The sequence below is a fragment of the Xenopus laevis genome, chromosome 4L, assembly GCF_017654675.1.
Source record: "Xenopus laevis strain J_2021 chromosome 4L, Xenopus_laevis_v10.1, whole genome shotgun sequence".
Lineage (NCBI taxonomy): Eukaryota > Metazoa > Chordata > Amphibia > Anura > Pipidae > Xenopus > Xenopus laevis.
The window spans coordinates 87,560,851-87,632,939 of NC_054377.1; positions in this window are offsets into that span (position 1 = coordinate 87,560,851).

Sequence of the window (72,089 nt, forward strand, 5' to 3'; positions counted from 1 at the left end):
ATTGTTCATTTGGAATGGAATTTAGTGACAGATCTTTTCACAATAACCATATTAAGGGTTAATGTTTTTAAAGGGTGGGGTCTCAGGGGACTAATGTATTAGTCTGCACAACTGATTCAGGGAGAGAATTCCACATCTTCACAGCTCTCACTGTAAAAAATCCCTTCGGAATATTTAGCAGAACCTCTTTTCTTCTAATTGGAATGGGTGACCTTGGGGAAAATTTACTAAAGGGCCAAGTGACTAACGCGAGTGAAAATACGCTAGCGTGACATCATTTCATTACTTCACCGATTTACTAACGGGCGGAGGCGTTACTTCAATAGCGAAGGAGATAGACTCTATCGGTACTTCGCTCCCTAACGCCTGCCGAATTTGCGTTCTGGCGAATGGACGTAACTACACAAATTCACTAACATGCGGATTGCATCACAAACCAGACGAAGTGCAATAGATTAGATAGGAGTTCCTAAAAAAATAGTTGAACATTTTTCTAAACCCCAAAAAACGCTAGTGTCTTTTCCTTTTTTAGGGTGATAGGCTGAAAAAGAGCATACATTTTTTTTGGGGTAACCGGCTTTCTCCCTACATTTACTAACATATGGCACATAAACTATACACTGGGCTCATGTGTAGGGCAATATAAGAACTTTATTTTATTTTATTAAGGTTTCCCGGGCTTGTGTAGTGTAATGTATTTGCTGCAACATATATGTCCACTGAACTTTAACTTCCTGCCTTATGCAAATTATGCAACACTATCGCAACTTCGCTTCACGCAGTAATGCTAGCGCAACTTCGCCAGCATTCGGCGCCCTGGACGCAACTTCAGATTGTAGTGAGTTAGCGTTGTCCTGGCGAAAGTAAATTTGCCCCATTGTGTCGGCTGGAAAGACCTACTGGTAAATAAAGCATTAGAGAGATTATTATATGCAGTGCCGGGCCATGCTGGGCAGACGCCCTAGGCAGGCCCGGCAGTCGCAGCGCCTATTTAGTGAGCGTGTGCACATGCGCGATTTTGCGGTATTGCGAATTTGCGCATGCGCAGAAGCGCACAGAGCATGAAAACTACATCGAGACGGCCAGAGAAGGGAATCGGACTTGGGGTAGGCAACAGAGGAGGAACGTGCCTGGCGCCCTCCCAGCTTTGCGCCCTAGGCACGTGCCTACTCTGCCTACCCCTAGTTCCGGCCCTGATTATATGATCCCCTTATATATTTATACAAAGTTATCATGTCACCCCTTAAGCACCTCTTCTCCAGCATGAACATATCCAATTTGGCCAGTCTTTCCTCATAGATTTTCCATAACTTTTACCAGCTTAGTTGCCCTTATCTGTACCTGAGTACGATTTATCCTGCTATTTTTAATCTTTTCAGATTTTTCTGACAGTAGGGAGTATAAATTGTCTTTTAGCATATATGTCATCCCATACTTGGAAACATACATATTTATCAGTATTTAGCTATCCTATCAAGTTTAGTCAATAATAGGCCACCTGGACTGTGCCATATCCATGGTTTCCATAATACATTTAAATGAGCAGTGTATTTTATGTATTTCTGTATGTATCATTAACACTGTCGGACTGGCCCCAGTGGGCCCGACCCTCGTGGGCCCCCGCCGGGCCAGAACCCTTCTCCAGATATTTAGAATTGCAAAAAAAAATATTTTTTCCGGCGCTGCTCAGTCCAGCGGCGCTGTTGCGCATGCGCGACGAACGGCTCACTCACTGAGCCGACGCGTCTTAGTAGGGGGGCCGGAGGGGGGGCTCTGGACAGCAGTCCTGGCGGGCCCCGGGCCCCCCAGTCCAACCCTGGTCATTAATGAATAAGTTAAATAAAAGTGGACCCAATACAGAGCCCTGAGGGACCCCACTAAGAACCTTACTCCAAGCAGAGAATATACCATTAACAACCACCCTCTGTACCCGATCCTGTAGCCATTTTCGTATCCATGTGCAAATGACTTCATTAAGCCCAACAGACTTTAGTTTAGAAAGCAGTCGTTTGTGGGGCACGTTATCAAATGCTTTGGCAAAATCCAAATAGTTCACATCTACTGCCCCCCACTATCCAGCATCTTACTTAGCTCATCATAAAAAGTAATCAAATTTGTCTGACATGACCTATCCTTCATAAAGCCACGCTGATTGCTGCTCATAATGCCATTCACTAGGACCACAATTTAAATGTGATCCCTTAACAAGCCTTCAAACAACTTGCCCACCACAGGCTGGCATATAATTGCCAGTCTGAGATCGTAATCCCTTTTTAAATATTGGAATGACATCAACTTTTCTCCAATCCATAGACACCATACCAGATGAAAGCGAATCGGATAAAATCAGAAATAGGGGCTGGTCTAAAACTGAACTAAGTTCTCTTAGAACCCGGGGGTGTATGCCATCAGGCCCTGGAGCTTTGTTTACATTCATTTTTATTAAAGCTTTATGAATCATATCTGGAGTCAGCCACTGACTAGATTGAGCTGAGCCATTAGTGCAGCTATGAAGTGAGCCTGGGAACTCAACCTCTTCTATTGTATACACTGAAGAAAAAAACGTATTTAGCACATTTGCCTTTTCTGTAACTGTTACAACTATATTGGTACCATTATTTAAAAGAGCAACACTCTCAACCCACATCTTTCTACTATTAATATACTTAACAAACGTTTTGGGGTAAGTCTTAGCCTCCTCTGCTATGCATTCTTCATTTCCTTTCTTTGCTTCCAGATTGCTGTTTTACAATATTTATTATAGTGTTTATATTCATTAAATGCAGCTTTGTTCCCACAGACTTGTAGTTTATGAATGCCTTTCTCTTCTTTCCTATTAACTTCTTTACTTCTATATTAAGCCACATATGGTGATTCTTAGTGCTTCTACATTTACTTCTTATGGGAATAAATTGAGAACAGTAATGATTTAATATCATTTTAAAGGACAGCCATTTCTGATCTGTGTTTTTAGCTGAAACCATAATGCCCTCTGTAGGGCAGCCCTCAAGGCACTAAAATTATCTTTTCTGAAATTCATGGTTTTTGTTGCCGCAGTATTTATTTGTTTTTTTGCACCAAACATTAAATGATATAAAATGATGGTCACTATTACCCAGGGGTTCAATGACTTCTGTGTGTAGGTAGTGATTATTATCATAAAGTCAACATGCCTCATGTGCCATCAGTAAAAATAGTTTTGCACAAATTGCTGCAAACACTTAATAATGCCCCTTTCTTCTGGCAAAAATCCACCTATGTGCTGCAAGAGGTTACATATGTTGCTGATGCTCTGCATTTAGTCTGGGCCTATAAGGGATGCTGGGGATAAAGACCCCATATCAGCCATTACGGAAGGTGCTAAAATCGTAAAGTGACCTTCTTAATTGGATTACTGCTTGGACTAATTATGTCTCTCATAAAGTCTAAGCTCACACAGAGCAAATCAGCTTACTTACATACCACTGATACCTGGATCAGCAATAAATGCGGCCGGCTCTTACAAAACAACCTCCTGGAATAGTGTCAGATCAAGCAAGTGGTGATTTCTGAATGAAAGAAAAACTGTGGTACTGTATTATCCAGTAGCAAAAATAACAAATAAAAAAACAAACAAATGCAAAATGTATTGTAGAAGTGATACCTATATTGGCTAACAATAAAAATACATTGCAAGCTTTCTGAGCACCAAGGCTTCTTCGTCAGGCAAAATACAAATGAAAGTTGGAAAGGCACAGCATATAGTATATACTGTTATATCACTGAAACAGTATTCATGGGCAATAATTTAGTGTCAGGTTTCATATCACACTATGTGACCTGACTGAATCCCCACCCGCCCCCAACCCACCCTAATTCATTTTACTATCTGTACAATTGCCCATAAATACCTTTCACTGATCTAACAGTATATACTATATCCTGTGCCTTTCCAGCTTTCATTTGTATTTTGCCTGACGAAGGGGCCTTGGTGCTCCAAAAGCTTGCAATGTATTTTTATTGTTAGCCAATATAGGCATCACTTCTACAATACTTTTTGTATTTGTTTGTTTTTACAGTTCCAAGCTGTTGCACAGCAGTGTATAGAAGTTTTGAAGATAAAATTACACCTGTCAATGTATGGTTATACAAAAGGTGAGCGTTCCCATCCCCACTCATTTCATCTTACAGTCTAATAACTTAGAACTAATAACAAATTTCCATTTCAAAATGAGGAAAACTTTGATTGCTGATTCTTTCAGATCATATCTGTTTATTTGACAATTCTTTATATGTAACTTTCTGAATATGTAGGGCAATATGTAATGTAGTGAATTTAATTCACTAATTGCTAACCCTTAGTTGAACCAAAAACCTGCTGTTGGCAAACTAAATCAGGTAGAGGAAAACTATAAACCCCAAACCGTGTAGATCTCTATAAACATATATTGAATAAAACAACTAATATGTAAAACCCTGCTTCATATAAATGAATCATTTCATAAAAATATACTTTTTTAGTTTTATGTGCCGTTGGGTAATCCTAAAAAGAAAATTGCAATTTTAAGAACTAAGGACCACCCCCTGGAATCCTAAACGGTGCGCGCACACACAAATCGATCAAACCATACACGTTAGGTCACTTGAGCCAAATAGAATACAAAGTTTTGTATTCCACACTTCTTCCTGTTACAGTTAGAGCTGCACTATTTCTGGTGAGGTTATTTCTTAGGCAGCGCACAGATCATAATGAAATGTTAGTTTAAGGTAACTGATGTAAAAGGGAAATATTTACTTAAATATATATTGCAGTTTGGTAAAATATTTTAATATGCCACTTAATATGATATAAACTATCTGTTGCTTAAAGGAATCGTTCAGTATAAAAATAAAGAATAGGTAAATAGATAGGCTGTGCAAAATAAAAAATGTTTCCAAAATAGTTACTTAGCCAAAAATGTAATCTACCGGTATAAAGGCTGAAGTGACTGGATGTGTAACATCACAGAACAGAACTGTAACACTAATCTGGGCTATCCACACAACAGATAGTTAATGTCCTGCTAAGGTAGGAGCATGGGTTACATTTGGACACTTCACTAAGTGGAAGCATTCCCTTTAAGGTGTAGTGCAACTACAACACCCAGACTACTGTGCATACAAAAATGATTGGGTGCCGGGAGGTTCTTATGATGCAAATAAAGAACTGTTTATTAGTCATAGACAATGTCCCCAGGTTTCTCACATCCAGTGGATCAAATGAAAAAGGCACAGGCACATCACATGCAGCTTTACCCATGCTGACACTCCCTTAGGACAGACTTGGCAGGCATCCCACTTCACCTCTGCAATATATTCCAGTAGTGGTCTCTGGATCAACCTCAGGGCAATCATCACTCCTGATTCCCTCTCCGCTGGGATCATTATACAGGCAAAATGCCCTGGGAGATACCTCCAAACTGACACTCCTGCGTTGGAGCTAAGAACTGCTCTTTTTAGCTCAACCCTGACTATCTTACACTCCTAGAGTGTACTAGTATTGGGAGCTCATCTGCCACTTTCTATTCCTCATTCACAGGGTTGCCTGGTCCCCGACTTGGACACATGACTTTCTGGGCCTTGCTGCACCCAGGCTCCCCTGGGCACACCCAGCTGCATCAGCATCCAGCAGCCAAAGAGGAAGAGGCCACTCCTTACACACACTATAGTGCAGTGTGGCAGGAAGTTGTCATATCACCTCTTGGCCAATAACACTGAGCAGAGGGTGGGGCCTTAAAGCCATAGGGGCAGATTAACCCCCTATGGGCCCCTACAGAACACTACTTCCTGTTTTACAGCTCTCTTGGTTTCCACTGATTGGTTACCAGTCTGTTACCAAGCAGTGACTTGAGGAGGGGCACATGGGCCATAACTGTTTGCTTTTAAATCTGAGCTGAATGCTAAGGATCAATTGCAAACTCACTGAACAGTTGTGTCCCATGTGGCCCCCTTTCAATTTGCTGACTAACTCAGAGTTAGAGAGCTGAAAAGCAGGAAGTTGTGTTCTGTTCAGTTATGTTAGACATCCAGTCACTCCAGCCTTTATACATTACATTTTTGGCTAACTAACTAACTATATTAGAAACATTGTTTTTTGTACAGCCTATCTATTTATCAAGTTTCTATTTTTACACTGAACTGTTCCTTTAAGTATTAATTTTTTGGGGGTAAAGTTTTCCTTTATTATCTCAGAAATCACTAAAAATAGAACATTTATGTAAATTGGGAAATGGTTTAAAGAAGCACTTTGAGTTTATATCAGTTCATGTTAATTCTTTAAAAATGTTAGAATCTTTTTACGTTTTGCATATTTACAGAACTATAGTAGGTTTTTAACTATAACAGTGGTAATTGAGCAAGGCAGGGAAAAGCACACGAGTAGAAATTCTACTCCATATGTTACTTTAGTTTACTGGCCTTGCTTTTACCCCCTCCTGTTTGTCATTACATTTAGAATTTATTTTCAGCAATTCCCATTTTTATTTGCTGATTTATGACTGTTTAAACTAATAATTAAGAATATATTAAAACAAAAATGCAGAATAATCATTTTGTAGCCATGGAACAAATGCTTAAAGATGCTATAGGAAGCATTTTTGTGGTGTTCATGTACTCACTATTTTTGCCTGACAGGTCCTTTAGCAGATTAACAGTGAAGGCCCATGCGGGAAGGGTACATGTATGAGTTGTGTGAAGTCTTTCAAACTTAATTGGCCCCTGCAAGAACAGTATAAAAGAAACCATTCACATTCATTGTTGATATCTGTAGGAAAGCCAGGAGCAATGGGGAATTCATCCTTTTGTCTCTTTACATAAAATGGATGTAAAGTTGTTGCACCACATTAGCCAGTTAAAATGTTACAGAGCACCCTTTTGAAATAAAAAATAACGCAAGTGGTATAAATGTGATACCTTTATTGGCTAACTAAGATAATCATAGCAATCTTTTAGAATATTTCAGTTCCGTTTTCAGTCTGATTATAATCGAGCTGTGGTGTTCTCTGGTTTATATACAAGTCATATATGAGGGGACAGGCCCTGACTGGCAATCTCTAGTTTCTGGCAAATGCTAGAGGGGCTGCTGTAAGATGCCTTAGAAAGTGACTATTAAGTGGGCTGGTGGGGGACTCTTTGAGCCTCTTTGAACTTGGAATGCCAGGGCCTATTTTGACTCCCAGTCCAGACCTGTGAGGGGATCTGCAAGGCACAAACAGATAAAGTACAAGATAATGTGGATCAAGGTGGCTGAATATCAATTAACTAGAGTGTGCCAAGCCCCCCTGCAAAAAAATCTTCAGAGGGGCCCGGCGCACTCCAATCCCCATCCTCCCGACCACTTCCTGTCCCACCTCCACCTCCGTAAACGTCCCACCTCCACCCACATCCTGCCCCAACTCAGCCCACAACCCCCCTGTGACTGCGTGGTCTGCTTCCTCTATAGTTATGCCACTATTCTGGACACATTAGTGGAGTACAGCATCCATGGCCATTACAACTGTTCTTCTTCCAATGTGGTGTATTTAATACAAGATGCACAACAGGAGGACTGTATAGAGGAGAGACTGGTCAAAGTCTGAGAGAAGACAAATACCCACCACTGCTTCACTGTAACAAATAAAAAACTGGACACACCAGTAGGAAACCATTTCAATAGTCCTAACCACTCCAGTAATGATTTCAGAATGTTGGGCATACGGTCAACGATTTTAATTATTGGCAATGGAGATGCATTTTTGTGAAATTTGTCACTTGCAGCCATGCATAAAAAATCGAGGGCAACAAATCTTCCTGTGTGCCATAGCCCTTAATTTAGCCCTAATTTATACTCAGCCACTTTGATCCACATTATCTTGTACCTTATCTGTTTGTCCCTTGCAGATCCCCTCATTTATGACTTTGTTAACGCCTCACACACAGATGGATATTGCTTTTTTGTTGGTCATTTGATCTATGAGCTAAATGTTGTACATATACCACAACATCTTCATTGTGATTAGCTTGACAAAGGAACTAAAATGTTCTGAAAGCTTGCCATGATTATACAGTATTAGTTAACAAAAAAGGTATAAAGATGATACCTTTATTAGCTATTTTTTATTTCAAAAGGGTTGCCCTGTAACATAAAATGGACAAAATGTGCCAGTCTTCGTATAGGGTTGTATGCCTGTGAGCCAGTATGAATTAATTTATGTGGTCAGTGAAATAAATTATTGACAAATCAGTTTCTTGAAATTTTCAAGTTTCTCCGATATCCTATAAAAAATATATTTCTAAAATATGTATTTAAGGATCGAGGACCATAGAGAATGAGAGATACTAGTGACAAGAAAAGAGGATTATCATCTGCTCTTTGAGCTTGAGATATAAATAGTGACTGGAGCAAGCCTCTTTGCTTCAACACGGAGACTAGTGGAGCTTGTGAATCCTGGGGATATGAGTATAGAAACCTTGGTGACTACAGAAAGATCTAGAACTTTTTAAGAATATCTTGGAAGTCCAATGTGGTTTGCCTACCACTGGTAGATCATAGTGGACTGAATGTAGCTATGAACTCTGCCCTTTATTCCCTTACATTTAGCAAATTATCATAATGTACTAAATAAAATCATATAGTGTATGTATTAAAAATAATGTAGCTGCAAATATTTCTCACCTGTGGAAATGTCATGCACAATGATTTCCAGCATCCATACACACTGACCCCTCCATACTTTCACATAAATTATATATACCCATATCTATACTAATTATAGAGTTTAGTATCACAATAGCCTTTGATATTATGTCCGTCCAAGAAATCATCCAAGTCACTCTTAAAGGCATTAACTGAATCAGCCATCACATCACCCGGCAGTGCATTCCACAACTTCACTGTCCTGGCCTCTGGTACGGTGATCCACTTTATGGGTAAAAGGGTCCCCTGCTATTTGTCTATAATGTCCTCTAATGTACTTGTAAAGTGTAATCATGTCCCCTCGCAAGCGCCTTTTTTCCAGAGAAAAAAACCCCAACCTTGACAGTCTACCCTTATAATTTAAGTCTTCCATCCCTCTAACCAGTTTAGTTGCACGTCTCTGCACTCTCTCCAGCTCATTTATATCCCTCTTAAGGACTGGTGTCCAAAACTGCACTGCATACTCCAGATGAGGCCTCACCAGGGACCTATAAAGAGGCATAATTATGTTTTCATCCCTTGAGTTAATGCCCTTTTTTATACAAGACAGAACTATATTTGCTTTAGTAGCCACAGAATGACACTGCCCAGAATTAAACAACTTGTTATCTATAAAAACCCCAAGATCCTTCTCATTTAAGGAAATGCACTGCCATTAAGTGTATAACTTGCATTTATATTAACTTACTCTTAGTTTAATCTTCTAGCACATGCAGTTTTATGCAACAGAATAATAAGCATTGGCCATCCTATATACAGCTACTGATATAAGGCAAGGAGTTATGCTTTTAAATTAAAAAACAAATATTGGCAAATGAGAACTGCTGAGAAATCAGCTGAATGCACTGATAATTAAATGGGACCCACCATTATATATTACATGTACAGGAAAGGGTAAAGATTAAGGGGCAGATTTATCAAAATGTGAGTTTAGAGCTTTATAAATAAAAACTCACATTCAATTCATTCCTATGGGATTTTTAGAACTGTATTTATCAAATGGTAAGCTTTAACTTTCACCCATTGATAAATACAATTCTAAATTCTGCACTAGGATCTAATCTCTTTATTGTTAATGCACCCCTTGTGGTAAGGCCTGGTTCTCTTTAAATCTATTTGCTCTCCTGTTTCTTTTTTATACAATTTTCTACTGTTTAACTGTATTTAACCTATATGTTAATGATGAGTGTATATTTAAAAAAAATGTTTTTCATTGCTGGACCCTATTTTAATTCTCCACTATGTTCAGCTCACATTTTTCAATTTGAAGTTAATTTCCTTCATACAGAGCAAAATCTTGCACCATCTGGAACTGTTCTACTAACATCCTATGTCCCTGGGTCACTACAGACATATTTCTGCCATAGTCACAGACACTGGATTATTTATAGCAATTATGTGAGATTAAGACCAGAAATGTTGATTTAATGGGATAAATAGATAAGTAAGAAGTGAATCACAACAAGCAGGAAATTAGATTAGCCAAAAACTATCATTGTAAAGCAAAAGGTCACATTTTACACCATTAAACTAGATTTAAATAAGAGCCAGCTAAAATGACTTAATACTGTATGCAATGTACTGTATATATCTGTTATTGTAAAATCCATAAAAAGTCACTTCTGTTTAACACTTATATCTAAACATTTCCATGTTAATCACAATATGTTTTTGATTCATTTTTACTTAAATCCCTCATAGCTTGGGTTATTTTTTTCCTTTATGCCCTGTTAGCAGGGGCGCGCCGCCAATGAGGTGAGCTGAGATGCTCACCTCAGACGGCAATTCCGGAGAGGTTAACAGGGGCGGCAAAAAGACGCTCCTGCACCTTTAAGACCCAATCTATGGATCTAGAGACCTTATTATATTTGGGTAATGTGTAATACACAGTTGTTATCTATTGACAGACCTTTATTCTTTTATACCATATTTGCGTATCCATCTTGTACAAAGTAACCTGGTGACTCCAGTTTGTAGCCTGTTTCTCGATCCTTCTGATGTTAAGGGCAATAATACAAGTAGCAGTTTTGGGTAGTTTACCTCCAACATAGTTAGCAATGCCTGAAAGTGACCCAACATTTACTTCAGTCACCCCCTATTGGTTCCAGTGTGAATCCCTGCAAAATCACGCTACCTCTATTTTCACCTGATTTACATTGTCTGTGGTGAGGTGATATTTGGCTACTTTTTGTGAAGAAAATTTGACATTATGCTTAAAAATGTAAAAGAAAAATGGAAGATTTATGTAAAAATGCAAGCTTTTAAAGGAGAAATAAACCCTTAATAAAAAAAAACTCTACCCCGCTACCCTACATAGACCCCCCCTTCCTTCCTCCCCCCAGCCTAGCTGCTAACCCAGGCAAATGCCCCTAACCCTTTACTTACCCCTCTGTGCAGATTCCGTCCCGCGGAGTTCACAGGCAGCATCTTCAGTGGTTTCGATAATCTTCTGAATGAGACTGGCGCTTCGGCAATTATTGTAAGTTTTCGCAGTTGTCGCGCTACAGAAAATTGCTCCAACTGCACATGCGCCGATACGGCACTTACTTCCCGAAGAGTACAGAAGAGCCGGAAGATGGTTGCTGTTAACTCCATTGGACAGAATCTGCACCAAGGAGTAAGTAAAGAGTTAGGGGCATTTGCCTGGGGTAGCAGCTAGGCTGGGGGGGGGGAGGAGTGAGAGGGATCTATGTAGGGTAGTGGGGTAGGGTGCATCTGGCATAACATATTATGGTTGTTAGTTTTAAGAAACTGAAATGGAGATTTGGTGGGATAGTATTAAGTATTTGTGTTGGCAAAAATGAAAATTACCAAAGGTAAGGAAAAACAAGGTACAGGTATGGGACCTGTTATCCAGAATGCTTGGGCCCTTGGGTTTGATGGATAAGGGGTTTTTCTGTAATTTGGATCTCCATGCTGAGCTTTCTGGATAACTTTCTGGATAACTAAACTTTCCAGATAATGGATCCCTTACCTGTACCTGTACTAGGAAGGAATCAGAGAACTTACTTGTGTATAAATAAAATCAGTGAGCAAGCAGATGATTGATAGAGAAGAGTATATCTTGATTTAGTTGAAAATATTTGTTTTAATGTTCAACTGCTTCCTGAAATGGTTTGGGTTGGGCCTTGTATATTCTCTGCCTCTGAAACAACTATAAAGAGGGTCTGTCATGTCATATTCATCACTTGCCATTATGCCACCTCTTCCAGATGTGGAGCTGAAACACTTTTTGGCTTATGTTCTGTTGAACAATTTGGAAACTCTGAAATCCGTCCCTATATAGATGAAGGTTCTGTAGGTCTACAGCACAAATAGATCAAAGAGCAGCAACGGCTCCAATATAAAGTAATTGTATTGATGCATTTTAAGAGCTAATAATAGAGAGTGATATATAGTGAATAAAGTACCCCCTCTTGTAAAATATAAGGATATTATAAGTTACCGAGGAGTTTCATGGCCGAAGGCCGAGTGTTTTTATACAGGTCATGGAACTCCGAGGTAACTTCTAATATCCTCATATTTAACAACTGGGGGTACTTTATTTATTATAATACACAAATTTTAGTGAGTCATGTGACAGAAATGACATCACTACTCACCGTTTATAACTGATGACATCACTACTCACCGTTTATAAGGATATAATTTACAGGATATTCATGTCTTTTGTGTATTATATAATAATAATCCCAGATTTGTGGTGATTTCCAACTCATTTGGCAACCTACATTTGAAAATTGCTGTCAGTAACTTGGATTAGGGTTTAGGTTTTGGAATTCCTGTGGGAATTTTATCAGCTGCAGCAGTGAAGGACTGTTCCCAGATGTCTCATGACGTTTGAGACAGGCCTGCCATGTGATAGAAATAGAAACTGTGTCATGTCTGTCCTTAGAAACACTCAGGATGACTCAGTGATGTCTGTATACTGGGGAGAATATGTGCATGCAGAGCAGGATCATTGCCAAAAATTCTGTGTCACCCCTGCTGCAAACCAAATGTCATCAGTTGCATTTAAGGGGACTAACCTTTCTAATAGCATTGGGATACAAAAATTCACTAAATCCTTGATAACCCAAAGCTTCCCCTAAATAATTCATGTAAATTATTATATCACTTATGCGCTAATGGGGAAAATGTAAAATCATATTGTGACTCTACATTATTTTATAAAACAAAGTCATATTATGGGGGGTATTTACTAAAACTCAAATTTATCTAATCTTTTATTATTAAACTAAACTCGACCAAACTCTCATACGTGGTTTTACCTTATTTATCAAGAAAATAAGTCGGGTCGGGAAAAGACTTGATAAAATCGAGCGAAAACGCGAATCATACAAATCTGCCATTGACTCTACATGACCTCGGCAGGTTTGAGATGGTGGATTCAGACATTTAGCAGCTTTGGGATATAATAAATTTTGAAAAATGTGAGTTTTTTTTCCCTCTAAAAATACTAGTTTCTGCCTAAAAAACCTCAACTAGAAAAAAAAAACAAGGTTTATAAAATAACTCCCGGAGAGGCCCATTTACTTAGTTCGAGTGAAGGTTTTTTTTGACTACTTCGACCATCGAATGGGCTACTTCGACCATCGAATGGGCTACTTCGACCATCGAATGGGCTACTTCGACCATCGAATGGGCTACTTCGACCTTTGACTACAACTTCGACTTCGAATCGAACGATTCGAACTAAAAATTGCTCAACTATTCGACCATTCGATAGTTGAAGTACTGTCTCTTTAAAAAAAACTTCGACCCCCTAGTTCCCACCTAAAAGCTACCGATGTCAATGTTAGCCTATGGGGAAGGTCCCCATATTCGAACGTTTTTTCCTTCGATTGTATGATCGTAGGAAATGCGCTAAATCCTTCGACTTCGATTAATTAAAATTAGCAACTGCCTGTAATTGTTAGATCAAAGGCCACCTGAACAATAATACATAATACAACGTTATATCAGTGACCAGAGAATTAATGCCAATAAGGGCTATAAAAATATTTTTTTGCTCTCTAGCCACAAGAACACATTCTTTTAGCTTCAATTTGTATCATCAGCCATGAAGTCCGTGCTTAGGAAACAGGGTTTCTGTTCTCCTTTAGACAAGAGATTTTTTAGTGCTTCATTTGCAGAACAGCCCTCTTAACAAAATACAAATGAAAATATGATTGTAGAAGTTAGCATCCTACAGTTATATTAATACAGTATATGTAACACTAAATATTCACTTCCACATTTCAACCTCAATGTCACCCCCCCCCCCCCCATGCCCAACTTCTAATTCTCTGTGCCCCTTGGGGGAACTGCCACATGCAGTGAACCTCTGCTAACTATTCAAGGCAGAATTTTTGCAGAATGAGACTAATATGTCTGTTGTTGCTCATTGCATATGTACAATGTAAGAGAGTGTTAGGAAAAAGTAATTAACTTTGAAAAAGTATTCTTTGATGGTCTGTACAGCACAGTGAATTTCTTATTACTCTTGTGGCTGTCTCTCCTTGCTTTCTTTCAAAGCAGAAGGCCTGGTATGCAATAGGGCTGAGATTCTAGCTTCTTTATAATAAAGCTTTCTGTCCCAGCTGTGACAGATCCAATCTGAACGTATTGTTTACAACACTGAAGCACATAGAGCCCTTAATTATGGAATTATTGAGATACATAGAGCAAAAAAAAATATATAAAAATATAAAATATAAAAATGGGATAGAATACCGCAAAGAACCTGACCTTCACGCCAAAAAAAAAACAACAAAAACCAGATGTAATAAAAGTTCAACTACTTAGCAAAATAAACAAATAAAGATACCACTCAAGTACAAGGTACTGTTTTATTATTACAGAGAAAGAGGAAATAGTTTACAAAAATGTGGAGTCTAGGGGAGATAGCATTCCCGTAATTGAGAGCATTCTGTATGATGGGTTTCCAGGTAAAAAATCCCCTACCTGTAATTTTTATTGTATGTTATTATCTGTTATCTTTTTAACACTGTTACACATTTACAGAGATTTTTCATCATTCAAAAATTGGACATCAGTCCAATTTAAGGTTCCTATCATATTTACACACAATAGGGTCAATTTAATCAGAAGCCGATTGACCTGCCTGTATGTTTTTGGAGTGTGGAAGGAAATTGGAGTACCCAGAGGTACCGATACAGGCACAGGGAGAACTTATATAAAATGTGCTAAGATCAAACTGCTGGTAATACTTTACAGTTCTCTAGTTTGAATTTTAGTGAATCAGTCCCAAAATGGTATTAAAGTATATGAAATTAATACATGCTGGTTAATGTATATAATAGTTATTTCATACGTAGTTAAACAATAATGACACTTTACTGTATGACATGCTGTAAATCCTCTTTGCCTAATGACAGTTTTCAAATGTTTTTCTAAATACATTAAAAGCCAGGTTGGTGTTTAAGAGCTTTAGTTCTTATGCTAAAACATGTACTTGGCAGGTGAATGAAATGATCCACTGAAAATGAGGGTCATTTTGTCATAGCAAGAGAATCCATTCCTGTAAAAAGTCGATGGTGAGGCGAACTGGCTGTCTGCCCCAAGGACACCCATATCAAGTGCAATAAAATATCTCACATTGACCTTTCTCGGTGAAACCATTTTAATTAAAATACACTACATAGAGCTAAACTTCCTCAGTTTTGTGGGGGGTGGGAGGCAGACAGATGAAAGGTTCAGCTATGTGCCCTCTAGGCAACTAGAACTTAATAAGTCCAGGTGGGCTCCGGAGTGTCTGACAGCCAAACCTCACTGAGACTGAAGAGATTTATAGTCTCCACAATTCACTTAATATCTGCATGGTGCTGTATAGATTGCAAAGCTTCCAGCAGAGAGAAGATAACTATGTAGGCAAGGCATTATCCAGCTGCACTCATAGTAATACAAAGGGTGAAAGACCACTCTGGATCTGCTAACTTTTTAATCTGAGGTTTATGATTAATAGTGATCTACAAATAAGGGCATCAGCAGTCCAAACTCAGGGCAAGTAGATAATGCAAGTTTACTTCTGGAATAAAATAAAATTGCAGCAGAAGTTTTATAACAGAGCTTTTTTTATTAAAGAAGAGTTTTGTTTGCAGAATGCACTTATGTTTGGATAGGGAAATTTTAGGCCAAACAGGCCTATGCAAATCAACATTTGCTTGTACACATCTAGTGCCTCAGTTTTTTTTATTCACACCCCAGGTTATTCTGCAAACATTAGCCAAAATTGCATTTTCTTCTTCTTTAGATAACCTTATTATTTCTAATTTACATGAGAGCAGCTTGCAACTTACAGGCATTCTGCTCTTATGATCTTTCACTACTTTAGTCTGTACTCCCCCTCAAACTCCTTATGTTCTACATCCGATGTTTATCTTTTGTATTGGTTATTGTATGTAGTTTTGTATGTTCGGTTTATAAACATTTTTATCAGTGGCATAACTAGCTATACAGCAGACCCTGTGTTTGCAGGGGGGAGGGCACCATGGTCCTGGACCACATGCTCACTGTATCATAGCCCCTCTCCCTAGCCGTTATCTTACCTTTATAATGGCAGTGCACAGAGATCTGACAAGAGGGGCCCACTCAGATTAATTTTTTGCAGGGGGTTGGGGCGCAACCACCTTACACCACTGCTTTTTATTGTACAGTAATGTAAAATATTTTGCTTTATAAATTCATATTAAGTTATGCTAGGTTTAAGGCAAAGTAAATTAATCAATTCAACAGAACTGACTAATCAAATGGATTGGACTCAATAGTCCAGTTGGAATGAATTGTTAGATATTCCTAAAAATATTATTTGCATGGGAAACTCGCAGACAACCTGCAGAATTTCCAGGTTATTCTGAGAAAAAAATTCCACCCAGTCAATTTCATGATATAAATTCTTTAGCATGCATTCAACATTTTTTTTATAAACAAATAAACATTAAAAATTGTCTGCATCTGCTTTATAATGTAAGAGATTATTTACCTCCTTATATGTAAAGATATTAAGTCATCTTAGAGTTCTGTGACCTGTATGAGAGTTTACAGTACAAACTGTTCCATAGTAGTGTGACTCAACATTACACAATTATAAGGCAGGCAGGATTTTTTTTCCTGTAAAACTGTTGGGAAGTATGAATTGGTTCTAGTTCATGATATCTTTATTAACACCCTAATATCCTAAATGTTCCCAAATTGGACACCTGGTAATCAGCTTCATTAACTGGAACAATCACAAGTGCTTTAAAGTTTCAATGAGTAACTGCGCAAATATAATTTTAAAAAATCCTTTAGCTGAGGTTATTTGGTTACCTGTGTCTGGTGCAATGTTGTCATGCAAGCACAAAGTCAAATAATGGCAATATTTCCCCCTTGAGCACCAAAAAATTGGTTAATTAACAATTTAATCGACATCTATACTAGAGGTGAGTAGTCTTATTTCAGTACGACATCACTGTCCTGCAACCTGCTCCATAAATCATCCCCAGAGTGTTACAGTGCTGATATACCTCTTCTCTGTGTCCTCTGGTTTTTTTAGTGCAATGCGCTATGTTTGGATTTGATGACATTGTAAAACAGAAGCATAAGGAAACTAATGGCGTGTGGAGTTTGAAGCAGGATCACACTTTCCTTGTGTCAGCCCTGGGTGCTGAGCTGTGTCTTTTTTTACAGTGAGGAAGCAAGCAGCACGTTAGTGTTTTGTAAAAGTAATGACCATATCTATCCCTCCTCTATCCCTCCTCCCTGCCTGTGTGTAAAGTCAAATGACTCAAGGCGGCAAATTTACTAAAGGGAGAAGTGACCGTTGGGAGCAAAAATTGTAAATTGTAAAAAATGCTGGTGTTTTTTCATTTTTGCCTTCAAAAATTGTAAATATTAAAGATTTGCGAGTTTTTCCAACTATTTAAGGGGCATGCCACGTTTGTTTTATGGGCTCATGTCTAGGGCATTGGAGGATCTCTTTTGTCTTTATTTTGCTTCCTTGGACATGTGTAATAATAAGTGGCCACTTCAAGCATTTGCAGGGGGTAGGCAGAGTAGGCACGTGCCTAGGGCGAAAAGCTGGGGGGGGCACCAGGCACGTACCTGCTCCGTCAACTACTCCATGTCCGGTCCCCTCTCTGCCCGACTGTGTGTGCTATAGCCATGTCTTTTTGTGTCCTGCGCATGTACGCCCGCCAGCGCCAACTCATGCAGGCACTCTACGCATGTGTGCCAGCATCAACTCGCACATGCGTGCCGGCATTAGCTCACACATGCACACCAGTGTCAGCTCGTGCATGCACACCAGCATTAATTCGCGTATGCGTTCAGCCGGTGCTGCGACCAGCCAGGTTGCCTAGGGCGCCTGGCCGACCTTGCCTGGCTCTGCAACAGCTGAAATAAATCCGTCTATTCAAATTGACCTAAGTGTAAGTACTAACGAAGTTTCGCTAGGCAGAATTGAACGCTAGCGCTGACGAATTAATGCTAGCAAAACTTCGCTAGCGCTTGGCTCATGAGTGAACTTTGCATTTAAGTGAATTGGCGTACTGGTAATGAATTTACGCCTGGTAAAGTGGCGCAGTGTGGAGGAGCCTTCGATGCTGTTAATTCGCCCTTTAGTGAATTCCCCACAAGGATAAAGAGCTAGTCCTGAAACATGGGGGGGCAGATTTACATATGGTCGAATATCGAGGGTTAATTAACCCTCGATATTCGACTGCCGAATGTAAATCCTTTGACTATCGAAGTCGAATATCGAAGTCGAAGGATTTAGCGCAAATAGTTCGATCAAACCATTAAATCCTCGAATCGTTCAATTTGAATGATTTTAATCCATTGATCGAACGATTTTTCTTCGACCAAAAAATTGCTAGGAAGCCTATGGGGACCTTCCCCATAGGCTAACATTGCACCTCGGTAGGTTTTAGGTGGCGAAGTAGGGGGTCGAAGTTTTTTTTAAAGAGACAGTACTTCGACTATCGAATGGTCGAATAGTCGAACGATTTTTAGTTTGAAACATTTGATTCAAAGTCGTAGTCGAAGGTCGATGTAGGCAATTCGATGGTCCAAGTAGCCAAAAAAACATTCGAAATTCAAAGTTTTTTTTATTCTACTCCTTCACTCGAGCAAAGTAAATGGGCCTCGTAGTGTTAAATTCGCCCTTTATTGAATACCCCACAATGATAAAGAGCTAGTCTCGAAACATCTAGTGTTAAATAAAACACAACCAATTTTGCAGCAATCCACTGCGTTTGACTGAAGTTCATCACACCTCTCGTTTTTGCATTATCGGCTTCATTGGACAGAAGCATCGTGATTGAACTTATTGAATCCATTCACCTTTATCCCCACAAGGAGTAATGCTGGAGGGAGAAGGGGGTCATTTAAATGATATGACCCAGCAACCCTCAATCTACTTGAAAGCCTTATGTGTAATAAGGAATGCACCAAATCCAGAAATCAAGATACGTCTTTTTTTGCATGGCCAGACTGAATCCGGATTCTTAAAATCATGTGTTTCATCACACAAAGAAGGAAATTTGTGTAGGGATTAGGGACTTGGCTAAATCCAAACATAGTGAATTCAGTGCATCCTTATTAATAATGATAATAAAAATAATAGATTACTTCACCCCGCTCCAAAATGGTAGGATAATTGACATCAACTCAGTGTTCTATCACCAGAATGAACTCTTCAGCAATCTTGAAGGATTTGGCCAATTCCCAAAATAGTGGATTTGGTGCATCTTTAATAATAGTAATAGTAATAATAATAATAATAATAATAGATTACTTCACCCCACTCCATAACAGAAGGATATTAGACATCAACTCAAAGTTCTGTGACCTGTATGAACTCCTCAGTAACTTCCAATAACCTTTTATTTTACAGGGGGCATATTATTCATTATACTTCTATACTAGACCTTGTGATTCTATATGGAGTCAGTCATTTCTCATCTTTATGTATCAGTGCCTCGATGCTTGGCATTTTAACATTGTAACCCCCCCTTTAACTTTGAGTAACTGGCCAATGATACAGAAAAACTTCAAAGGGGTGATTAACCATGAAAGAGATAGACCATCAGAGCAATAAATAATCCATTCCATGGTTCAGAGCACAGCAGACTTGAAACTGACCCTATTCAATCATATACATAACTGATTGACTTTTCATTACTATACTGTAAGTAATAGATAAAATACTATATTTGATAATTAACAAAAAAAGCTAATTTTATGATAGAAATCACAATTATTTTTTTTAAAAAAATGTAGCCTTACAGAGCACATAAAATCAAATATCTTTTTCTATATAATCATTTGGGCTAACAATCCACTGTTGAAGTGGTGTACTCTATTTTTGAAATCCATGCACAATAACACAACTAGATTAATACAGCTATTAAGTCTGCAGTACACATACTGTATAACATTTATTAAACCTTCCATATGGTCAGATTGGTGGCAAGCTGTTACCATCAAGAGTCTGGAGCCACAGTGATGGAGATTATGAATGAAGGAGGGGGGATTTTCTACTGCAAAGGAGCTCAGTCTATTGTCAGGGGCTCCAGCTTCTCTCACAAAAGGACACCACATGCTTGTAAATCATTGACATTAAATTGTTTGTCAGTTCTGCCTGTTAAGGGATAGGGTGCAAGTTTGTGTGCAGGGTTATAGAGGATTTTAAGAATCTGTATTTAATTTGTCCAAAACAGAAATTTGAAAATTGCAACACATTTAAAGGAAAACTATACCCCCAAAATGAATACTTAAGCAACAGATAGTTTATATCAAATTGAATGACATATTAAAGAATCTTACCAAACTGGAATATATATTTACATAAATATTGCCCTTTTACATCTCTTGCCTTGAACCACCATTTCGTGACTCTATCTGTGCTGCCTCAGAGATCACCTGACCAGAAATACTACAACTCTAACTGTAACAGGAAGAAGTGTGGAAGCAAAAGGCAGAACTCTGTCTGTTAATTGGCTCATGTGACCTTACATGTGGTTTGTATGTGTACACAGTGAATCTTACGATCTCAGGGGGCGGCCCTTATTTTTTAAAATGGAAATTTTCTATTTATGATTACCCAATGGCACATACTACTAAAAAAGTATATTATTATGATGATGGTTCATTTACATGAAGCAGGGTTTTACACATGAGCTGTTTTACACAGTATATTTTAAGAGACCTACATTGTTTGGGGGGGTATAGTTTTCCTTTAATGCAATTGATATCACTTGTATTTGGATTTTTTTTTGCCAGCCCACAGTGGAAATGTAGGTCCTCCCAGGAAGATGATAAATCAGTACATGGATACTTAGCACTGTCCATGCTTCAGAGTAAAACACAAGTAATGTGTATAACTATGGTTTATTTTACATTGATTTATAAAGCACCAACATGTTCTGCAACACTGTACTGTGCATTCGAGTTAGCATGATGAGATCTTAGAAGTCTGATGTGTTGTTGCAAGGCTTTTTGAGGCAACATTTGTGATTCTGCAGTGTAGGGGAATGTCTGATGTTATGAGATACAAATTACACATGTGGGGAGCTGCTCAGCTTTATACTATGTTTTATAAAGGTATCAAAGACTCTCCTGCCAGGCTGTACTAAATCTTTGTGTACCACAATAATGGTGGACCAGGGGTGGTATGTAGTGAGTATATGTCATTCACGCAAAAAATAAACAGTTTAAGAATGATTAACTGGCACTTTTTAACACTATTGAAGACTGTGCACCATCGTTAATCCCTCCCTTTAATCACATTTCTGGGGAGGTGCAAAACCCGGTGTAGAACAATCATTTGGTAAGACGGTTATAGTATATAAATAAAACGCAAAAAGAGCCCTGAAGAGACTTCTGTCACACTAGCTGTATCTCCGGATGTATGTACAACAGCTGGTAGAAATATTAGTGCATGTTCCCAGTAGTGCATGTAGTGGGGGTGAGAAGTTTGGAGCTTTGATCGAATGCACTTCTGAGTTGGTTCCCCTTACTGTGATCCACTTAAAATGATTTGAAAGTGGGTAGTTACAGAGGCAAGCTGCTGCAAAAGACATATTGGGCTCATTTATCAACACTGGGCAAATTTGCCCATGGGCAGTTATCTATAGCAACCAATCAGTGATTAGCTTTTTGAAGCCAGCAGCAAGTAGAACAATGAATGCAGCAATTTGATTGGTTGCCACGGGTTACTGCCCATGGGCAAATTTGCCCAGCGTTGATAAATGACCCCCAATAGGTGCAAGAGAGTGAATCAAATAAATATGCACAGAAGGGGTGCATAAGAGGATGCACATTTATTCTTTCAGAAGCATTTTATAAAGATTGCAGATTAAGTATCTGAGTTATAAAGGAGAGGTTAATGTCTACCTTTTAAATAGTAGCATTAAGACAATGGTAATGTAATACTGCAGCTTTCTATGCTTCTTGGGAAGCCAAACCAATTAAATAATGGTACATGTACAGACCTATTATTCAGAATCTAGGGACCTGGGAGTTTCTTCAGGACCGGATTTCATCTTTTCGCTCCCCTGGGCCGACTATGTCTATCGCCGCCCACAAACGTGAAATCCCTGTGCGAGCGAATGCACTGGTCCCTAGTCCGCCAGGTCCTATCGCCCGCAAGCGTGCACATTCACGGTGAGCGAACATTCCCAAGTGCTTTTGTAGATGCGGCTGGGTGGCATGCTTCGCCACAAATCTGGGCCTGGGTTTCTAGATAAAGGATCTTTCTGTAATTTCTCCATACATTAGTCTACTTACAACATTGCATTGTTGGATTAATTTAACTTAGTTTGGATTAAGTACAAGGTACCGTTTTATTATTACAGAGAAAAAGAAAATCAATTTTAATGAATTATTTGATTAAAATTAAGTCAATAGGAGACTGCCTTCCCAAAATTTGGAGCTTTCTGAATAACATGTTTTCGGATAACGGATCACATACCTGAACCAGTATGTGGCAATTTACATTCAAGATGCAAGCTGATTGGCCAGATATACAGTACTTAAGAACAACTAGAATATGGACAACCTTCATGTTACCTTTTAAATGTTCTTTAATGTTTATTTGTAATTATACAAACTCAAGGTACTGCATTTAGTCAAAGCTTTCGAAAATGTGCTAAAGGGATTTTTATTACAAAGAGTATTTGGAATATATGCCATTTACTGGTAATACTAGTAGTAATTGAATCTATTTATTCTGTTCACAGTTAATAGAGTGAGCTGCCACATTGCTTGCTTTTGATGATACTGTATGTGTGTATTGTAACAGAATAAAAAAGCACATTGTAGTTATCACTGCTTAAACACCCCCGAATATAAGCAAAATCACAGTCCACACTAGTATCACGTTATATATTATTTTGTGAGAACATAAAGAATAACATAGCTGACTACAATATACATTTGCTTCTGAATTGGTTAAAAAGAATGTATATGGAAGGAATAAGGAAATAGCAGTGGTTAAGAACATTGTGATCCATCTGGTCTGCCTTTTCCCTAAACTGTCTGAAATTGCTCAGATTCATTAACGCTTGACCTTATTTCATGCTCAGGATAGCCTTGAGAGAAACATGGAATCTGACAGCAGATAAGAACCCAATAACTAAAGCTTAATAAACCTAAGATAATAAGACATTCCTTCTCCTTTGACTGGGCTGTGTTTTTGCAATGTTCAGCTATATCTGGAGCAAGCCAGAACAGATTGTAAGCACTTCCATACTGGAGTTAGGCCTTGCTATTGTCGTCATTCATTTTGTATCTTGATTGCAAGCCTCTTGCCCAATTCTGTGGATCTTAAAATTTCCTTAATGTAATGGGGCTTACTCATCTAAACGATCTTCTCTCTTAAGAAATTCATGATTTAGTCTCTTCTGTGATTTGACAGCATGTAACTATAGGATAAAAGGAGGGCAATTTTGCCTCTTTTCTCTATGAAATTGACTTTCACTAATCATTTCTGTACATTTTAATAGCAGCAGCAGACTCAGCAACTGTAGTTAGCCATGTTAAACAGATTTAACTCAAAACACAAGGGCTTTTGAAAGGCTCTGTGGTTTTAAAATATTTTGTCAAATGAAGTCTTTAAATGTTAAAGTGCTCTTCAGAGCCAGAGTTAGAGAAGAAAGAGGTACTTGGCCTTCTCTTAAAAGGAAAACTAAAGCTTAACTAAAGATGTAGGCTTGAAATGTTGTACATTATGTTTTGGGCTTTTGTACCAGCCCGAGGCAACCACAGCCCTTTAGAAGGGAAGACCTGTGTCTCTGAAGATGCCCATAGTAGCCCCCAATCTTCTGACAAAATATTCTGTGCTGCTCTCAGTTACCAGAGCTTAGGGACCAACTCAAAATATGCAGTACCCATAGAATATAAATGCCACAATATAAGGCTGATTAGTAATTAATACAGATAATTACTACATGACAGCATAGAAACCAGTGCAACTAGCATCAGAATTTTATAATCAGCCCTGTAGCATCATTTTATATTACAGCCAAACCTCATTTTCTGCTTGATAATTTGTGACAACCCCTAAGCTTATCTTCTCAACAGCTGCTCAGAGCCCACTGAGCATGTGAGTGTCGCAGACACTTTCCAAGATGGTGACCCCCTGTGACAAGTTTGAAGTCCTGGATCATTGCTGCTACTGAGAAGCTAAAACTTTAGGCTGGTGCAATAAGTTCATTATATAAAATATGGCATTTTTATCCATATTAATTTTAGGCTTTAGTTCTCCTTTAAAGCAAACTAGGGATGGACCGAATCCATGATTCGGGTTTTGGCCAAGATTCGGATTTAGCCAAATCCAAGCGCCTGGCCAAACCAAATCCAAAAAGTTACGTTGACTTTTGGTCACACAAACGAGGAATTAAAAAATGTTTTAACCACATGCAGTGTGCGTTGTTTTCATCTTTTTAACCTCTAATTTACATATGCAAATTAGGGTTCAGTTTGATATTCGAATGAATCCTAAAATACACAGTGCCGTTCTCCTATACTCTCCCACAAAATGAATATGACATTGCGGTGCTGCATTAAAAGAATGGTCACCTTAATAAAAAATCATCACAATTGCATCTGTATTGCAAATTGGAAACATTTGTGTACCCTGTTAGCATTTAATCAGATGAATATTTTACAGTGCAATTATTATAAGTTTTAGCAATAGACGAAAAACCAACAATGCTCTAAATATCTTGTTAATGGGCTAGATTTCAGAAACTTGTCTTCCAGTCATTCTTTATGAGCTATTGAGTATTTGCTGTACCACAATGCCGGATGATTAAGTTAAAGAGAGACAGAGGACACTCACAGAACCAGATTACATAACAGTGCAGAGACAGAAGGCTTTTCATAAAATATTTCTCCAAGGACACGCTGAACTGCAAAATTGCCCCCAGCATGGAGTAATTTAGGTCACTTGCTCACCGCAGATATTAGTGCAGCAAACCCTAAAGACACACAACAGAACATTTTGGGAGCACAAATGACAGCTCTAAATTGCAAGATGTCTTGAGATAGACCCTGGCTCCCATTTGTGCTGGGTTGTATTGTCAGTATGCGTGATTTCCACCAATGGAACAGTTTGTTTGGCACAATATGTATAAATAATCATGAACAGAATAACTACAGCAAAGAATCCAAATGATTATTTGCTATTCCCAAGGTCTCGCTGCAGCTTTGAATGCCATGGAAAGTAAAGCTTTCTATTAAATATGCAGTGTTGGACAGTACAATGTAAGATTGAAGCTGGAATGTAATAACATGATTTGTTCCAGGTGTAGTCCCTAGCAAAGCACAGAAGATTTGGTTGAATACTAGCATTTTTCTTTTTTTTTTTGCAAGATTTGGATTTAGCCAAATCTTTAGTAGGTAGACAAAACCAACTTCATATCATTAGACCTATGGCACATGGCAAACTCCACTTGAGTTTTTTATTTGGTGGAAAATCACTCATTCAGCCTGTCATGTAGTTAAATGGACTCTGACTGTCACTTGTGGTGCCAGGTGGATTTGAGCAGAAAGCACTTTTATGCCCATTTTTTTTGCTGCATAGACTTTGTTGAAAGTTTACATTTGAAGGGTTTTGTTTCAATCATTTCTGTTTTGTAGTGTATATTGGCTGCATAAGCTATATACAAACGAATGAAGCACATACCTACAGACTCCAGAACACTCTGGCTGATATGATTGTTTAAATAAACCAGGCCTTCCTGAAAGACCTTTAGAATCACTTAAATTCAGCTGCATTAATATGTTTTGATCCAAAGGAATTTTTTTTTTTTTTTTAAGAAACAATGCCTTTAAGGAACATGCCTTTAACAAAAATGGCTTTTCGTGGTTTACTGAAGCGCATGGCTTAGTGCTTGTTTTTTGTTTGTTAATAAGGTCAGAGTATTTAAATAGTTCTTGGTGTTCATAAAATTAAGTAGTAATATAAGAATCTGCATAACCACAGAGCTTGCTTGCTTTTTGGCTCCAGGGTCACATCTGCCTTTCTCTCACTTACTTTGCATATATCATCTTATGTGATTTCTGTTACTTGTCTTTAAAGGCAGCCAAACTTTTGCTCCATTCTTTCCCATTTTTTAGGAGAGCATTTATTATTTAGCAGATGAGTTATAATTACAATTTGTTTTTAGAATGCAGTATATTGTACTCATCTATATTTAAAATTCAGTCATTAAAAATTCACATTTTGCCTATATTAAACTTAATCAAGGAATAACTTTGTTTGTTAACCATAAATAATGCAGCATTTCCCAAACTTAGTGTGTGTAGACCCCACCTTGATTTGACGGGCCCACAAATCAACTTGTTTAGGGCCTTCGTGAGATTTGAATGTGACAAACCAACTCTAAGGGTTCTACATCCATCCCTGACACCCTGAGCCAGTGCTCCTATCAGCAGAAACTGCACCGGCCCGGGGTTATTCCAGCGAGCACATGGAGCGATCCTCTTCCTGCTTCTTCTTTCTTCAAATTTCCTGGGGCAGACGGATGCGCAGTAGAACCAAATAATCTGCTTTTAATTAAAGTTCAGCTTTTCGATGTACTGCGCATGCACAGCCACAAGAAGAAAGAAGAAGCAGGAAGAGGATCACTCTGTGGGCTCGTTGAAAGAACCCCGGGCTGGTGCCGTTTTCTGCTGATAGGAGCACCAGTTAGTTTTCATTACAAACAATTAGAGCTGAATCGTCAGATATACAGGTAGAAACAATAGAATTCTACTTGTATCTGATGATTCAGCAGTAAACATTGGTCGATTGGTTCGTCTTACGACATACACGCACCAAATATCGATAAAATCTGTGCATGTATGGCCACCTTAAGCCACACTACTGTACACAATGTATCACAATCTATACATTCAATCTATACATTTTAAAGGGGTTGTTTACCTTTCAGTTAACTTTTAATATTCTGAGACAATTTGCAATTGGACTTCATTTTTTTATTGTTTTTTGGTTAATTAGCTTTTAGTTCAGCAGCTCCCCATTTTGCAATTTCAGCAATTTGTTTGCTAGTGTTCAAATTACCATAGTTACTGTGCACTGATTGGAATAAAAGACTGGAATATGAATAGGAGAGGGCCTGAATAGAAAGATAAGTAATAAGCATTTGTCTTTTAGATGGGGTCAGTGACCCCCATTTGAAAGTTGGAAAGAGTCAGAAGAAGGCAAATAAAAAAGAAAAAATGAAGACCAATCAAAAAGTTGCTTTGAATTAGCCATTCTATAACATACTATAGCATTAAAACAGTATAATATACAGAAGATATCAGAAGGTAGAGTTGCTATATCATTGTGCAAACCTTAAGATGCTGCTGAAGACATTAGGTGGTGGTTGAAAAATAGGCTATGCCTATATCATGGGATCATGTCCCCAAGTGGAGGGCCAAATAAGGCAGGTTCGGTTATTTGTCTCTCAGGAAACATAAGGGACCCATGCAGATCCACTGGACAAAGACCACATGCATGCCGTGATGTGACGGACAGGGTTTTCTGCCTACCATCTTTATTTAACTTACCATATTTAAGTCAAACAGATACATAAGCTGTTTTACCCTCTTTCTGACTTTGCCCAGACCAAATATCTGGTCATGAACAGGCAATTATAAATGTAGATCATTCCTTACAAGTGCCTGGTTTTATTGCCTACAGCCTGGTCCTAGAATAACAATGTTGTTATGTTGCTTTGTTTCACTAAGCTTCTCTGTGTGCTACAGAATATTTTACCAAATATATTACCCACTGCTGATGGTTACATCAGATACCAGAATAAAAGCCATTTTGTTTTTATCCTCCCTCCCAGCTCTTTTCAAAGTGCACATGATAAACGCCTCACAGTCTCCATTATACAGTATGTGGTTCTGCTTTGCACTGATATGTGATCAATTGCAGACAAACCACCTACATTGAATGTATCTATTCTGTACATCTTAACAATTAGGGCATTTAGTCTTTCAGTCCTCAGGGATTAGATGCTATTCTCTATATAGCGATCAATTACTTTTGTTACCACACTTTATTAACCCATTCAATGCTGGTCTGCTGTGCTCCGATCCAACGTGCAATTCTAATTATATAACCTAGGGTTGTGCAGTGAATAGGTACCATGCAAAAAGCAATCGGGCAAAAGCAATAATTCCTTAAGCTGTATGGGCTGCTGTAATAAAAGGTGGAAAATTTGCTGCAGTTCCATTCATTTATAGCAACAAATGAGCAGAACTTATTTATTGTTTCCTGTTTACAAGTAAACATCTTATTGGTTGCTACCAGTTACTGCACCTGGGCAAAAATAAAAGTTCCTTTACATATGCGGGGATATTTGTTTTAGTGTTTTATGCAAGGTTGATAGATATGAGATAGAGGAATTGGTTGGATTGACTAGGTATTCAGAATTTTTGGGTTCATTTTCGGTTTTGAGCCCTCCAGCAATCAGGTTAACCATAGTTATTGTTTGTTTAAATATTGTTGCACAGGAATATAATTGACTAATGTGAAATTGGTCATAAGCACATTATACCGGGGTTGGTGGCCAGTTTTTGTCATGAGTAGAATTACTATAACTAACGCTGATGAAAGGAATTAAAAATGTTCTAAAGAAAACAGTAATATAGGGAAAAGCTTTTTCCCAGATCTCCTGACAAGTAACAAGCTTTGTAGGCTACTGCATTCTGCTGCACAGTTAAAGTGAATGAACAACATATATAATGTATAGTCTCTGCTTTGACCATTTGTGTTCTGTGCATTTGCAATATTCTGCGTTTTCTATAGGAAGTTAAAGACAATGGTCTTATATGGGCATCCATCTGTTTTACAATGCATCACATGGCTTAACATTCAGGGATGTTTTCCCAAGACAGTAATAAATTACGTTGTTTTTTTGTGATGCAAATCTTTGAATAGCGTTTGGGAAGATAATGCTCTTTGGGCTTGTGTTTGTCTAACACTGTCTACACAGACTAATGGTAAACAACTTCCAATCAATTTTACCAGGAAATAGTTCTTTTGTTTTGCCCATATTAGTGCCCAAGTTAGAAAAATGTGGAGGACACCATAAATAAAAGTCAGTTTTAGTGGGGACTTTACTGTCCGTGGGCCCCTTTTCAAATGTGCTGTTTTGATCAGTATTGTATTATGCAGCAATTAGTTACAAAGTAGGGAATTTTCTTGAAAGAAATCAAATAAATGACGATAATAGTAAAATTTTAGGAGCTCTCTGGGGTGATTGGAGCTAATTTGAGACCCGTTATGCTTATCTGCTCTGCCAAGTAAACCAGCATCTAGTTGTGACTTTCTTCCTGCCAGTGGGAGTAACTTTATATTTTTAAATATCTTTTTATTGGACTTAGGAAACCCGACTTTAGCTATGATAAACAGAGGATGAAGTACAGGGGCTGAGGCATTATTCTAAAAGAGATTACTATATTTTCCAGACTTTTTCTCCTTCAAGTCAAAAAATGAAGGCTTCTTATAAGCTTTAAGGGGTTGTTCACCTTCCAACACTTTTTTTCAGATAGTTTGCCAGAAATAATTTTTCTCCTGTTACTTTTTCTGTATGATATTTAATATCTAATATTTAAGTTACAGATAAAAAAAGAAGATAGTTAGACTTTACCACTACACATGGGATGTTCTTAAAGTTCTATGAAATACAAAAAAAAATTCTGTTACGTTTGTACTTTAAAACATATGCTCAGCTGATTGGCTAAGGGCAATGTATATCTGTATAGGGTATGAAACAGAAATGCCAGACCTTGCAGATCTATATTAAATATCTAAGATGCTCGGAGCTGCTGTTAAATAGCACATGATTATTAGCGGTTTGTCTATCTTTGTGAAAACAGGCAAGCATAAATAAAACAATAGTATCCAAGCGTTTAAACTTTATTGGCTCATTCCTGCATACAAAAAAGTCTGTAAAGGCAGCACGTAACCATTCAGTACAAGCTACAGAGGCACATATGTCGGTACCAAGCTGTGCAAATATCATCAGGCAATGTCCCAGCAACATGGTGCAGGGTGGAAGTGACAGCTGCATACACCTAGCTCTGCATACCTGTGGGATCTATGTGGACAGGCATTTCTTTGTGCTACTTCCAATTTACGGTGTGTTCTTGCTTGAAAATTAAGCTGCCCAGTCATGCAAAGGAGCAGTATATATGTCCTACAAAAGAAAATTCAGAGGAAGTAATCTGATATCTCCTAGTATTTTTATTGCTGACCTAGACTTCTCTTTGTTGCTGTGATCAGGCCACCTTTTGTCACAATGCTGAAATGATGAGCACCTTCAGCAGCAGCCAGAGGGTTTGTAGTGCTATACCTGCCTTTATTTCCTAAGACTGTTTCTAAATGAAGCCTTGAAACGGTTCCCTGCAGCAGCACAAAGACTCACTGTAGCAAGTCACCATGTCTTACAAACACCACAGCAGGTATATGAATTGGCTCTCAAGGAATCCCCCCCTTACTGTATTTTTGTTAATCATTTTAACTTATTTAACAGCTCCTAATGTGCAGCAAGCAACTGAATAGAGAAGTTAAACCATTCAAAAAGTTTAAAACGTAAAATGTGTGAGTTGCATTCTTTGTTTTACATCCTTTGTGAAAACACTTCCTTAATAATAACTTGTTTCTTTGCATCTTTGATGCAGCAGCAAGGGATTGGTGGTCTCAGGCATGCATGGGACCCATTCTATGCTGCCGATTCCCCTGTATCCACACAAAATGTAGCAGACGTTCACATGTGGTTTTAAAAGGGACCGTGGCTCTGAACGTGGCTTATGGTGTGGTACACCAGTAGGAGACATGGTTCAGAGTTTGGAAAGTTTGGGGTACATTTAGGCTACAGTAAAGGTGAAAGAGGAAGGTAAATTACTTTTCACATTTCTCATGATTTGTGTGTTAACAGGTACTGTGTATATATCCTGATAATATTATGCAGCAATAGCATATATAAATAAAGCATAATAACAAGATAATGTCTTGCTAATGTCTATGAACCATGCAGCTGGTGAATCAGCGCCACCCAGGAGTATCAACAAGCAAAAAGTGTCTTTGCAGCTTGCAGAATGTCTAAGGCATGTAAATTTGGGAAAATCCAGTATACTTTAGTAAACCACCTTCAGGTGTCCTAAAACACCAAATATACAGTATTGTAATTTATGTTTCCTTCAAGTTAAGCAAAACCAGGTTGGAAACATTTAGAACCTTAAAGAACCAGTAAACACACACACACATAGAAATTAGTGAGTTTGAATCACCATATAAATAATCCTACTCTAGTACATGTTAAGAGAGTGTGTCTTGCTTTATTGCATTGGATTTGCTTATTATGATGTCTGCAGGTCAGGCCTGTTGTTTCAAAAGGCTGCCAACTTGGCCAGTCACATTTACTGCCCCCTGAATACAGGCCCAGATTTGTGAAGAGGCCATTAAAGCCCAGGCCTAGGGCGGCAGGATTTTAGGGGGCAGCATGCTGGCAAACCACACCCACATTGGTTCAGAAACACTGGGGAGGTGCAGGAGATACAATATTTTTTAAAAATTCCTGTTTGTTAATCCCCATTGCTCTGGTCCAGATGAAAATTTGAGTGAATAAAAAGGAGGGGAAGGGGTGATGAACGACAGCAGGCCTAGGGGCCCCTGCTATGTAAATCCAGCCCTGGCCGAATAGGTCCACACAATATATCAGCCAATCAGCCAGACATATCTGGCTGATTGGCATATCTGGGCTTAACTGGTTGTAGTTAAGGCAAATTGAAGGGTGGTCTGAATTGCCCAGTTTTAAAAAACAAAAAAAAAATTATATGAAAACTGCAAGGGAGATTTTACTAAACAGGGAATGGTTTCTCTGTTTAAAGGATTTTGCTGTCTGGCCCTGGAAGCTATAGGGGTAGATTTATCAAAGAGTGAAATTAGAGATCTCACAGTCCACAGAGTGAAATACCGCCTCTCTCCATTCATTTCTATGGGATTTTTTTTGGAAGAGTTTTCCTGAATAAACCTGTGTTTTTGCCTGAAGACGCTGTGTCCCTGTCTTTATGTGATCCTCTGCTTACCTGCCTAACATAGCTAATGTCCTCCGCCTGTACACATCTGTATCTGAAGTACTGCGCCCACCTGGGTGCAGTCCACATAACAACAGATGTCCATGCATTGAAGAAAATCCACCCTCTTTAGTTTTATCTTGGTCAAAAGGAGAATTTAATGCAAATCCAATGTTTCAGCTGTTATACCCATCTTTCCCAAGATGAAACATTGGCTTTGTATTAAAATCTTTTTGATCAAGATTAGACCTGTGAGTGTGGATTCCCTTAGAAACATAAAATGCTGGCGTCTTTTCCCTATTTCAGGGTGATAGGCTGCAAAAGTCCGTAAAATGTTTTTTGGGTATAGGGGCTCCCCCATACATTTCCTACCATATGGCACATAAATTATACACTGGGCACATGTGTAGGGCAATATAACAAATCTATTTTCTTTTTTAAGGTTCCCTGTGCTTGTGTAATGTAATGTATTTGATACGTCCATTAAACTTTAACTTACCGTCGTATGCAAATTAGCCAATGCTGGCGCAACTTCGCTCTGCTTGCCGAATTAACGATAGCGCAACTTCACCAGCGTTTGCTGCCCTGGACACAACTTTGCATGTTAGTGAATTAGCGTTGTCTGAGCGAATTTTCGTCTGGCGAAGTGTTGCGCTGCCTGCGAAGCCGTCACTGGCGAATATTCAATGCTTAATAAATTTCCCCCCCATGTATTCCCCATAAACAATAAAGATTCAGAAATATAAAAGAAATAAAATACCCCTACTGTAAAATGCAAGCGTTTTCTAAGAACTCATCAATTGTACAGTATAACCATATAGACAGGAAACCCACAAAGCTTCAGGCCAAACCGCCCAGTATTTGAGTATGTGAGAACTATGAAAAAGCAAATGTCAGCCACTGATGCAACAGGAGGCAGTTGCAGCCCCATATCATTTTTCACCATTAGCAAAGAATAAAGACATCTCAGATGCACCAGTCGATGCAAAAGCTGAAGAATTAGTGTCAAGTTGTATTAGAGGAAAATATCAAGTCAAAAGGTCAGGAGTTCAGGACCCAACACTCTGCTTGACCTGTCCTAATCCCTTTATAGTAAGAGCTTTAAGTCTGAGGTTTAATATGATTTCTTGCGACAGGTTGCATAACCTAGTATTACTAAACAAAAGTATGAAAAGTTGAAATTTCTGCTGCCAACGCATACACGCCAATGCTGAGGAAAGGGATATGTCCCCACAGCTCCAAAGTATTATTTTCACTGCATGATTTAAACTTTAATTCTCTTTAACACTACTGGAGCCGGCAGCATACAAGCTTCTTTATTGATCCCAAGATCAACTGGTAGAGACAAGAAGGGATCAGTTTGCATTTACAGTATGAGGTCATCATGGCTTAGTTAACTAATAAGTGACAACAGCAGAGAAGTCACCCTTAAAGTACAGATGATCAGATTGATCCCATTCCCAAGTGTGATTAATGTACATTTATCAACCTCTTTGCAACATAGGGATTATGATAAGGAATGCTGCAGAAAAGATTTGGGAAAAGACAAAAACGTATTTTGTATGAGATCTTGAATGCAATGCACACTTATGTTTATATTGCCCTTGGACATTGCTGCACAGAGGTTACAGCCTGGGTTTTGGTATGCTAAGAATTGATTCATCAGTTGTAAGTGATCTGAGCCACCAACCCCAAGAAATACAAGTAACTGTCATTTTCACAAAAGGGGTTGTGGAGCCACTCCAAGACTAAACAAAATATAAGTAAGGTATGATAGCAGTTTTACTAGAAACTTCTAAAAGGGATTGACAGGGACATAACAAGAGCGACTATGCGCGCCCTCCAGTGGCGTAACTATAGTCAACAATTACCCCTACTCTTTCCCAGCTACTCTCTTACCTGCGACGGGGAAGCAGAGAGCGTTGGCACAGGGCGCATAGTGGGCAGAGTCTGGGGGAGTGGGCGGAGTCCAGGCAGGGAGTGGGCAGAGTTCAGGCAAGGAGTAGGCAGAGACAGGATGTGGGCGGTTGGATGGGGATCGGAGTGCGCTGGGCCCCTCTGAAGATTTTTTTGCAGGAGGGGCCGAATGCCCACTGGCGCCCTCCAAACATTTTCAGGCGGGGGGGGTCTGGAGTGCATTGTCTCCGATACCTGTCCACACAGGTGTAAGTACGTCAATTAAAACAAGAAGAAGAACATCGGTGGGCAGGGGGATGTGAACTTTATAGAGGAAGCTGACCACTCAGCACAGATCTTTGGATCTGCTTTGCTTTGGATATAGTCCAAAAAGTGCACCCACAAATGTAATTATAACCTATAATAAAGGTCTTCTTCAAATGTTGAATTTTTTTTACATAGGACGGCCATATGCAGACTTGCTAGAGCAAGAAATGATTATCTGTGTTATCCCTGGTACCATGGGATCCACAAGATCCTAGTTCTACCAAGACCTTCACTTATATAGGGGCAGACCAATTAGATCCTGGTCTTAGACAACAGTATGTGTGCTATATCTACCTTATCTATTTTAAAATACAATACTCCTTTATTTCTTTCTGGTGTAATTCTCCCATTTCTCCCCAAAAAATAAATCTCTCAAAACGTAACTGTGATTTTAAAGGGGAGACAGTGGCCATTATTTGATACCAGTAGTCTTTAACTGTGGATAATCTTACATTCAAGGAGAACACATAAGCATAATTTTCATAACATGACAACCGTAGAGTCTATAACATTTCCTGTATTATTCAAGAGGATGAAGGAACAATTTCTTCCGGCCTGTGTTCCTTCCTGGTTTGTGACACAATAAAAAACAATTACAATATAGGAACAAGGCTAAAGGTGCAATGGTTACCATAAAAAAACAAGGTTTGGGTTGAATATGAAATAGCACATTTATAAAAAAAAACCAGTATATGTATATTATGAGCTGCTAACTGGGATTTGTTTAAAAGGAGATGTGTTTCACTGTGTTTTTCTATAATGTACAGATTTGAGGAGGCTTAATCCAGAAAGATTCTGACTTGGGGTAAATGTGACTAGTTGTATCCTGCTTACTTGTGATCAAACATAAAAAATGGTGCCCAATGTATGCAGCTCATGTTGTAAAGTGAAATGTTGTTCCAGTCGGTCAGTAGTGCAACAGGCTCTTTTAAGTGGGTATAACACGTTAACCATCACTGTCCATTAACATGCACCACTGTAAGTGCTAAAGCATAAATTTGCAGGATAGAAGGCAATTTTGATCTGTACAGCAAAGCTGTCATGATATCACTGTGCAGAATGGCGATTATGTAACCTGGAAACTCTGCCAACCTCCTTTGCAACAGAGATGTAATGATATTACACAACGAGTTTGTAATTACTTGGATCCAGTATAATTGTTCCTGAGGGATACACTCAGCTTCTATTCTCTTCAAGGTCCCAATAAAAACTGCCCTGGGGACTGTGAAAAGTACAGCTGAGATGCCACTGCTGAGTCACATGATCAGCTACTAAAGCTTCGTCAGCAATGTTCACCACAACAGCAGTAGGGCAAAATTTACATATATATACTGTATATTATATATATATATATATATATATATATATATATATATATATATATATATATATATATTATATATATATATACACACACACAGTCCAGCTCCATTAATGCACTCTCATATGTATCAGAAATATTATAGATCACATGCGTATCTCTTTAGTGGTGAGTCATTCCACAACATAATATATAGTCCAGCGGAGTCGCCTTATAAAGTGTAAATTAAAACATAGCTTTTATTGTCTCATCATAAAACATATCAGTAGAAACTGCACCCTTTCTCAAGTGTGTCTCCATCAAATTTTGCAGACAAACAGTCAAACAGTATCACGATATTTCTCGCTTCCACAAATAGCGGAGCCGACATCCTCCGTCACTCTGACTCAGCAACGCTAACCGCATCATTCCGTCACAGAAGCGAGTGACTCTGAAACATCCGCAAATTGAAATGACCGACACCATATTGTATGTTGGCAAAGTCCAACACCGGTATCAGTTAGTTCAAAATCTAAATGGACATCCATGAACGTCATATAAATACAGCATATAACCTTAAGTATATAAATGTGCATATAGCAGATATTCTGAACGATTGTAACATCATTATATCATAACTTATGAGTTCCAGTTTCATTGACTATCAAATAAATAAATGCAGGTCAAAATCCTTATTTAGACCATTGGGGCTCAATGATCTCAAACGGTGTATCCATTGTACCTCCGCTTTTTTTAAAATCAGAACCCTATATCCTGCTCTCTGAGGCTGTGGGATATATTGTATAACCTTGAATCTTAAATCGTCCGCACTATGACTCTTTTCCAGGCAATGTTTAGAAACCAACAGTACAAAGTTGCCAGTATTGACTGTGGATCTATGTTAGGAAAACCTATCTCTGACCTTTTGCACATTCACCTCTATATATAAGGTTAAACGGACACACCAACATATAAACAACGAAGTGCATTTTTTTATTTGTTAGTCAATGAAACTGGAACTCATAAGTTACAATATAATGATGTTACAATCGTTCAGAATATCTGCTATATGCACATTTATATACTTAAGGTTATAGAGATAAGTCCCCCTCTATTTTTTCTAAACATAGCTCAGAGATTGATACTACATTAATATGGCAACATTGTTAAATTACCATTATAGATAACATGAGAAGTGGTAATGTTCAGTTTTACATTGTATCTTGTTTTTAACTTTGGTTCAGATGCAGTATCTGCACTAGGATTTTATCTATATTTGTGGTGTGTAGAGATAATATGTTATGTATGTATTTTATATTCAGTAGTTTTTGCCTTAGGGGGAGTCATTTAGTGGTGACGAGGCAGACATGTTTGTGTTACGTTAGCTGCCTACCCGCCAGTCTGTGTATTTAAGGCAAATTTAATGATAATTAGTCACTTTGAGATAGGCCTTGGAGTGGGCCGAAACGTTAGTCCGTGTTTTAACAATAAATTTTTCAGTATTCATAATATAAGAGTGCAGATCTTATTTGATGGATATATATATATATATATTATATATATATATATATATATATATATATATATATTATATATATATATATATATATATATATAAAGTTTGGGTTTCAGGCTGTTTTACCTTCCTCCCGTTAACTGTAAGCTGGCAACAGTTGCTTAAGGATAATGGGTTCTGTATTCTGTATATCAAAATAATAGGATGGCCCTTAACTGAAACAGGCATGTTTGCTGTTTATGTAGCGGTATATACAGTATCTGTAATAAGATCACCGTTTTGCTTGCCAAACATTCCAGTGGGGGTAAATGAAAGCACAGCAGACAGGTTCAGAAATGCACATAACAATCAGGTTTACACTTCTTGCTGTCACATCTGATGGATATCAATACCAACAGGAAGAGCAGGTGACAATTCACCTGCATTTATTACCCTCCCTGCTGGGTTCCTCATTCAAATCCATTCTCCTGTTATTTCAGCTGCTTGGTTAATGTTTACTTGTGCAATGTGTGTATATTTACTTGCTGAGTTCGTCATTGTCCTGTGAGTTTTATCTACTGTGTGAGGTGTGTCTATTCTGATCATTTTAACAAAATGAAGATAAGGTACTGTAAACAAGCAGTATTTGAGTGGACTGTGTTTGTAATGTATAATAATTTTTTGGGGGACACTGAGATGTAGACTTATATGGACAACAGAATAACTGTGCTATTGTTGTAGTCCTTTGTTGGCTCTTTCAAGGTAAGGCTCCCTGCCCTACAGTAAGTCTTCAAAGGAGCATATCTTTGTGCCCCATAATGGAGAGCAAGGCCCTGCACTTTCAAGAAGACATCATTTTTCAGGCTTGGGGAGACATGCAGGCATCTCCTATCACATCACCTTTCCACTGGATGACATGCAAGTTAGGGAGGAATAGAGCCCTGTCATTACAAAATGCTGCATTTCACCCACAGTGATGTATTTTGCGCTGATTAGGATAGGAGGGGGAAATGTAATAAAAGTTGCGAAGAGAAAAAACATTTGCAAAAATAAGAACAAAAATTTGCATTTCACAATGTAATATTCTTCGTTAGACTGTTATTGCATTGGAAATTTTAATTGTGTATTGTGCAATTTTAAAAGGTACTTGAAAGTGGCTTAGTCTTTTGGAGCAAACATAAAAACTTTTTCAGTCACTTTAAAATTCAATTTGCAATCTTTCTTCCACTGTTGAAAGTGGTGATTAAACGGGGGTTCGCAAAAGTTATATTATATTCGCACAGTTCGCAAGTCATAAACTTCGGACTTAATATTTTATTTTCAGCACACAAGGATTATAAATGAGTGCTTATTGAACTTTCACAAAGTCCACCAACTTTGTGGAAGTTCAATGAATAGTAATGGATGACATGTTCAGGAGAGTTTCTTCACTTCACACGTGCAGCAGCCTAACTGAGACAGAGAGTGCCAGGCAGAGAGAATATATAGCTCTGCTATATTCTTCTGCTTATATAAACTAAGGATTATAAATTACAAATGTGGAACAACAGGTTTCCAGAGATCTGCTAAAGAGAATAGTTTGTGCCAAACCACAAAGTCTTCCATTGTTTCTGTTAAATTAATCATTCTAAGAAACTCACTAATCGCTAGTTATACATTTTATGGGCGAGTTATGTGTCATACATGAGACTATGTATTATAAAATGATTTTGTGCCCATTTGGAGCTTGCATTTTGACTACTGTTCTTGCCCCAGTTAAGTAGAAGTAGCTAAGCAAGTAGTAACCACTTAAAATACATTTACAAAAACCCACTTATCGATAAATACATTTATATATCAATATTGATTTTTTCTGAATGGCTTTAAAAGAATAGAAAACACGTACAAACAAAAAAAAATAATAAAGGATGATTAATTAATAGATTAATTACTTAATGAATTAATGCGCATATAGCTTATACATTTTAAGGCTTTTGATCAGATGCAAAATTTATACCAAGTGGCTAACGTTAGCGACTTTTCGCCAGCGTTGCCACACGCAGGGACATTGCCAATTCACTAACAGGTGCCAATTCGCTAGCAAACGGGACTGTTGCTAGTGGTCATTCACACTCTATTGCCAGGTGACTTTTCGCTGTGGCGAATGGACGATACTCCGCAAATTCCCTAAAATGCGGATTTTACTGAACGTTAGCTCTTTTGCCAGAGTTGCCTTCGCCACCTCAGACCATGAGAAGTGCTATAAAGCAGCTAGATCTTCCTCAATCTTCTGTCACATAAATAATATCCAGTGTGCTGAAAATGCATTAAAGTTCAAAAAAACGCTGGCGGCTTTTCCTTTGGCTGCAAAAGTCCTAACTTACTTTTTTGGGTAAGCGGTTTTCTCCACACATTTTATTACATATGGAACATTAATTTTACAGTGGGCTCATGTGTAGGGCATTATATTAACTCTCTTGTCTTTATTAAGGTTCCCTGGACATAGCGTATTTGTGCCTGGCAAAGTTGTGTGATGGGTGCGAAGCTGATTCTGGTGAAAATTCGGCCGTTAGTGAATCTGTCCCCAAGTGGGGTGAATGCAGGCGGACACTGTTCAAGTGTTTATAAGTCTATTCATCTAGTGGGTATGGAGAGGTTCATGTTTGTATTTTTAAATTCCACAGCCTAACTTTTGGCTGCCGCCAACATGCTGGGATGCCACCAACCACCTCCTGCTGGGATTCGCTGACATATTTCACCTACTGTAACTGGATTATTTCAGCACGAGTCAGTAATTTGCAAAAAACTACAGATGCACAGCATGGTTGAGTTGACTGCAGTAGGAAAACATGTTAGGTTGAGGAAGTACAGTAATAAAACATTTATTTCCCCAAACTATATGAAACTAGTACCACCTGCGAAAAAGGCTTATTAATGATGCGTTCGATTTTGGGTGCATTTAAGTGAGTAACCAGGTCAGAACTCTTTAGCTTTTTCCATGCATATTATTAAGACTACACCTCCTTTTGTTAGATTCCATTAGAATGATATAGAAAAAAGACCTCCTCAGACCTATAGATGAACTCCCCCCCCCTTCTTTGCTAAATTGGTGGCTGTCACGGTGAACTATTTTGAAATAATCTATTACATTTTTGTGTTCATGGGTTTTCTGCAGCCACAGTGCTTATCTTTACAATCATTAAAAAAAAGCAATCCCTGTTTGCAAAATTTCAGTGTTGAAAATGAAGTCCCTGAAGAAAAAGGATAATATGCATAAAACCTTAAACTAGAACTGGTTGCATACATACCTTACAGCACTTGGAAGTTATTAACTGCAGCAAGTGGGTTACATTTTTATTTCAAAGTCTGGGCTGTCCAGGAGATAACCCAGGGATAATATGTTACATCTGCAGTGTTTTAATTCTGCTGAGCTGATTTTTTTTTACATGGGGATTAAAATATTTAAGATGTTTCTAATGAGTTGTCATGAGCAGGAAACCATGTGGGGGAGAAGAACTGACCCAGGGAAAAGGAAAAATGTTAGAATGTCATCCAACTACACACTGAACTGTATCTAGACAGAACTAAAGTGAATGTGTGACTACTATTATTGCATTTTATCTAAACAGCAAGTGCCTTTTTTTACCTTCAGTGTCAATGGTTTGTATGCTTTTTATGGAGGGGGGGGCTGCAGAGTTTGTGTTTGTGAGAGAACTCTCAGGCAGAATAGCTACAGCCTGCTAGTAATGTACTAGTCTGTCCTACTTAATTAAGAATGAGTCCTCACTATAATGGAAGGTAACATGGAAGCACTGGTGTGCACCAAGGTAGCCTGAAACAATTTGACTTATTTGAAGAGCACTGCAGTCAGTTACAGGCAGTGTGCTCAAAGTATGTCTCTCTCAGTAGCTCAAACACTGTCTAAGGCCAGGTAGTGTAATATACTTCAGTTCTCAGAAAGCCTTACCAACGTGATAACTATCAACATGCCCTTCCCACTAAACACTTTTCTACACATTTCTGAGCTGTCCTTATATGCACTGTATTTAAGCACCAGGTAGATAGGTTATCATCCCAGCCTGGTGCCCTTTTGTATAAGTACTGCAGGAAATCCCAGTGGCTTGGTCTTTTTTGGAGAAAATATAAAGAAAGTAATATATGTGTGCCTAGACTTGTGAGGCAGAAGGATTCACCATGCCAGGTGGTGTCTGGACTCTGGACTAAGCATAAGCTCAGTATTACAATAGCACTCTAAGTGCACCTTAATAACTTTTGTGAAAATGATTCTTCATATATTTGCAAAGAATTCTTGAGAACTGAGAGTATTTCCATATGGATGAAAAGTGATACAAAAGTTTGTGCAAGAACCTAAGCCACATGAGTTATAGTATGTTTGTTTGGGAAGACAATTTAATGGGAGAAAATAAATGAAAAATAAATAATATGTGAAAAATAAGATCCAACAAGATCAGAAAATGAGTATATACCTATCAACACATAGAAGAGTATAAGAGTGGTTGGTTATAAAGAAAAAAAAAAGAGGTGTGGTTTTTCTGTACAACTATATTTGGGTGATATGTGGTGAGTGCACTCTTAGTTGTTGATTTTGGCTGCTTATATTTAGCATTTCGCTTGATTAATCTGTTGCACCATCCCATTTAAGAACTTCCCACCTCCCATAAATTAAGCACTGATACACAGGATCATAATTTTTATCTGAACAAAAGAGCACCTCTAATGATTGCAGCCAGTTTGCTTTGATCTATTTAAGTTTATTGACAAGGCAGATACTGAGACAAGCATTAAGCCAGTTTCCACTCCTTATAGAAATGGAAATATACAGAAAAGGAATGTTCTACTGAAAGAATAAACTATTAATGCTGTAAAACATAATGCATTCCCCTTTTGCTTTTAACACAATTGCCATCTGATGACAGAAAATTGTGATGTTTGATGTTATTGCTATGAAGCAGCATGGAGGGATTGCTACTCCCTCCACAGGTCAGTAAGTAAAGCCTGCAGCAAAGCCTACAAAAGCGAGAAATAGAGGCTAATGATGGTTTAACTTGTTAGTATAAATAACCATTTGTCTGTGTCTTTTGTCTGTGACAAATATTTATCTGGATTGTTTGTTGTTGTAATCATTATACCAGATTATAGCTCATAGCGCTGATAGAGTGCCCAGTGATTCCATAGCAAGTATATTTAAATACTTTTCTATAGCATGTAGCTCATCTGCCTCTGTCTGGCTGCACTCTAATCTTCATGCTAGCATAAATGGAACTAGAAACTGGAAAAAAGGTTAGACTCAGGTTAGATATCATTAGAAGTATGTTGTGATTACGCTTCCTTCTTATCGGACCCTCTTCTTCATTTGTTATTTACACAGCTACATATTGCTAGTGGGAACCACCCTAGCAGCCAGCTATAAGTTGCAGAGTCCACTTCCTCTATAGCCGCTATTTGTGCACCCACTGTACACTGTTAGCAGTGTTTGCACAAGTGCCTCAAGATGGAGGGGGATAGAAAGCTGGGCTCCTCCAGGATTTTACGCTGCTGCCTGTCAGTTTTCAATGCTAACAGACTACTACTGCACAAATATTGCAGCCCCCCATAAAGAAACATGAGGGATTAAAGGAAAACTATACCCCCCAAACAATGTAGGTCTCTATTAAAAGATACTGAGTAAAAAAGCTCATGTGTAAAACCCTGCTTCATGTAAATGAACCATAATCATAATAATATACTTTTTTAGTAGTATGTGCCATTGGGTAATCATAAATAGAAAATTGCCATTTTAAAAAATAAGGGCCGCCCCCTGAGATCGTAAGATTCACTGTGTACACCTACAAACCACATGTTCGGTCACATGAGCCAATTAACAGACAGGGTTCTGCCTTTTGCTTCCTCACTTCTTCCTGTTACAGTTAGTGTTGTAGTATTTCTGGTCAGGTGATCTCTGAGGCAGCACAGATAGAGTCACGAAATGGTGGTTCAAGGCAAGAGATGTAAAAGGGCAATATTTATGTAAATATATATTCCAGTTTGGTAAGATTCTTTAATATGTCATTCGATTTGATATAAACTATCTGTTGCTTAAGTATTAATTTTTGGGGTATAGTTTTCCTTTAAACAGGTAGTGTAATAATCAATAGGAAATAGTTATGTGGCAAAATTGTAAGTAGCATGCAAAGAAAATGTTATCATAGATGTTAAAAAGGTTTCATTTCTGGTGTCAGTAAAGTAAAGTAAAAAATTGATTTTAATTAGTTTTAAACCACAATAAAAAAAGTGAAAACTGGCTACAGATAGATTGCGAAAACTGCTGTCTGCAATAGAAACAAAAGCTTATAATTTCATTCAGTAAGTATGTGCATGTGCATACTTCAGTCCCTTCTCAATAACATAAAAATATGAGCCTATATTCACTTTACAGGCAAAGAAAAACCTGTAGTCGTTATCAAGCTATTATTTTCTTGCCACTTCTTGTTCAGTTATTTGGCAGGATAAAAACCTTCATTATAAAGCAGAGGAATGCTCATATTTCATAGAATGTGCATTTTTTAAATTAACTTAAAATTTGCCAGCTGGATTTTTTTTTTATATATAACCTGTATCGTTTTTATTTTTTCAAGGTGACTATTCTAGAGTTAGTAGCTGAACTCAGAACAATGACATGCTGTAAATGAACATTTTGTTAGCTGGCAAGAAGTTGGAGTCTGTATAAAGTACAATGAACTGACTACAGCCAGAATCTCCTGTATTTCTGGGAAATGTTCACGCGGGGAAGCCAGAACTCACTCTCTGAATAGCTGATTGACTGAACTGGTTTCAGGTGGCCATGGCCTGACACTGATTATCTTTACTTGTGAGCTGTTCAGTGCCATTCTTTACTTCTCTAATTCTTTGCCTGAATACAAGCTGTACAGCAGCACACTAGAACAATTCTGCTTTATATTGCTCCTTCACTAGTAAAACTGGCACACAAAAAGCAGGCATAGTTAAAATAGAAAATGTTATTAAAGGGATACTGTCATGGGAAAATTTTTTTTTTCAAAATGAATCAGTTAATAGTGCTGCTTCAGTAGAATTCTGCACTGAAATCCATTTCTCAAAAGAGCAAACAGATTTTTTTATATTCCATTTTGAAATCTGACATGGGGCTAGACATATTGTCAATTTCCCAGCTGCCCCAGTCATGTGACTTGTGCTCTGATAAACTTCAATCACTCTTTACTGCTGTACTGCAAGTTGGAGTGATATCACCCCCCTCCCTTTTCCCCCCAGCAGCCAAACAAAAGAACAATGGGAAGGTAACCAGATAGCAGCTCCCTAACACAAGATAACAGCTGCCTGGTAGATCTAAGAACAACACTCAATTGTAAAAACCCATGTCCCACTGAGACACATTCAGTTACATTGAGAAGGAAAAACAGCAGCCTGCCAGAAAGCATTTCTCGCCTGAAGTGCAGGCACAAGTCACATGACATGGGGCAGCTGGGAAATTGACAAAATGTCTAGCCCCATGTCAGATTTCAAGATTGAATATAAAAAAAATCTGTTTGCTCTTTTGAGAAATGGATTTCAGTGCAGAATTCTGCTGGAGCAGCACTATTAACTGATTCATTTTGGAATAATGTTTTTTCCCATGACAGTATCCCTTTAACATGAAACACAGGTTGAAAGCCCAATGCATCTTATAAGGCACAGGAATTTGTTTATTTCTCTACACATTTAAATGAATGATGTTTTTGCACAGGGGCAAACCTCTTTGTAACTGGCAAAACAGAATGGAAAGTATTCAGTCATTGTACTTTTCTAGCATGTGTGTGGTTAGGGCACGCTGAGGCCTTTTTTGCATTTCTTCTTGAAGACCATAATCAAAGGCAGTGAATTAGCAAAGACATTATTGGAAGGAAATGAGACCACAAAACATTCAGATGGAATGAATCTAATCTCAAAGAACATTGCCTTGTTACACTGTTTACCCCAAAACAAGAAGTAATCATTCCTGGCATTGGCAGCTGATGTAATGCTGAATTCTGGAACAGTGCTTCTGCTTCTGCAACATATAGGAGAGCTTATAGCTATTTTTAGATACTAGATATAGTACAAAATTAAACTTTAAACAAAGCCCTATATACTCTGCTAGGCCTTGGAGATTAGAATGCACAGGATGGAAAAGTTCAAAGGGAGTAAGTATGTGTCCACAAGGCTGACAAGCCGTTGTAAATTATAATCTCTCTCTTTCAAATTCATTCTAGTTATTATTGGCTATATCAAGTTGTTATCATCGCTCAGGAGGAAGCCGATATGCGAAACGCGTTAGCTTGATTACGCTCTCAACTTGCAGAAGCGCCATTTGGAGAAGCGTCGCTCGTGATTTTTTTAAAAAAATACAAAGTTCTAAGGGACGCAGAGGAAACTAAAGTGCTAGACGGACTATACAAGGACATTTCAATGCGCTGTACCAGAGTGTGTTTGTGAGTGTGTTTTTACTATTTTTATTAAAATGTTTTAAAAGCGCTTCTGCACAGGATATCTGTCTTTTATCTCCCTACCAAGACAAGCAGGAATCAGGAAGAGGGAACCTGGATGAGAGATCGTCCTCTTTGTGTTTCATATTGGTTGAAACTCACTTCTTGTGAGTATATAATACCACCGGAGAGTAGCAATCCGAAGTTGTGTTGCTAACCTCACTACCCCTTAGTTACGGATCCACCCACCCATGTTTTGTTCTCTTTTTTTTCTCTTGTTTAAAATAAGGGTTAAAAGGCTATAAATGAACACACAAGGTGAATAATTTATTGTAATACACAATCGTATATTTCTCTGTGTCACAGTGAAGGAGTGTTTTAATAAGTATTGGAGGACACTGTGGGTGTGTTTTATTTAATATTGAAATTACGACACTACTTTCTGTTATTTCCCCTCCCCTCTGAGGGATACAGCAACATCGTCTGTTTTTGTGAAGTTCTTTTTTATCATAGGTGACTTTTGTATGTCTGTATTTATTTGTTAGCTCCACACATGAATGCATAACAAGGCATAAAACACAAACAGGGGTATAATTTTTATAAATGAAACAGTGGACATAGTTAAATATATGGTAAAGTGCTAGATGTTTCAATACACAGTTGGGATGAGGTTCCTGCCTGAAGAGCTTATAGGCAGAGGAGACAGAGACAAAATAGGTAGGGAACAAGTGCATAGGTTAGGGTGTGTAGCTGCAGGTGGTTTAAGGAGCTTTGAGAAAAGTGATGGCTCCATGCTTTATATTTATGCATGTAAGTGAGTTGAAAGAAATAAAAGCCCTAATGAGAGCAGTGTTAAAGCAAGAGATTGGAAACTTGTGGTGAAGAAAGCCAGGAAGTGTTTTGGATTTCCTCCATACACATTGACTAGGTGCAAGAGCAAAGTAAGCACGTGGCAGTGGTGTTTAACCAGGGCCTGGGATTCGATGCTCATTGATGGTGAATGAGGAAAGGTACATGAAGATCCAGGGAGGAAGTCAAAGCTGTGTTGTGATTGTATACCAGATAGTCAGAGTCAAAGAAGGAAGTGTGAAAAGAAAGTGAATAATTTAGTGTGGATTCCAGTAATGGCAGAATGGCAGGGTGCTGCTTTCTACACAATACTCTTTTAATGGCCAGAGAATGGGAAGGGGGATATTGTGAACAGATTTAAAAATATGCTTCATATCTTCATACAAAGACTGGAATCTTCAGTCCCGGGGTCTTTTAGGACAATGCCAACTGATTTATTCATCACACATTTAAATAGTGCCAGTGTTTATAACATGATAGTTGCCCCGAAAAAGTATATGGAGGCCATTTTAGGCAACTGAAAAGCACTGGTACAAATACTTGAAAGTAATTTCAATGAGAGTGTTTGGGGGGCCTGTATCAACAGCTTGTTTTGGGTCTGCAACATATTTAAACTGCTGTGCTTAACGTACCCCAAACAGCCCTGTGTGACATTGTCCTTACGAACATCATTATCATCATCATAATTTATTTATATAGCGTCGACAAGATACGCAGTGCTTTACCTTAGTTATAACAAACAGGGAATAAATGGTGAATAACAAAGGGTTACAGAGTACAATAGGATTAGAGGGCCCTACAAATTGGAGTTTACAAACTAAAGGTTAGGGTACTACTGAGACATTAGGATTTTAGAAACAGTTTGTGATTTTTGATACAGCAATGATTGATTAATTAAGGTACATTGAATAAGCTTCTTTAAACAGGTGGGTCTTTAAGGAGCTCTTGAAACTTTGGAAAGAAGGAGAAAGTCTGGCAGCTCGAGGCAGAGAGTTCCAGAGAAAAGCAGAAGCCAGAGAGAAGTCTTGTAGACGAGAATGGGCAGAAGTGATGAGAGGAGAAGCGAGGCGAAGGCCAGAAGCAGAGTGAAGGTTGCGTGAAGTAGAGTATCTGGAGATCAGAGTTGAAATATAGAGAGGGGCTTTGTTATTAAGGGCCTTGAATGTGAGTGTAAGTAATTTGAATTTGATTCTAGAGGAGATTGGGAGCCAGTGAAGGGACATACATATGGGAGCAGCTGATGTGGAGCGTCGAGATATGAATGAGTCTAGCAGCCACATTTAGAACAGATTGGAGTTGTGAAAGGTGACTTGTTGGAATACATACATGTATGATTTTATATAACTAAATATAGCTGTCTTTACCCCTCATGAAAGTGTTATCAATTGCCAGTGTAACTCTATATTTTCTTTCTTGGATCTGCCATATCATGTTGGATTCTTTCACCTAAATTACTAAAGACCATTTCTGTAATACCCACTTACTTTAGGAGTTTTAGTTAAATGGCAGCTTAAAGGTCAAACATTGGACATCCCTTCTCTCGCCTTATTTATGCATATACCTGGAGGAGAATGCACTCTGTTTAGAGTTTCAATACAGTAACAGAGTTTTGGGTGCTTTACAAAAGTCAGAGCTGTGGAGAAGACGGCACGACTGAACATTTTAGAGTGATTTCCAAGCTATATATTGAGACAGGCAGTCTCTGACAATAGTTCTCTTCTTTGTCCTGAATTTGGATGAGGCTGATTGCATGTGATCCTACTGTGATGCTCACAAATTGGACACAGAGGTCTGTCTTCTTTGTTAGAGCTCATGTATGTGGCTTTGAATTTACTGCTTATTACAAGGTCTGAATAGTTCCATTTTCCAAACAGAAGAGATCTGACGACTCTTAAGGGAATATCTCCACCCACTATGCCTTCCCAAACAACTGAGCTGGCCCAACCCTAGATACCAAATGTACACCAACGCAATGCATTTTAAAGAGACTCACTTGCATTCATTTAGAAACTCTAACTTTTGCTATTATTAGATCCTACTGATGCTTTTCTTGCAGTAAAAAAATCAACTCAATGTTCCTAATGCCCGTTTCTGAATTTTGTTTTGAGCTCTGTATTTTGTTTATTTGTACACTGCTGAAGGCCTCTCTGCTGTCTGACACTTACCGTCTTCATACATTGGCTGACCCACTGATGACTGTTAATTTCATTATGGCTTTTGTATTTTACTTATTTTTCCCTCTTGTATTTATGCCCCCCCCTATTAAATGAAAAGTGATTTAGAAATGAAATAAAATAAAGCTACAACTGTTTCTGAGAGAACCTCAAAAGTCCAAACAATACAATTATGTATTTCTCCTTAGAATATGACATCAACAGGACCCTACAGGATGTTTACTTTTAAATAGGTGTACAGTAAATGATTTCTGCTGATCACAGTATCAAACTTTGCACCTTTTATGACAAAACGTAACTAGTTCTTTGTATTTGCATTATACTTAATAATTATAACCAGGTCTTCACCCATAGACAGCCATCTAGACAGGGGTCCCCAACCTTTTATACCTGTGAGCCACATTCGAATGTAAAAAAGTTGGGGGAGCAACAGAAACATGAAAAGTCCTTGGGGATGCCAAATAAGGGCTGTGATTGGCTATGTGGACTGGCAGCCTACAACAGGTTCTGCCTATTAGTACGCCTGTTTTTTCTTTACCAAATCTTGCCTCCAAGCCAGAAATTCAAAAGTAAGCAGCTGCTTTGAGCCCACTGGGAACAACATCGACGGGGTTGGTGAGCTACATGTTGCTTGCGAGCCACTGGTTGGGTTGTTAACCGATCTACAGCAATGGTACTCATTGTTCTTTTTACCAGTGAGCCATAGTCATATGTAAAAAGTATTTGGGAGTCCTACAAGCATGAAAATACTTTCCTGGGAGTTTCCAAATAAGGGCTGTGGTTGGCTAATTGATTGTGCCATGTGGACTGACAACCTCACAGTAATCTTGTGTCTTGTCTTTATGTCTCAAAAACTTGCATCCAAGACAGGAATTCAATAATAATAACAATGCGTACCTGCTTTGAGGACACGGGGAGCAAGATCAAAGGTGCTGGTGAACAACAGGTTGCCCATGAGCCACTGTGTTACTGGGAGCACTGATATAGAGTTTAACAACAAAATGTAATATTGTATTAAAGTCTGCAGTGTTCTGCTTTGGCAACTCTGACTCTTATAAAGAAAGAGAAGAAGGTTTTGTAGACATAATTACACAGACAAGGAACAGAAAATAAAACCTACGTTTAAATGGCCTTGTTATAAAAAGTATATTTTTCTTGAAACTGCGGGAATAAGTAGCATTTCAAACAACACACAGGATGGCTATGCAGCACTGAAGACTCTTTTGACAACAGCTAAATCTTGGCATTGGTACAGCAAGGACTGTTTTGTTTCCACCTTGCAATCCACTTGAACTTTCTAATCACCTGGAGTGTGGAATGTTGCTTACCATTGTAGCTCTGTTATTTTCCATTGCATTTTGCCATTGGGAGTCTAACTGGAGCCTAGCTAAAGCTCTAGCCTTATGTTGTTCAATAGTTGGCTGACATTTACACTTACTATATACTGTAACACATTTTAAATATGAAGCTTTACAATTTTTGGATGCAGCACTTAAAAGCAAAAATCTAATGTCAAAGTGCAGTGTGAATACACTTGAACTTTGCTACCGTCGTGCTGAGGTAGTTTTTCTTTATATAAATAAAGAATGAGTCAACCTTTCTGTTGTTGCCATACATTTTGTGCATGCAAGACATGCATGGCAGCGCTCCCTGCAAAATAGTCCTGTAAGCTAATACAACTAATTGTATTTGAAAGATTTAAAATAAGAAAAATAAAACCATCACATTGTGGGCTATGAAGTAAAAGGTGCTACATTTGCTACAGGTGGAATTACCTATATGTAGATACAATAGACAGAGAGGGTTAAATATTTCCTACAGTGTTTTTTTTATCTCTAACTATTCCCTCTAACTATAAAAGTATTTAATACAGCGCCAGGTTAAAAATTCCCGAGAAAGATGACAGTAGAAGGATGGGATTGCAGAGGATATTAAACAAAGAGACAGACATGCACCCTATAAAAATATCTTGCATACCAAACAATTTAATAGTAATCTAATAAGCACAATTTCCCTGCGGAGCTATATGCACATTACTGGACAATTCCTTATTTACATAACATACGCATATATTGCAGAACAGTTAGATTCCGCACCAACGACAGCACAATAGCTTAATGCAATAAATCGACATGCTAACAATTTCTGGGTTAATCTCCAGATGGGTCATGTACTGCACAGCTGCAGACAGAAATTGGAGCTTGAATAGATCTCAAAGGAAGAACTATGTTCATGTGATCATTGCTGATGTCCATTCCATTGAAAGCATTATTAGAGAATGTTATGAGCAACCTGTGCCATCTCGTGACACGAAACTACCCTCTCGACATGAACTGATCCAGTTAGGCACTAAACAAGTAAATCATAATAAGAAGTGTAAAAGTGCATTAGTTAGTAATGGTGAAACTTACACATGAACAAGATTTTTAAATGCCAAAATGTGCTATGATTAAAGGGATACTGTCATGGGAAAACATGTTTTTTTCAAAACGCATCAGTTATTAGTTCTACTCCAGCAGAATTCTGCACTGAAATCCAATTCTCAAAAGAGCAAACAGATTTTTTATATTCAATTTTGAAATCTGACATGGGGCTAGACATATTGTCAGTTTCCCAGCTGCCCCAGTCATGTGACTTGTGCCTGCACTTTAGGATGGAACTGCTTTCTGGCAGGCTGTTATTTCTCCTACTTAATGTAACTGAATCAGTCTCAGTGGGACTTGGCTTTTACTATTGAGTGTTGTTCTTAGATCTACCAGGGAGCTGTTATCTTGTGTTAGGGAGCTGCTATTTGGTTACCTTCCCATTGTTCTGTTGTTAGGCTGCTGGGGGGGGGGGGGGTTAATATCACTCCAGCTTGCAGTACAGCAGTAAAGAGTGACTGAAGTTTATCAGAGCACAAGTCACATAACTGGGGGCAGCTGGGAAACTGACAATATTTCTAGCCCCATGTCAAATTTCAAAATTGAATATAATAAAATCTGTTTGCTCTTTTTAAAAATGGATTTCAGTGCAGAATTCTGCTGGAGCAGACCTATTAACTGATGCATTTTGAAAAAAACACGTTTTCCCATGAAAGTATCCCTTTAAGTATGAGAAATAGCCTGCCAGAAAATAGTTTCATCCTAAAATGCAGGCACAAGTCACATGATTGGGGCAGCTGGGAAACTGACAATATGTCTAGCCCAATGTCAGATTTCAAAATTAAATATAAAAAAATCGGTTTCCTCTTTTGAGAAATGGATTTCAGTACAGAATTCTACTGGAGCAGCACTATTAACTGATGTGTTTTGGAAAAAAACATGTTTTTCCATGACAGTATCACTTTAAGAATAGTTTGTCAGTTATTCTACATGGAGATGTTACTGCCCAAGGGTTTTATGTTCACAATTTTTTAAATTTACAGTTTGTGTGTGTGTATACGTAAACATAGGGGCAGATTTAATAAGGCTGGAGTTGTTTTTTCCACGAAAAATTTGAGTATTCAAGTTGTATTTTCTAGTCAAAACTCACATTTTCCAGTTTAAAAAAGAAACTTGAATCGATCGAGTTTTTAAAAAAAAACAAAAAAAAAACTTTAATATTCGAGATTTATTATACCTCGTATTTGAAAATACACCACCTAAAACCTGTCGAGGTTCTGTAGAAGTCAATTGCTGGAACCATATGAAGATGTTTACAGGTTTTTCTGAGGTTTTTGTCCAAAAACTGGAATCGAGAACTGGATTTGATCGTTTCGAGTTTTTTTCCACCCGATCAATTTGAGTATTCGGGTTGCGGTACTAGAACTCGCAGAATCATCCTTAAAATGTTTTTGGCATTCGATTTTTCTCTTAAATAAGATACCATTTGAGTTTTGAGGTAAATTCATTTGAGGTAAAAAAAACTCTAACACACGACCTTTGATAAATTACCCCCATAATATACATTGCACCAGATCCATGAATAACTTGTAAAAGTAATACCTATAAGCAGCTATAAATCAGATATAATGAGTTATAAATAGATCTTATTTATGTTGTGTCACTTGGCTCATGGAAACCTTGTGTTATATTTGAAATAATGTACCCCTATTGCAAAATTAATTCAATCCGCAAAGTTTCATGACTTTTTCAGCCTGTGGCTTCTTGTCTTTATATGGCTGTAGAATGTCTTGGTGATTTCTAACATTCTTTTACAATAAGGAATTCTTTGAAATTTAATTGGCATTGGTAAATCTGAAATGAAGTACTTTTTAAAATTCTTATCTATTAATAAATGTCAGGACATGTATAGTTTTAGAGAAAGTGAGTTTGGTTGTGGTTTCAAAAACCTAAAAAACCACTAAAATCCAAACTTTGATAAATAGGCCTCCCCAAGTGTTCCCTTTTAATTAACCTGCCAAAAACATGAACAGAGTGCAGAGTGGAGTACACAGGCGCGATCTTATTCCACTTTGAATCCTCTTCTGTCGCTTCACTAATACAGAGCTTGCATGCACATTCAAAGTGGATCCTAGACCTAGATTCAACTGAGTATGCTCCTCCAGATTTAGTGTCACTAGACTGACAGAAGAGAATCTGTAATGCAGGGCTGGAACTAGGGGTAGGCAGAGTAGGCACGTGCCTAGAGCCCAAAACTGGGGGGGGGGGCACCAGGCATACACCTGCTCTGCCTCCTACCCCCTAGCAGGTCTGGACTGGAAGTCAAAATAGGCTCTTGCATTCCAAGTACAAAGAAGCCCAAACAGGTCCCAGCAGCCCAATAAATAGTGACTTTCTATGTCACCTGATAGCAGCCCCTCTGGCATTTGCCACTGCCCCCTAGTCCAGTCCCGTGTCTGCTCTAGCCAGCGTGTGCGGTGTTTTTAGCAAATGCTTGCTGTTCCTTTTACGCTGCATCTTTTTTCCATGCCTGCTGTGGGGCACTACGACCAGCCAGGCTGCCTAGGGTGTCTGATGTAATGGAACAAGATGATGCCTGTGAACTCCGTTGTACAATTCTGCATATTTATGGCAGGTTTGCAGATATGAACACTTTATTATGTAATAGATGTTGTAGGGAGAGGGCTTGGGGGGCATGGAGACCAGTGGAGGAGTGCTGAGATTTGGGAATTGTTTAGTTTTCCTTTAAACAATGCTCATAAATGTTGCCCTTTAAAGGAGAACTAAAAATGAATATGGCTAGAAATGCAGTGTTTTATATGCTGAATGTAAAGCACCAGCCTAAGGGTTTAGCATCTCTGTAATCCAGGCCTTGGACTTTGTTAGCAGTGACACTGTATATGCACAGTCTGCATTGGGCAGTTGTTGAGAAGTTAGGGGTTGTTGCAAATCATCAAGCAGAAAATGAATGTGAGGGCTACCCACCCTGGTGGCCTAGTGGGCCGGCGGGGACGCCCACTGCGCTCTTGGCGGGGACACCCACCACGCCGGTTTTCTACCTACAAAGCGCTGGTTTTCTAGTGCGCGTGCGCTGCGCCTCTGCTATTTTCATAGGCGCACTTGCGCTGCGTGTTTTCCTCAGCGTGCATTGGCGCAAAAATTCAAACAGTACTTAAGGGACCTTTGTGTTTGCAATCATTGCCCGTTATAGGTTTTCTCCTAGTGAGTTTCTGGTGCTTCTTTGCTGTTGAAGCTTCTGTTTTCCTGATATCTGATTACCTGTTGGGCCCCTGCCTGTTTGTGACAATCCTGACTTCTGGAATTCTGACCCTGCCTGGTAACCGAGTCTTCTGTAACCGTATCCCTTCTGACTGATCTCCTGGTTTGACCCTTGCCTGTCTGACTCCGCTTGTACTCTGCCTGCCCCAACCCAGCCTGATTGACTACGCCTTCTGTCTACGCCTTTACTACGACCTTCTGGCCAAAAGACTTTGCTTTACCGTTGTGCCCCTTTGCTCGTCCAGAACCCTTCGCTTGGCACCTCTCTTAATAAGACCTGGTGGCATCCATTTAGCCGAGGGCTCCACCCAAGGTGAAAGGCGGAAGCAAGAGCTGAGAAGGGTGCTTAGCATTGGTTCTGGATGTAGGGTGCCGACCGTGACAATGAAGTTCACATGTCATAGAAGCCATAGGTGATGGCTAAAGATGGACCATACACAGACTGACCTAAAGCTAACCTCAGACATACATTAGCCTCCCCAAACCTTATTGAAAATCTGGCTATGATAGAAGCTTTGCTACAGTACTGGGTATTACATTATGATGCTAATTGCACTAGTTTCTGAGTTGACCAGTAATGAATCTGAATTAATTACTAATCAGCCATGTATCATGACTTTTATGTATTATATCTACAGTATAAACTCAGTTACAGACAGCAGCCCAGAGCATTTGCAGTAATTCAGCAGAAAAGAAGATGAGGAGCTACTGGTTGCATCTTTGGAGACACAGATCTTTACTGCTAAATGGTTGTGCATGCCTTAGGTTGTTGTGTAGTATTTTTACCCTACTTCTATGGTACGCTTTAGTTTGCCTTCAAATGTAGATGTAGCTGCTGAAAGACTGATGTGGTGGCCATTTAACAAGCAATGCTCGCTATAATAACAAGTGCTCAGGTGCATTAGGCAATCAGAAAGAATGATCTGATATACGAAACAATACAGAAGAATAGCACTAGAAGACGTGCTACATCTACTGATTGAAGGCTCGGTATCTATTTCTGAGAGGGAAGCACTGCAGCAGCTGTTTCTGGGTAAACATCTGAAAATTAAGAGATATGAAGCATTTAACATAATATTTGGAAGAGAGCTAGGGAAGGGCTTCTCAAAGCCATTTAAGATGTGCCTCCTCCTTATGAGCTACTGAGGCTCCTGCAGATAACAGAAGCATACAAATACAGTAGCAGACACAACTGCAAACCTAAGCAAATTAACCATCACACAAAAGATCATTTATAATTGAGAATTTAAGACTTATTCAAGCAAGACATCCATTTGAATTCCAGCTGTTAATGTCCCATTTCTAGATACATCTCTAAACTATGATTAATTTTACCTTTGAGCTGTGAAAAAGCAAAGGCATCCCGGATCTTGTAAGAATTAAGTAGATGTATGTACATTTTTAACTCTGGCCAATAAAAACGTATTTTTTAACAGAGTTGTTGGCCCTGTGGATAGTCCCACTTTTCTTGTTGTAGAATTCAGATGTCCCTTACAACAACTACAAGATCTTTCTTTGATTAGTGGTTTTAGAATTTTTCTGATATTTTTGATGCTGGCTTTTGTGCGACAAGTTAAGTCATGGTTTCAAAAACCTCTAAAACCATGAAAATGAGCATGTTGATAAATAAACCTCCATGTCAAAGCACCTAAAGCTTTTGCTATTAAAATAGCAATAAATAAATACATAAATTAAACAATATACTATGTTGCACAAGCACTATATTTTAACAACAAAAGTCCCATGTCTGCAATATTTTAGGCATCCAGCATCTATAATTCTGCCAATAGAAATGCAAAATTGTATATATCGGCCAGTGGAACTGCAAAAACCAAAATGCAGCTCCCACGCTTACTAAAGCACAATGGGCTAAGTTTATGTTTTGTCTCCTTGATTTTAATGTAATATGTTTTTTCATTAAATATTACTTTTAATATAGCGAACAATGTATTCACTTATAACAAACTAATAAGTATCATTCTTCCCCAAATATTCACTGGCCATATTAAAATCTGATGTTATATCTTGCAGTTGACATCCCACTATACAGTTCTGAGATGTTATTTAACATAATGGCACAGTCCAGGTGGTGCTATAAAATGGTATTAATATTGGCATTCCATGGTGATAATTCTCGGTTCTTGACATTAGTAAACATTGCAAAACAGGTCACATAGCATAATTTGATAAAAGGCAAAAACATTTATGTGTTCAAAAAAATTCTACAATAATAATAAAACTATTCACTTTTCGTAAACCAGCTATGAAAACAGGGGTGTAACACCATAGGTTGCAAAAGTTTTTATAATTAATGGGCCCTTGGACATTCAGAAAAAAAACTGCAATGCAAAAGCGCTTATACACAATATAACATAAAATGATATGGAAGTACAGAATGGGCAGGTCTATTGGGATCTATTTGTACCAGTGGAAAAAAGTATAATCATACCATCATAGCTGGCTCTTCTATAGCATCTGTTACAGCCCTGATTAAAATCTGCCACTTTGAATTCTGCAGAAAAGCTGCAATCTTATACTGGCACAGATATTTTCCGTATATATACAAGGGGTATCAATCTTGTCGTTGCATTCAAACAACACCTATCAGGCTGCAGGTTGAACATTCCTTAGTTTTGTACTTCCTGAATTGTTAGGGTTCTCCTCTTTTCTAATGGAGGTTTTTGGAGATTATTTGGCAACAATGGCCTGATGGTTAGGGATGTAGCGAACCGCCGAGTATGTGTTCGCGAACGCCGTTCGCGAACACCGGCAAAAAATGCGAACAGTTCGCGAACTGTTTGCGAACTTCGAACATCCGAAAATCGTTCGATTCGAACGATCGAAGGATTTTAATCGTTCGATCGAACGATTTTCGTTCGAATCGAACGAAAATCGTTCGATTTTAGCGATCGAATGGTCGAACGATTTTGACGCGAACGCCTATTGGCGAACGTCGCGCGACGTTCGCGAACTTGCGGCGGACGCGAACAGACGAAGTTCGCGCGAACAGTTCGCTACATCCCTACTGATGGTATCATTATGGGTGTACAGAGCATTCACGCAGAGCAGCAAGTGTATGTGGGACTTAGATGGACTTGTTATTGCTGTCCTGTAAAGTGAACCCCTTTCTCCACTTTACAAAGCCAACCTATATACATAGGTTCACTTCTGGACAAGTCACACAAATCTACATTTTCTTTTTACTTAATGCATCCCTTTTGCACTGATACCCTGGAGATGATGAACTTTAGATTCCTATCCACCTGCAATTTAAATCCTTATGTTATTTCATAATTTGAAGTTGTGCTAACTAACAAAACTATTGTGGTTAGTTTAGGTTTCTTTAATTGAGTTTAGGAACCTGACTGACTGCTCCTTTTGAGTTTCCGTTAAGATGTTCAACCTTATGCCACAAAACCAATACTGCTGATATCCATATACTTCGGGGTTATTTATTAAAGGTCAAGCTGTGTTTTACCCAAAAAATTCAAGATTTTTGAGAGTAGTTTCACTAAAAACTCACATTTTTCGGGATAAAAAAAAACATAAAGTTTTCGAGATTTATTTTGCCCCGAAGCTGCTAAAAGCCCGAATTCTAAAGTACTCCAGCTAAAACTGTTTGAAGATGTTTTTGCCTTCACGATTTACAGTTTTTTTATGGTCCATTTGAGGTATTCAAGGTTTTTTCGCTGATAACTCGATCAATTCAATGTTTGAGTTTTTCCCCCCGATCACTTTCAATCGATTTTTTACATTCATGTTTTTTCATAAATAAGCAAACATTCGAGTTGTGAATTTATTCAAAGTATAAAAATTCTCACAAACTCAACCTTTGATAAATAACCCCCTTAGTGCCCAATTTGTGCTGCCTTTGGGCAGAATACCATTGAATTACAGACTTATACACCAAATAAGTATTTGAGCGGCTTTTGGCATTAGAACTCCTTGGATTATGTACTCTCTCTTTCAAAACCCACTGATATTTTCTGGAACAAGAGACATTGTGTAGCAACAGGGATGAGTTGTATAAACCGTTATTCTCTCTACACTTGCTTATTATTGAAGGAGAAACTGCCAGACCATTTCAGTAGAAATTCGGTTAGATATTGTCTTGTTTTATAGCTGTTTTAAAATGCATTGCTTTATTTCAGTCTTGCTGTGTTTTATGTAAACAGTGCTTTATGAGAAATGTATGATGCAATTATTATTCCTTGTTGTAACAGTTTCTTTCAGAAATAGCTTTATGAAATGTACCAAGAAAAAAAAAAAGGAATGTAAAAATTCAGTGCTAGTTTATTTTACCCTTTTCTTTATTATTGTATCAATTCACATACTACTCCAGTAATGCCCCGGTGTGTTTGAACAATAAAAGTTAAGGCTTGGAACTATATAGGTCTCTTTTACAATGCTGTCTTTTCACAATACACAAGAGTCCTGTATATTTCTAAAACTTTCTGTAATTTATAACCTTATAAATGGCTTCTTCAAGAGAGAACAATGTTAACAACTTAAAGGGACCAGTGCTCAACTATCTGTAAATTATGTTTATCTCACTTTCAAATAAAAGCAAACCATTTGCCACTAAATATCATCTTTTCTAACATCCCCAGTTTCTTGCCTAGTTCATCACTAGATTTGTATTTTACATGTATGCCAGTGAAGATGACCAATAGGGAGAGACATAATGGAAACAGCATTAGCCATCTGACTAGACCTTAGAGAAAGTTCAACTATATACCGAATTTGGTGCACAATGGCAACATCAGGAGCTAATATAACCCCATAGCAACCAACCTATATTTGTTGTTGTGAATTGCCATATCTGGGCAAACGTAGTGCCTTTAATTACATAGGCACTTCTATTCTACTGCCAACTTTATTTCAGAAAGTGTTTATTGGTTATGTATCTTAGGATCCTACTCTACCAAACATTAATAGCATTATGCCAATGCATTGTTTTCATATTGGTCTAGAATTACTACCTGGCCAACTTTTTACGTTTTACACTGCAGAATTATACTTTCTTTCAGGTGAATAGTTCATATAGGTGACATCTTCCCTTCATACAATGTCATAGTTCACCTGTGCTGTGTTTGTTGTTTACCTTAGCAATGGAGACACATTCACCCTGCTGTAGAATCTTTTTTTTGGATTACTAAAATCTAAATTACATATGAACAAAGACAGCGTTCAAACAAATACAATGAAAGCAAAGTAAGAAAATGTATTACTACCCAAAATATTCCCCAGAGGAATATATAATTTACAGAACACCAGAAAGGAAAGCTGGCCAGCAAGATATGGCCATAATTACCATGAATCCCTATCTGGTTTATGAAGAAATTGATTGTATAGAAATAGCTTTTCACCCTAGTACCGACATCCTTCTGTTCATAATAGTGCTTCAATAAAAGGTTTCTCAGACAGGACTAGTTCACGAGACATTGTACATATAGTATTCCACATAAATCTTCCAGCTCTTTCACTTAATGGAGCCCAGTGTCAGATACAGCTGTCGCTCCTTTCTCTCTTCGGCTCAGCTCTTGGCTATTTCAGAGATTACCACTAAAAGTGTTCTCATTGTTTGCTCTGATCAAAGTAAGGCCCATTGGGATGAAATGTCTCTAGTCAGATTATAATTCCAAATTGTTTTAGAATATGATAAATAAACTGTTTGTGTTTTCCATATTCTCATTAGCTCTCACTAATAATGCCTCTGGCCAAATAAGAGGCAAGGTTATTCTGCCCATTAAAAGGACAATTATACGCAAACATATTTTGTTTGTTGCTGAATAAAATAAAGGTACTCCTAGTCTGAAACATGCTTATTTCAAAAGCTACTGGTTGTCCTAACCAAGAAAGTATTATACTATTTTTATTTTATGTTAAAGGTATTCAAATAAAACAAAATGAACATTACAAATACAGTTCACTTTGCCTTTTTTTATAGTGATTGTGAACTATACTTTCTATTTTCTCATTCTCTAGTAAGGACTATAAACATGCATATCAAAATCTATCTAACACAATTTTCTTAATGCTTAACCATTTCGGTATTGCATATTAAACAATGAAAATGCTAAAATCATAAATGTTTTAGTAGTAGTTGTTGAACATGAGTTTAATGAATAGGGTTTTTGCTGAATTTACTCTTTCCCAATTGTCTTAATCGCAAAAAAATCTATGGTTTATTTTATCTCTTGAGTTAAAATAGTCACACATTGAAATTGCAACTACTCCATGTTTGGTCCAGTTCACAGATATTCTCCTGCAAAGTGGACTCCTGCTAACAAAACAGTTAGCAGGATTAACAGTTTTGGTGATTAAAACAAGAATGTATTTTGAAGAACAAGCCCTGTTTATTAAACTCATGTTGGACATTATACTGTCCCTTTAAATGCAGAAAGTTTTGATATCCAAGAAAGGTTTTATGTTCAACAGTCATTGTTCATTTCTGCAGCATTATAAATTAACTTTACTGTTGATAACCCCCATGTTTTTCTGTACATTTTTGCTACAAATAGCTGAAACAACCCCCACCAGTACTTCCAAATAGTAAAACATTCTAACATTTTAAGATCTTGGAGACATGTATCATTGTTTTAGACTGAACCAAAGTTCCTCTTATATGTTGTTCTTCCTGCATTTCACTCTAAGTGGCTTCATCAAGTCCCATTATAGATGACATATTTACAGTCTTCAAGTGTGATGGGGCGTAGAACGGTCACAGTAAGCGGCAAAACTACTCTGAAATGTTTGTCTTTGTAAACATTAGAACAGAGGGTTCAAGCTTACAAATGATGTATACTGACAATCTGTGGTTTCATTACAGAGTGCGCAGCCATATAAATTGTAATGATGTGTAGCTTGTTTGTAAGTGGTTATATTAAAGGGGCACAGTACAGCTCAATTTAACTCTTAAAACCCTAGATTTCACACCGTTACACTAATTTAGCACCCTCTTTGTATCAATTAACAAACTTAACCTGTCCCAATATGTCAGTTATTCTGTGTATTACTGATACTTTGCTGTATTTATTTTTTAAATAATGGGACTATGTCTTTAATGGACAGAGCTCAGCTGAGTACTACTTTCTTGCCTTATGCACTAGCCATCTTATGCTAAAGCACTCAGGGTCACAGTTTTGTTGCCTGTACCATAACTGGAGGGGTGGGCCCTGGCGTGGGACCTGGTGCGGGATATGCCGCCGGGCCTCGCCACCCCCCCTCCGTTCGTGATTCTCCACAAAGAAAACAGAGGCGCACGACGGATAGCAGTAGTGCGTGTGCTGCCAGGGGGGCCCTGAGGGGGTGCGGGCCCTGGTCCAATTGCACCCTCTGCTCCCCTGGTAGTTCCGCCATTGTGCTTTAGGCTGGGTACTCAAACTTGTAGATTAACAGCAGTTATAAGATGCAATTTTGATCTGCCTGATTTAAGTACTTACTTTAATTCCCAAGGAATGCTTGTTCATCATGTATAGAGGCAGTGCCCCAGCAGGCATTGCAGACCCTTGTAAATTTTCAGCCTTTATTTTCAGTGATTAAACTACACTACACAAAGGGGCACATTTACTAAGGGTCGAATTTCGAAGTTAAAAAACTTCGAAATCCGACCATCGAATTTGATACTTCTATAGTCTAAGTACTTTTCCAATCGAAAACGGCTGTTTTCGATTGAAGTATAAATAGTTTGATCAATCGATTAAATCGTTCGAATAGAATGATTCGAACGATTTTACTAAAAAATACTTTGACTACTCAAAATTTAGCCAAACACTCAGAAAGAATATAGGAGGTCCCCCATAGGCTAAAAAGCAATTCGGCAGGTTTAAGGTGGCGAAGTGTTCAAATTCGAAGTTTTTTAAAGACAGTACTTTGATTTTCGAATGGTCGAATTTGTGAAGTATTTTCAATTCGAATCGAATTTTGGCCTATTCGATGGTCGAAGTACGCAAACATTACTTCGAAATTCAAAGTTTTTGAATTCGAAAATTCACTTTGACCCTTAGTATATGGGCCCAAAGTGATTGCAACTTGTTTCTATGAAACACTTGTTTTTATATAAAGCTTATGATGTACAAGAAACTGCCTACTATTATTTTAGTTTTTTTTTAATAGACCAATTTAATTGACACTCAATAACTTTATACAGAGATATACAGAGCTGTATTAAAAAGCATCCAAAGCAGCTATTTGAATGAATCTTTACAAAAAGTATCTATAGTACTGACTGCCTCAGAAAAAAATACCACTCCACGGTAAGCAACATTTCAGATCCATTAGTTATAACTTTTTGGGCCCATGCTGTAAGATATGGTTAATACAGGTATGGAACGTTTTATCTATAATGCTCGGGACCTGGGTTTTTCCGGATAATGGATCTTTCCGTAATTTGGATCTTCATACCTTAAGCTTACTAGAAAATCATGCAAACATGAAATAATCCAAATACACTGGTTTTGCTTTCCAATAAGGATCAATTTTCCTTAGTTGGGATCAAGTACAAGCTACAGAAAAAAAAGAAATAATTTTTAAAAATGTGGATTATTTAGATAAAATGGATTCTATGGGAGAGAGCCTTTCCATAATATGGCGCTTTCTGGATAACAGATCACATACCTGTATTTCATACATGTCTTAAAATCTTTCATTTGCTGCATGTTCTTTGTTCACCAGCCCAGCTGCACACAAAATATGATCAATCAGTAATATATGTGGATCTGTCAATGATGATGTCCATAAACCCTGGTGCAGGCTTAAGGACATGTTTAAGAACTCAATAATAGGGTAATGTATTAATACATAAAACATTTCTACAGGTCTTGAAAGCCAAAGCAACCAATAAACAGGTATCATTACAAAATAATATTTGCTACCCTTTTCCTGTTAACTACTTACACACTTTGGTCCAGTAGATGGTCCAGTGCATCTGTAGGAACCCATAGGGTTAACATGTCCCTATGGCTTTAATTCCCTACACTTCCTGATATCCCTAGTTGCTGGGCAGATGCCCATGTAGCTAGATGTGATTTGCATAGTTGTATTACTGGCCAGGAGGCGCTGTAACCACATCCTGTCTGGTATAGTGAGTGAGAAGGGGTGGATCCTCTTTGGCTGGTGGATGCTGATCCAGCTGGGTGTGCCCAGGGAAGCCTGGGTACAGCAAGGCCCAGAGGAGCCATATGCCCTAGAGGGACCAGTACCTCTAGAAGGATATGTCGTGGGAGCAGGGACCCCGTGAATGAGGCTAGTGATTGGCAGGGATATATCTGTAATAGTCTCTCTAGAAGAGTGAGATAGAGAGTACAGATAATAGGAGCAGCTTGGCTCCAACTAGGAGGGATAGCAAGGAGGTAGCTCTCCTCTCAGGCAAGATTGGCCTGTAGTATAGGAACACAGTCTAGAGATTAGGTCTAGTGAGTTCCCTGATCCCCTGTGTAAGGATTCAGGTCAAGGTGCTGAGATCATGAGGGTGTCTCTATCGTCTCAGGGAGTTCCACTGTGCTGTCTCTGGAGGAAATTCCCTGGCATCTACCTTGGAAGCTCTGTGTGAGCAGGTGTACCTGTATATTCTGCATCTACCTCTGTAGCTCTGTGTGAGCGGGTGAGCCTATATATGCTGCCAATGCCTCTGTACTGATGTAAGTAAACCTGTGGATCATTTGTCTCGGACAAATAAAAGTTATTCTGTTATACTGCAAGAATCTCCTGGTGCTCCTTCACTTCTTGTTATCTTCATAACATCCGACACGTCGCATGCATTTCGTGACATGGCAAAGTGTCAGCACCAAATGCATTGTGGAGTTCCTCCCTTACATGTGACTCAAACACCTAGGGGCTTCACTACATGGAAGATTAAAGGTGTGATGTAACTCCCACAGTTAGCTACTGTGCAATAAAAATAAGAATAATGGGTTCTTGCACCCATGCTCTAAGCACTAGCTGGACATTACCTCCTTTTGGCCTGTATAGCCCAAATTAGCGTAACATATCTGCTTTCGGGTTTTTTCCATTATGGTTGTATTTACAGCACCTTAATCAGACATTTAACAAACAAAAATATACAACAGGCAATTTCACTAGTTCTCCACACAGGCAAATAACTTTGTGTGAGTTATGGATATGGGACAGACTTGTTTTCTTCTCTACCTGGTCTTTGTGTTTATCTTTTATTTTTGTTCTGATTATAATCAGCGAAGAAGTCAAGACATTTATATTCGGGACAGGTATCATATGCTGACAAGTCCCAATTCAAGTCAAAGTGTCTTAGGTCCTTTCCCCTTGCAAGCAATTAAAACAATTCTTCATAAAGGAACTTTTCAAGCTCTTTCACTGCCAGATAGGAAAATGAGCCCTCCAAGAAGTCTGCTTTATTGATGAGATGCTTGGAATAATTACAACTTCTCAAGCTCACAAGCATCCAAAAAGTGTTTATTTCACTTGCTAAGTGATTCCCATAGCTACCAGCTAACTGTGGACTGGATAAAATGAGTGACAGACAGAGCTAATTAGCACTAATGATGCCCCTGAAACATTAAAAAGGAGGACTGCTATTTTTTGCCACAGGCATTTATTATTTAACTAGAAGGTAAAATCTTCTGAATTCTATAAGGTTTAAAAAGAGAAAAATAAATCTACACAACTGTTTTACATATACAGCATGCAAAAAAGACAATTTAGGAGATAATGGTCAATGTATTCAGAATGGAATGTTTGATTTTTTTTTTTACATTGCTTTAAGAACAACTGTTTGCAGGCAGATTTCAAACTTTGTAAACAATGCATGGCAAAAATATGAGCAGATGCCTTATATGTGTATGTGTGTGTGTGTGTGTGTGTAAATATTAAACAGAAAATCTCAGCACATTTCTTGTGGTTTTGCACACATGGATAGACATAAAACAGCACATTTAAATGGCATAGGAAACATACAACAAACACAACTTTTCTGTATATGATGATACACTACATTTGACTGTCAACAATCTTTTCTAAATAAGTTCAGCCTATATCATGGACAACATTTTTTTAGAACATGGCAGGTAACACAGCCCTGCTCCACACTTGCTCTCAGCTTAGACAGGAAGAGGTAAAACAGGAACAGGAAATGAATCAAAAGGCAATGGCAAAACAGCAGGAATGCCCTTAACCAAAATGGCCACAAAAGCTGGTAACTACATTCCTCCCTTTTTAGCAAAAAGTAGATCTAAACATTAGTATATATAAACAATCATTTATAACTCAGTTCTAAAAGATGTGAAGGCTGGAAATGTCCAAGTTAGCAATAACATAGTGATATTATAGGTCCAATCTCTCAGGAGGCTTGCGTGCACGTATCCGATACCTCCGTTCACCCTCAGGGGCTGTAACACTGTTCGGACTGGGTGAAGTGTTGGCAGCCGTTAATTCCTGTAATTGTGCTATGGGTACTTGAAAGGCCAAGGCCAGGGGCCGGTATTACAAATTTACCGGCAATGTAGCTACCGGTAAATTTGTAATACGATTAAAAAGAGCCAGCCCGTCCCCTTTGACGTCACACCCCGCCCATTTTAAATTTTAAAAAGGTGGCAACCCTAGTCGCCACTGTGATAAACTTCTTGGCTAGCAGTGGGTTAAATGTTTATGCTGTGTTAGTTCAGGTGAAGCAGTCAGACCAGCACAAGAACTTTATACATTTATTAGAACATGGCAGGTAACACAGCCCTGCTCCACACTTGCTCTCAGCTTAGACAGGAACAGGTAAAACAGGAACAGGAAATGAATCATAAGGCAATGGCAAAACAGCAGGAATGCCAATTTACCAAAATGGCCCAGGGCTCTCTCTTAACAAAATCATTTAGGTTTAGGACATTCTTCATCTTCATCGAGAGTTAGTGCAGCCCAAAACTCTAATTTTTGCCCTAATTAATGTTGTTCTAGAAAGGTTAAAAGTATATAGTAGTGATTTTCCAGAGCCAATTTGTTTAAGACGTTGGGAGGATATAGTTTTTATCATTGAATCTTGGATAAAAGTTTGAAACTTCACGAAGGATACAGTATATAGTCCAACAGAAACGCTTTTGGAGAAGAAAATGACTGCAGGGTAGGAATAGTGGAAAACATAACTGCATAAATGGAAAAAAAATAATTGAGTGGTTCCGTACACCTAAAAGAGACTCTAAAAACAGTCTGACTCCCTTGTTTGTGTTTTCAGAGATGCGTTTTCAGTTTTTTGATGTTACAGAATGTTTCCGCTGTGAACCTTATTATGTCACCTGCACCTACTCCCAAATGGAATACTGTGATGTCATAGCAATTAGTAGAACTCATAAAATACTCTTCTGTTTCATCAGATGAGCTCACATTCCTATTTAGAAGATTCTGCAGTGTATTTGCATTTACTTAATATCAACAGGACTGCAGTTACAGTTTAAATTACACTTATACTGCTATCCTCTTATCCCTGCATGATTTCTGAATGTTATTTGTTAAAAATAAATCTTGCAAGAATCTGTAATTTAATCAAAAAGAATGGTGTCACTTTTATTTATATTCTACGACAAGGAGTTCATTTGAAAAACTTTGATCAACTTGCTAAATTGTGCCCATAATGCTCCTAGTTCAAATAGATTTTAGTGCACTTATATAAAATGTAACTTTTACTTATACTGTATTAATAACCCATCTCAGCCACAGGGAGTAACCTTAAAAAAAATGCTTGTTTTTAGTCTGTTAGTTTTTTGTTAGTGATGCTTCCCCTTTAAATTCAATAGTGGTTGATTTCACTGTCTCACTGATGCTGCTGTTTAAATTCACATGCAATGTACTTGTTTGTGTGCCTTGCTCTTTCCTAGTCTTCTTTAGCATTCAATACTTGCTGGTGCAATGTATGTCCAATACATAATCACACAAAACTATACAGTGTGACCTAATAATGAGATTGCCAGGCAAACAAGTGAAACCAGTGAAAAACAAGTTTGTCCCAATCTAGTTTTGGCCTGTCTGTAAGTCTAGATTACTGAATATCCCCACTCGTTGATGGGCTTCTCTCTCACTGCAGGGAATTTGATGGCGACACAAGTGCTTTTTGGGCCAAGTTGATCAGCATGGTTGGGCTTGATTGGGCACCCTCATCTTTAGGCCCGGCACTGGTACCAAGTTATTGGGCTGTTTCAACAATCTAGTAGGGGAAAAAAATTTGAGATCTATTTGGGCTCACAGCATTTTTTAATCTGTGTGTAGCTTTGCCTTTCTGCATGTTTCATCACTGAATGTGACTTTGATAGGAAATGGGGTCGGTTCCATTGATGTGGCAAATCATAAACTCTAAACAAAATGTCCTCACTGTTGTGATTCTACTTCCTCAGCTGACAACTTTTTTGTTCCAAACAGACTGTTTCCAGAACATGCTGTAACCTTTTTAATTGAAGTTGACTACGCTTCCTTAAATGAAACCGCTCTAAAATGGAAATAGTTCTCTTTCCCCCAACTTTTCCCCCAGCATCCCAGAAGTATCTATCATAGTTAACAATGCCGCTACCACCCAGTCACCCCAGGCCCGGTGCATTGGGGTTATCCTTGATTCTGTCCTGTCCTTCACTCATTTCATCTAAGGAACATATCCAAAATAAGATCATTTATCACCCAAGATGCCACCAAAATTCTTAATCACTCTCTCATCATATAACTCTCTATTAATTGACCTTCCCCACCAGAGACTGTCACCTCTCCAGTTCATAATGAAAACTGCCGCCAGGCTTATAAATATTATAAATATTGGTCAGGTTAGAAAATATTCATTGTTCACAGTAAAATGTATCCATTGTCCAATTGTTTGCAGGGCCAAGCAGGAAGCTACCCACAGTTTTCCTAGCTTCAACTAGACCAGGGCTGCCCAAAAGGTAGATCAGGATCTACCAGTAGACCTTTAGCTGTGGTCAGTAGATCTCAAGACACTGTCAACAAAAAGCATGACTAAATTTCCCTCTTGTGTTCTGCTTTTCATTCAGATATTTTTAATGTTAAGGTCACATAAGAAATAGATGTTTAAATATAACAATGTACATTTTCTCATAAATCAATATTTAAGTCATATTTTCCATGGAATAGAATGCTAACAATCAGTGTCCGACTGGCCCACTGGGATACCAGGAAAACTCCCGGTGGGCCCAGGTGTCAGTGGGCCCTTGTGCTGCTAAATATTTGGCCTATTTCATGGCCATTCCCTGTTTCTATGAGAACAAAGAGGCTAAATAGATGGAATAATAGGTTATAGTATGTATAACTGAAAGAGACTAGGAGAATAGAGGTTGAGTGAGGAGAGTAAGAATAATAGTACTGAGAGTGGGCCCCTGGTCTAAATTTTCTTGGTGGGCCCCTGGTCTAACATTTTTGGGTGGGCCCCTGGTGTCCCAGCAGACACTGCTAACAATGCTTTTATGGATGTAGATCATAATGGGACAACATCACTAAAAGTAGACCACACTTTAGTTAAGTATGGACACTCCTGAACTAGACGATATATCTTTAAATGGTAATTTTTGTTGATGGACAAATCCTACAGTATAACGATTGTTTCAGGATAAGCTTGGTTCTACGATAACAAAAAGATATTTTAAAAATTATGGCATTTATGGCCACCTTAACACACTAAAGAGTAAATATTTCACACAACCAGATATTTACAAATATCTACTTTTTAACTGGTCCATGCTGAAGCAGAATTAAGCAGTTTTTTATTTTCTATATGCTTCTTGTCTGAGGTAGGGGCGTGTCCTGAAACGTTACACTTTTTGCACTAAATAAACTCGTAGGGCCTAGCCCAGCTTGCAGTTGCCATGTTGTGCCAGTATTTTTGTCTTTTCACATTAAGAGATTGGAGGGTGTCAATCCATCACTACATACTGGGTATTGGGCAGAAACAGGAGGAAAGGTCAGGGTGTGCTGGTGAGTTTTTTTAATCAAGTACACGTTGGCAGCTGAACATGGGCATGAATGACAGAACATTCAGATTTGAAGCCTAATAAGTCAGAGGGTACAACCAGGCTCTAGTGCCCCTTACTCATACTCTTACTCATACTGTTAATATATGGCAGGGTAACTTTTGAACAGTCACTGAAATATGAAATCTGAGCAACTCAAAGATCTTCAATGAAGTTATTCTGTAGACATGCTTCTTGTTACAGGTCGTATCAGAAAGGATTTATAAAGCACAATTCTGATTATGAAACTATATGATTACAGTTTTCCTTTAACAAGCAAAATGTGAAAATGGCAAAGTTACATTCCTTCTGCTTAAGCTTAAAGTAGCCACGCTTTTGAAAAGTGGCTTTAATCAACATTTATTCACATGTATGTGTATTACCAGCCCATGAATTACTGCCTCTAGAGAATACTCTATAGTAGCTCAATGAGACAGCAGTTGTCAGTCACATGAACTGTGCCCCTTCATCAACATCACTCTCATCAATATGTTAAGTCAGAAAAATCTGCATGTAATGGTAGCACCTAAGGAACAGAGGGGTAATTTATCACAAGGACCATACATGCTAGGCAAACAAATCAGCTTAACATATATGTGATTTATAGATCTCATTTTATGGGCCATTAAGAAAATCTGGATGACATGTTCAGTTTAATGTCATAATGTATATGTGACTGTTGCAAGGAAAGAAAATCACATTTTACTATATATTCAAGATCAGAATAACTACAAAATGAGGAGAGCCAGTGATAAATCCTATGTACCTTGCTTATATTTGTTTACATTAGGACGCACATTTATTGAATTCATGTGAGTTTTTAAAAGTAAATTTGAATCGGACAAATTTGATTCGACTCGAAAACTTGATTCGAGTTTTTTCTCAGAAAAAAACTCGGAAGTCAGGAAGGCTGCAAACATCTCCAAATTGATCCCTGCACCTTTACCATTGACTTAAACAGTAATTTGGCAGGTTTTAGGTGGCAAATAGTCGAATTTGAATTTTTAAAGGGCCAGAGTATGATAAATCTCGAAAATAAAATTTGGATAACTCCCTAGTCGAATTTTACAGTTTTGATCATAAAAAAAATTTGAAAATTCAAATTTGAATTTGAATTTTCAATTTGACTCTTGTTAAAGCTGCCCCTAAGGGTAATTTATTTACAGCAAGTGCAGTGGTCTAAGTGCAGTTTGAGCACAATTGCCATGTTATTTACCTGAAATAAAGCATTTTTCCCCATGATTTCTAATTGCGGCCGGCAAGTGAAAATGCATCTGACGCAACTTCAGGCAGTGTGTTAAAAATGACAAAGTTGCACTTGCTCTACAACACTAACAAGATGGAATTTTGTCTGGTTGTTGTCTTTCTGGTGTTTGGCGTGAGAGTGACATGTCTTGTTCTTTCAGAGCTGCAGTGATGAGGCAGCCTGCTTGTGCTCTACCTCCTGCTTTGGTGTTGGTGGTAATTACAGGGTTTCTATGCATAAATAACTTCACATGCTTCAAAACAGGAGTAAAGCAGTGGCACAGAAAGCAACTATACTGGTGTGCAAGCAGCACATGTTGCACATGTTGATGTAAGTACCTTTAATAAATAGGTTAATTTGAATGCAGCTAAGAGTTAGTGTACACTGTAGCTTTAGGTTTGCTTTCTTCTCCACCAAGCTTTGCAATTACAATGACATGCTCACGTAGGTATTGTTCTCCTGGCATCCGCCAAACCTATACATTTAGACATTACATCACTCCAGTCAATGGCAATACATACGGTTGTGTTAGGTTTGTATGTGACTGCTTACCCATATAGACCTCAAACTTCAGAATAGTTATTGTTCTGACATTGTTTCTAGAGACAGTTTGGACCTCAACAGTACAGTTCAGACTGTGAACATGCCATGTTAAAAAAGGTTGTCTGGATATTTGAGATTAAAAATATGTCTGAGTACTTCTGGCCATATAGTGTATTGATATTCCAGGACACTATCTTTCCTTGCCCTCAAACAGGCTGAAGGCTTTCCTGAGAAGCAAGGGTTGATCGAGAAGTATTTCTATATCAGCAGCTGTTTAAAAAGGAATTCACAAATTCAATTGCTAGGAATATTTGGGCTTTTTTTTTTTTACATACATGTTGCTAACTATAACAAAAACAACAAAATAATCTCAGTGTACAATGTGCCAAGGTGCATTACAATTAATTGGTGTTGCAGGTGCATGCTTTGGAGGGAAGGAACTAGACCAAGTAAGAGTTATGCGAAGCATGATTACAGGGAATGCCTAACAACCTATAGGAGAGGATAGGAATAAACACATTTGCTGTTAATAAAGTACCCAAATGAATGGAATACCACAAGTAATCTAATTACTACAATAACTTTAGTTTTACTTTAACACTATGGGGCAGATTTATAAAAGGTCAAAGTGAAAATTTGAATTTAAAAAAATTGAATTTCAAGCTAATTTTTATGTACTTCGACTAGGGAATAGTCCAAATTCGAAATTGATCATGTACTGCCTCTTAAAAATTCAAATTTCGACCATTCGCCATCTGAAACCTACCGAATTGCTGTTTTAGCCTATGGGGGACCTCCTAGAATCTTTTGACTTCAATTGACTTTTTTTGAAAAAACTTCAAATCGAATTCGATTGAATGCGCTATTACCTCGATTTGTATGATTCTAATTCGATTGAAAACGGACCTATTCGACCGAAAACTGACCTATTCAACAAAAAAAGCTAA